The sequence below is a fragment of the Hylobates moloch genome, unplaced genomic scaffold, assembly GCF_009828535.3.
Source record: "Hylobates moloch isolate HMO894 unplaced genomic scaffold, HMol_V3 SCAFFOLD_6, whole genome shotgun sequence".
In the NCBI taxonomy this organism is placed as follows: Eukaryota; Metazoa; Chordata; class Mammalia; order Primates; family Hylobatidae; genus Hylobates; species Hylobates moloch.
In genome coordinates this window covers 155,408,977-155,481,065 of record NW_026652281.1, presented here as the reverse complement: position 1 = coordinate 155,481,065, position 72,089 = coordinate 155,408,977, and the positions used below count along the sequence as shown (strand labels likewise).

Here is a 72,089-nt window from a genome sequence, read left to right as displayed (position 1 = left end):
AGATTTCTTACTGGCAGGCATAGTCATCCAGTCTGAAAGACATTAAAAATAAAAATGTCCATTTTACCCTAGTAAAACCTTTGGATGGGGCAAGATGATGAGCCTCTTCATAATGCTAACAGAAAGATTTCAAGTTTGAAGATTTTCTGAAGTAACAACAAGAAAGGACAGAAAAGAGGGGTGAACAGGGGACTACAGCAGGGGTTGATCTCATGGATAATGTATGAGGCAGGAGAGCTTGGAAGTCACAGGCAGCTGGGTGTGGTGGCTCACGCCTGTAATCCCAACACTTTGGGAGGCCGAGGCGGGTGGATCACGAGGTCAGGAGATCGAGACCATCCTGGCTAACACGGTGAAACCCCATCTCTACTAAAAACACAAAAAATTAGCTGGGTGCTGTGGTGGGCAGATGTAGTCCCAGCTACACAGGAGGCTGAGGCAGGAGAATGGTGTGAACCCAGGAGGCGGAGCTTGCGGTGAGCCGAGATCATGCCACTGCACTCCAATCCGGGTGACAGAGCAAGACTCTGTCTCAAAAAAAAAAAAAGAAGTCACAGGCCTGGGTTAGAACTGAGTACAACACATATTTTCTTTGTGATAATAGAGAAGTTATCTGATTTTCTAAGCCTCAAAAAAAAAAAAAAGAAAAACCTGATAAAGACCACATGATGCTAACAGACAAGAAGACAAGTACCCTGTCTATTCAAATGAGATGATTTTTAAAACAACCCAGATGTGGCCTTAAGAAACCACTGAAAATAGCAGTCAACACTTGGTAGGAAAAAACCTTGACTCTGGAGTAAATACTGAAATCAAGATATAGGCTCATTTGAGCATTCAGATGAATAATAAAAAGCTAGGCTGCTGTAAAGGCTGTGTGAAATACTCATATCTACTAAAAAAATAAGCACCTCCTATTGCTTGTGAGGAAGCAATGTCTCCAAACCCATATGAATAATGTGACACCCATGGGAGGGAAATGTGCCATGAGATATTTTGTGGCAAAGTTATCTCAGGATAAACGCTGCAGCTGCAAGCACTGCTGGCAAGTATTCTCAGGGTAAACAGGAGAGGGGATAAAATGTAAAACTAAGGACTAGATTCCAAACACAGACGATGTAAAATTCGCCAGAAATCCCATCAAGAACAAGCCATCCTTATTACCTCCTTTTCCCACTTGCTCCAGAAAATCTTCTACAAAAAGGCACTCCTGGTATCATTTTAGAATCAAAGAAACAAACCTCTTTACTCATTAGGAAAAGAAAGGTAAACAGGCACATTTCAAGACTAAAATCCTGCTGGGCTCGGAATAATATATCCTTGTTCAAAAACAAAGAATGGTCAAAGTTAAACATCGCTATTGCCAAATGTCAAAATGTTAAGGACTGACTTCCACTTCTGGCCCAAATAGAGTAGCCTGTGGCAGACTAACATTTCTGCAGAAAACAACTAGAAAATCTGAATTGAAAAAAGTTATCTGCCTGAAGGCATCAGATGTCACCCAGGCAGACTTTATAGTCTAATATTTGGGAGAGAATGAACATATAGAGAGGTGATCCCAATACTCAGTGGCTTGTTACTCAAACATTTTATTGAATTCTTAAGCTTTATGGGCAAAAGATTAACGTTAAGAAGAAATCCAGAATTTTCTAGTCTTTTAGTACAACAGAACCACCTTCCAAGGAGAGGTCATAATAAACATGTGAAGCTCTCAGCTGGGATTCCTGCAGGGCTACAAAACTAGTAGTACAGGCAAATGAGCAGTTGACATAGCTTTACAAATATTGTGACCAACCTCCAGCTATTACAGGCCTTGGCTGGACTAAGATGGTTTGCTTGCACTCTAGCTGCTACCAGGGAAGTTAAATCTTCTCTGGAAGAACAACATCTAGAGCCTCTGCTCTCCTTCACACATAGTGTCAGGGATGCAATAAAAAAAGGCCAGCTGTGCTAAGAAATTGAATGAAGAGGGAAAAACAGACAATAGAAAAAGAACCGTAGAACACAGATACCAGAGTTATCAGATGTGAATCTTAAAATAACTGTGATTAATATGTTCAAGGAAACAGGAATGAGAATTACAACAAAGAATTGGAACCGAATAATCAAATGGAAATTCTAGAACTGAGAAATACAATAACCGAAATTATGAATTCAATAGTCTTTTTTTTTTTTTATTTTTTATTTTTTTGAGACGGAGTCTTGCTCTGTCGCCCAGGCTGGAGTGCAGTGGTGCAATCTCGGCTCACTGCAAGCACCGCCTCCCGGGTTCATGCCATTCTCCTGCCTCAGCCTCTCCGAGTAGCTGGGATTACAGGCGTGCCACCACGCCCGGCTAATTTTTTGTATTTTTAGTAGAGACGGGGTTTCACCATGGTCTCGATCTCCTGACCTTGTGATCCGCCCGCCTCGGCCTCCCAAAGTGCTGGTATTACAAGCGTGAGCCACCGCGCCTGGCCGAATTCAATAGAGTCTTTAACAAGATATCAAACATAGCAGAAGAGAGGAATAGTGAGCTACAAAAATACATAAGCAGAAAATATCCATAGTAAAACATGGCTAAAAAAACTAAACATTATTTAAAAACAAAAAGGTTGAAAAATGAACTCTGAGAAGGGCTATAAACTCCAAGGTAATTAGAAAGAAAACTCCCCTGGGCACCTCACCCAGGCACCTCACCCAGGCACCTCACCCTGGGCACCTCACCCTGGGCACCTCACCCGGGCACCTCACCCTGGGCACCTCACCCAGGCACCTCACCCTGGGCACCTCACCCAGGCACCTCACCCAGGCACCTCACCCAGGCACCTCACCCAGGCACCTCACCTAGGCACTACTGAAAACTGAAGATTACCTTGAAAGTTGCTTGAAAAAAAAAATGATACACTACCTTCGAAAAAGCAAAACTAAGACTGGCAGTGTCTTAACGAAAACAATGGAACCCAGAAGACAATGAAGTAACATCTGAAGTGTTGAAAGAACCAAACTGTCAAGCTAGAATTCAACACACAGAGAAAATATCTCTAAAAATTAAACATGAATTAGATACTTCCATACAAATAAAAACAGAGATGGTGTCACCAGCAGATCTACATTAGAAGAAACACAGATGTCTTCCAGGCAGAAGAAAAATAATTCTAGGTGGAAATATGAAAATGTAAGAAGGCATGAAAAGCAATGGAAAAGTTAAATATGTGGATAAATAAAAATACAATTGATTATATGAGACAATAATTATAATGTCTTAATGGACTGCAAATATATGTGGAATTAAAATACATAGCAAAAATAAAGGTAGAAGGAAGAAAATGCTGTTAATTTTTTTTTTTTTTTTTTTGGAGACAGAGTCTCGCTCTGTTGCCCAGGCTGGAGTGCAGTGGTGATCTCAGCTCACCGCAACCTCTGCCTCCCGGATTCAAGTGATTCTCCTGCCTCAGCCTCCTGAGTAGCTGGGACCACAGGCGCACGCTGCCATGCCCGGCTAAATTTTTTTTGTATTTTAGTAGATACAGGGTTTCACTGTGTTGCCCAGGCTGGTTGCGAACTCCTGAGCTCAGGCAATCCACCCACCTTGGCCTCCCAAAGTGCTGGGATTACAGGCGTGAGCCACCATGCCTGGCCAAAAATGCTGTTAATTTTTAAGACCGTACCACTGTCTGGGAATTATTAAAAGTAAAAGTTTATTTTGGACAGTAAGAAGCTGGTTTCATTTATTAGCATTAACAACAAAGGACTAAGTAAAGAAAGTTAATTAACAAGCTAATACAGAGTGAAAATGGCACAATAAAAGTATTTAATCCAATAGAAGGAAGGAAAAAAGGACAAGGAATTTAAAGCAAGTAAGTGAAATATAAAGTAAATAATAGGATAGTAGATATGAAATCCCATACATAGTAACTTACCTAAGTTATTTTTAAAAACTAAGATTGTGGCCCAGGTGTGGTGGCTCTTGACTGTAATCCTAGCACTTTGGGAGGCTAAGGTGGGCAGATCACGAGGTCAAGAGATCAAGACCATCCTGGCCAACGTGGTGAAACCCTGTCTCTACTAAAAATACAAAAATTAGCTGGGTGTGGTGGCGGGCACCTGTAATCCCAGCTACTCGGGAGGCTGAGTCAGAAGAATCGCTTGAACCCAGGAGGCGGAGATTGCAGTGAACTGAGATCATGCCACTGCACTCCAGCCTGGCGACAGAGTGAGACTCCATCTCAAAAAAAAAAAAAAAAAAGATTGTGAGACTCTGGATAAACAAATAAACATAATTGAGTATCATTTAGAAAAGAAATACCAAAAATGTAGACACTGAAATAATAAAAGAATTAAAAAGGATATACCATACAAAAGAAAGGCACTAATCCATACTAATATCAGACAAATCACAGAGTATTTGAGAAAATAGACTTTAAGGTATTTTACATAGACAAAAGCATCAATTCTCCAGGAACATACAACAAATTTTCATTTGTATGCACACAACATAACTTTAAAAATGTATAAAGTAAAAATAGAATAAAAAGGAAAAATAGATAAATCAATAATCATAGTGAAAAATGTTCATATGGCACCCTCAATGACTCAGAAATCAAACCATTAAGAAAGGGAATGGGCTGGCCAGGTGTGATGGCTCATGCCCATAATCCCAGAACTTTGGGAGGCCAAGGCAGGTGGATCACCTGAGGTCAGGAGTTTGCGACCAGCCTGACCAAGGTGAAACCCCGTCTCTACTGAAAATACAAAATTAGCCGAGCGTGGTGGCACATGCCTGTAATCACAACTACTCGGGAGGCTGAGGCAGGAGAATCGCTTGAACCCGGGAGGTGGAAGTTGCAGTGAGCCAAGATTGTTCCATTGCACTCCAGCAACAAGAGCAAAACTACATTTCAAAAAAAAAAGAAAAAGAAAAGGAATGGGCTGGACATAGTGGCTCATGCTTGTAATCCCAGTGCTTTGGGAGGCCAAGGCAGGAGGACCGCTTGAGTCTAGGAGTCCAAGACCTGCCTGGGCAATATGGTGAAACCTCATCTCTACAAAAAATTTTAAAAATCAGCCAGGCATTGTGACATGTTCCTGTAGTCCCAGCTACTCAGGAGGCTGAGGTGGGAGGATCGCCATGAACCCAGGAGTTCAAGGTTGCCGTGAACTATGATCACACCACTGCACTCCAGCCTGGGCAACAGAGCAAGAACTTGTCTCAAAAAAAAAAAAAAAAAAAAAGAAAGAAAGACAATAAAAGAAAAGAAACAAAAACAAAAACAAAAAGAAAAGAAAAGAAAAAAAGGGGCCAGGCACGGTGGCTCATGCCTGTAATCCCAGCACTTTGGGAGGCCAAGGAGGGCGGATCACGAGGTCAGGAGATCGAGACCATCCTGACTAACATGGTGAAACCCCGTCTCTACTAAAAATACAAAAAATTAAGTGTGGTGGTGGGCGCCTGTAGTCCCAGCTACTCGGGAGGCTGAGGCAGCAGAATGGCGTGAACCCAGGAGGTGGAGCTTGCAGTGAGCTGAGATTGCGCCACTGCACTCCAGCCTGGGCGACAGAGCAAGACTTCATCTCAAAAAAAAAAAAAAAAAAAAAAAGGAAATGATCTCAACAACTCAATAAACATTTGACCTCAAATTCTCAATTGTACCCCATTAATCTACACTTTCAGCCCAATTATTATCAAAATTCTAGCAGGAATTTTGTGAAAATTGAATAGTCAATTCTAAAATTCTAAAAGAAAAGGACAAAACTGGAGAATTTACATCAGCAAGTGTAAGGCTTATTACAATGCCAGAGTAAATAAAGCAATGTCGTGTTGGCACAAGATTAGATAGAAAGAATTAAAGAGAATAGAGTCCAGAAACAAATCTGTACACAAAGAGACCAATGGAACAGATTATAGAACCCAGAATCAACCCACGTACATGCAGTCACCTCATATATGACAAAGGTGACAGTGCAGTACAATGGGGGAAAAGACCGTCTTTTCAGCAAATGATCCTGGGTCAACTGGATACCCCTATAGAAAATAATGAGTAATCAATCTTCCATATGGACTGTAGACCTAAGTATTTAAGACAAAATACTAGAGCTACTAAAGGAAAACACAGATCTTCATGGGCTTAAGATGTCCTAAATAGAACACAACAAGCGTTAACCATAAGCAGAAAAAGAAAAAAAAAAGACCTCTGATGAATTCAGGTATCTCAAAATTCAGAATTTCTATTTATCAGATGACATCATTATCCAGAGTGGGAAACAATATTTGCATATATATGACAGGATTCTGCATTTCAAATATACAGCCCTATGAGCCAGTAACAAAAGATCAGACAACAAAATAGAAAGTGGGGCAAAGATGTATAGATACTTTAAAAAAGAGGGTACTGAAATTCTAAAAGTAAGAAGATCAACTTCAGTTATAACCATACATCCTCTAGAATGGTAGAAAACATTTTTTAACTATAATACTAAGTGTATAAGAGTTGATATGGAAACCCTGCATTTCGCTGGTAGGAGTATAAATTAGTATAACCACTTCGGAAAACTATTTGGCTATGTCTGTTAAAGTTTGCATATGCATAATCATAGTACTCCTAGCTATTTAATCAAGGAAAATGCATACCTATGTTTTCTAAAAGTTGTACAAGAAATGTTCATAATGGTACTATTCGTAACGAAAATAAACCAGATGTCTAGCAACAGTAAAATGTACAAATAATGACACGTTTATATGGCGAAACATTATACAGCAATGAGAATGAACCAACTATTGTTCCAAGTGACAACAAGGAGGAATCTCAGACATACTGTTGAAAGCAAGAAGCCAGACACGAAAGAGTACATACTGTATGATTTAAAGTTTAAAAACAGGCAAAACAAATCTATTGCCAGAGTAGTTGTTCCTTTACAACAAAAGAAACTGCAAGGGTACTGGGTGGTTACAAGGGGTGCTGGTAGTGTTATATTTCTTGATATGAGTGCTGACTACACAGATATATTTAAACAGTAAAAATTCACTGAGTTGGACATTTATGTACACTTATACTATGCACTTTTAGTATAAAGATGTATACGGAAAACAGTTTCTGTATAAACTTCAAAAAAGTTTGCTTTAAAAAATCTAGGAGATGGCTTTCAAAAATAATCAATAAAAACACCAATTTCTAGCTTTCTTTTCTATCAGCTATTGGATACCAACATCTATTAAAACCTTTTATTGATTGGGATTAAAAATGCATCATCCACATATGAGAATACATGACAAAATATTTTTTGAGGGTAATTATTTGACTTTTTAAATATTTGATATTACATGATAACACTCATCTTCAAAAAAACTTTACCAAGAGAGGAGTCACATGCATCCTGGTTTGACCACACTGAAAATTGAGGTGTGAATTAATCCAGTTCAGTAAGACTGGTCTTACTGGCAGTGATTTAGCCTGCACTACGAAAGAGCACTCTGGTGTAAGCAACTCAGGCACACTCACTGGGTCCCAGGTCACCTCAGGGTAGGCTAAACTAAGGAGCCATACCCCTACCTGCATTGGAGGTCAGGAGATTGAGACCATCCTGGCCAATACGGTGAAACCCCATCTCTACTAAAAATACAAAAAATTAGCTGGGCTTGGTGGCGGGCGCCTGTAGTCCCAGCTACTCGGGAGGCTGAGGCAGGAGAATGGCCTAAACCTGGGAGGTGGAGCTTGCAGTGAGCCGAGACCGTGCCGCTGCACTCCAGCCTGGGCGACTGAACGAGACTTTGTCTCAAAAAAAAAAGAGATGGTTTTAAAATCCTTAATGTAGGGTTTGAAGTGGCATGCAAGTTCCAAGCCTCCTATATAATGTAGTCAAGAGGTCACACCCAGGGAGGGACCAAACGCTAGACCAATTCACTCCTCAATCACCTGAAGTTTCAAGAATTGGTCCCATCAATTTCATCAAGTTAGGATGAATAAAACAAGAAAGACTGGACCAGGCGCAGTGGCTCACGCCTGTAATCCCAGCACTTTGGGAGGCCGAGGCAGGCGAATCACGAGGTCAAGAGATCGAGACCATCCTGGCCAACATGAGGCAGGAGAATGGTGTGAACCCAGGAGGCGGAGCTTGCAGTGAGCCGAGATTGTGCCACTGCACTCTAGCCTGGGCGACAGAGCGAAACTCCGTCTCAAACAAAAATAAATAAATAAAATACAGACTGGTTTAAGGTCAGTTTACCCTGCCCGTAGGTGCCCAGATCCTCTTCCCAACTCAAGGGAACTGGGGAATTTGCCCTTTCTCAACGTGGCAAAAGACTGGAAGATTTTTTTTTCTTTTCAGGAGAGCAAAACAAAGTTGCTCTGAACTGAAGATGCCTGGGGCTGGAGAACTGTGAGGAAGACTGAAGCCCCACTTACCCAGAACTTCCAAAAAGGACGTTAGTCTTCCCACTGTCTAACTGGGTAGGCAATGAGGGATTACTAGCTAGCTGAGGAAAGCTTGTCACAAGAAAGAAATACCAAAATCATCAAACAGAAAACTAGAGAAAACAGACCCAATGATGGGAGAAGAAAATGTCTTTGAAAATCATTATCTTTAAATGTAAGATATTTTAACTGTAAAACAGGAATAAGAGCTTATTTTTGAAAAAGGCAATATTTAGAGAAACAAGAGTTGTTGGAAATTAAAAATGATTAGAGAATTCAAAAACAAAATAGAGAGTTCCTTTTGTAAACAATTAGAAAACCAGAAAAAAGTATGAAATGACTGTTTTGAGGTAAATGACAAATGGTGGTGGAGGACAGTGGTCCCTGAGAGAAGGGAAACAAGCCAGGTTAAGACCTATGGATCCCCCAGTTTAGTCCCTGGAGGCAGACTCCAGGTCATGGCACAGGAGCAAAACAGAGCCCAGGGGTCTCAATAAATTGAGGGGACAGAGATCAGGGTTTGGGAAGGCCGTGGCTGCAATCTGTGAGCCACCAAAGAGAAGAAAGCCACAGAAACTGAATTTGCAGTTTAAAACTGTGCCACAAGTCTTCTGCTCCTGGCACAGAAGACTTCACTGGTTCTGTCAAATATTCAATAAAGAAATAACAGCATTTTGACACAAATTTTCCCGGAAAACAGAAGGAGAAATTTCCCAGTTCATTTTGTGAGACTAACGTTACTGTGAGACCAGAGACAGAGATATTACAAGGAAAGGAAACTATAGACTAACATCACTCGTGAATATCAATGCAAACTCTTTAACAAAATGTTCACAAATTCAATTCAGCAATACTTAAAAAGGATAGTAAGTCAAGACTAAGTTGTGTTTATCCCAGTAATACAACTTTGACTTGGTCCTTAAAAACCAATGTAATTCATTTTATCAACCACAGCATCATCGTAAGGTTTGAGAAAAACATTTGACAAAAATTTAGTATCTATTTGTGATAAAACTTTCACATCAAACCAGAAATAGGCGTAAACTTCCTCAACCTAATAAAGAGCATCTACAAAAAGCCTACTGCTAACATCATACTAATGGTGAAAGGCTGAATGCTTTCCCACTAAGATAGGGAAGAAGGCAAGGCCACCCCACTATAGCTGCTACTCAACTTTGTGCGGGAGGTCCTAACCAGTGCAATAAGAAGCAACTAGATAGATCCCATATACATGGCTGTGGGAATACAGAATGGAATGCTTGCTTTGAAAATAGTTTCACAGTTTATTACAGAGTCAAACACACACTTAGTGTACAATCAACAATCCTACTCCTAGGCAATTACCCTAATGAGAACATATGCCCACAAAAAAACATGTAAACTATCCACAAAAACTTACACAAGTATGTTCATGGTGGCTCTAGCCCAAAACTGAAAGCAACTCAAATCCTCACTAGTGATGAATGGATGAGCAAACCGTGGTACATCCATACAGTGGGAGGCTACTCAGCAATGGCAAGGAACTGCTGACATGTGAAACAACAGAGTTGAACGTCAAAGACATCATGCCAGTGAAGAAGCCAGGCAGAAAGAGCACGCGCTGGGCAACTCCATTCACGTGAAATCCCGGAGATGGGCACTCGCAGTGGCAGCAAGAAGGTTAGTCGCTGCCAGGGGCTGTGGGCAGGGGAGGGAATTAACGGCCAAGGAGTAAGACAGAACTTTGGGAGATAAGAAAAATGGTATTTTCCTTGATTCGGTGATGGCTACAAATTGTATAAATTTGTCAAAACTGATCAAATTTTACACTTCAAATTGGTGAATTTTATTCCATGTAATTGTAATTTGATGAAGCTGAGTAAGAATTATTTTAAAAATCTCAGTAGAAGAGTTGGAAGACAAAGTCGTGGAAACTTGTCAAAAAGCACATACACAAAAGTGCATAAAAGATGAGAATTTTGATAATAAGAAAATGAGAAGACCAGTCTAGGGTGTCCATTATTAGTATCAAGTATTCCACAAAGAGAAAAAGAAAAAAACTGAAGGCGGAAATCAAACAATCATAGAGAAAATGTCCTAGAGCCAATGGGCAGGAATTTTATTTTACTTATTTATTTTTATTTTTTAAGACACAGTTTCACTCTGTTGCCCAGCTGTTGTCCAGCCTGGCACTCCAGCCAGGCTGAAGTGCAGTGGTGCAATCTCAGCTCACTGCAACCACTGCCTCCTGGGTTCAAGCGATTCTTGTGCCTCAGCCTTCCGAGTAGCTGAGATTACAGGCTCCCGCCACCACACCCGGCTAATTTTTGTATTTTTAATAGAGATGGGGTTTTGCCACGTCAGCCAGGCTGGTCTCGAACTCCTGACTTCAAGTGATTCACCTGCCTCGGCCTCCCAAAGTGCTGGAATTACAGATGTGAGCCAACATGCCTAGTTGGGCAGGAATTTTAGACGGAAAGTTTCACTAAATGCTCAGCCAAAGGCTCACCAATGCTCGGTGGATAAAAATAGAACCACAGTAGGGAACATCACTGGGAAATTTAAGATCACTGGAGTAAATGAGAAAATCTTGCAAGTTTTCAGAGAGGAAAAACAGGTTACAAATGATGAAGAAACAGAGTGACTTTGGATTTCTTAACAGCAGCCTGAGGTCCAGAAAACAATGAAGTAATGTCAAATTTCTGAAGGAAAATGATTTCCAGTGCTCAATTCTATCCAGTCGAATGATCCATAAAGTGTCAGGGGGTAAAAAAGACATCTACAGACAGGCTAGGGTAGAAAATATGTACTTCCTTGCATTCTTCCTGGGGAAGCTACAAACAGATGTATGCCACCAAAAGGAGACAGCAAACCACAAAAGAAGACAGGAGACACAGTGAACAGCATAGTGAACGGCCAAGGATAGAAGGGGATTCTCAGGATGCCAGCTGGGCACCAGATGCAGAAGGCTAAGCCTTCTAGAATGGAGGTCAGAAGGCTCTAGAAAAGATGAAGACAATGAGAGAAGTAATGAGATCAAATTAATGATCAATATAAGCTAAACTAAGAACCAATGAACTCTAGGAATACATTGCTTAGGAAAGCAGAAGTGGTCATAATTTCCAACACAGCTCAGTTATGACTAGTGTTTAAGAACGTAAACACTGACTATTGACCAAGTCAAAGCTACACTACAACTGGGAGGACAGCGAATGGAAATCCAACAAGCAGGAGTCATTGAAGGGGCAGGGGCTGAGTTTAAGCCTCACTTTGTATAGAAAGAATTCAATACATAATGTCTAAAACTGAAAAGTCGAGAGGTAGCAACACAAACATGTCACTTGGAGAAATGGAAGCAAATATATCAAATAAAGCTAAAAGAAGAAGGAGTGGCTACTTCTAGAGAGGGGAAAATGGGGACGTGGGGGGAAGAGCTACCACTGTTCACTACAAGCCTCATACAGTTTCATTAAATGCCTGTATTACTTCAGTTAAAAATAAATGCTTAAAATAAAGAAAAGGGGGAAAAAACATAATAAACTCCAAAAAAGTTGAAGGAAACAGTGAAGAACAAAAATTAATAAAATAAAAACAGAAAGGATCAGCAAAGTCACATGTTTATTCATTTAAAAGTCTAATAAAAGACAAACTTTTGACAACATTTACACAGAAAAAAAAGAAAAAGGTAAATATTATTAGAAATTAACTTATTCAACAAATACATACTGAGACCTAGTATTGCCGAAGACACAAGGGCAAACAAGACAAAGTCCTTCCCTCCTGGATCAAAAGGTAGAAAAGATGATTTAAACAGGACACCGAAAGCACTAAGAATAAAGACCATAAAGACAAAAACTGATATATTTTACTTCATCAGATAAGAACTTCTGTTCATAAAGAGAGAGACACGGTAGGCTATAGACTGGAGAAGATAACGGACATTCATACGAACTGATAAAGTAGAGATTCCTAAATACAGACAGAGCTCCTATGAATGAATACAAAAAGAAATTCATAGAAAAATAGGCAAAGAATAGAAGTGTCTAAGTCATAGAAAGTAAATGATCAATAAATATATGAAAAGATGTTCAACCTCACTAGTAATGAAGGAAACATAAATAAAAACCACAAGATACCATTTCTCAGGAATAAGACTAACAGAATTTTTAAAAACTCTGATAGTTTCAAATTTGGGCAGGGATGTTAAGTAACAGGAATTTGCATCAACTGTTGGTATAATTTGGAAGAACTAATTTGATGATCTGGGAATATCTAGTAAAGTTGAAGGAGCATATACCCTTAAATCCAGTACCTCTACATCTATGAATACACGCAAAGAAACTCCCAAACAAGGTCCATGTATACAAGGAAACATATACAAGAATATTCAGGTCAGCATTATCCATAATAGTAAAAAGTCTGGAAACAACTTACACAGCCAGCAGCAGGAGACTGGATAAAGTAAGGTATATCACTGAAGGAAAAGTGCAATTTCAGAAATGACCTAGAGCTACGTGCCTCAACACGGATCTGAAAAAAGCCAGTTGTAGAAAGGTTTTTACAGTAAAGTAACTATATATTAAGTTTTAAAGCATGTAACGGCAAGCAAATATTGCTTAGATCTATAGATGTATGTGGCAAACCCACAAAGAGAAGCACAGGAGATGCTGGTGTAAAATTCAAGCTAGTAGCTCTCTTTGTTGTAAGAGAAAGAAAACACAAAGAGAGGCACAGTGGACTTCAAAAGTGCTGCAGCGCTCCAGTATCCAAGCTGGATGGTGAGCCACGGGCCTTTCTTCCTTATCGTTCTTTAAACTGTTCAAAAATACTACGTATTATTTTGTGTATACATGATGTACAATATTCAAAATAAATTTATTTTATAGTGAAACAAAGAAATGGTAATGGTGTCTGTAGAAATTACATTTAAGGGCAATAAATAAGAAACAGTTGTTTAAGGCCGGGTGCAGTGGCTCATGCCTGTAATCCCAGCACTTTGGGAGGCCGAGGTGGGCGGATCACAAGTTCAGGAGATCAAGAGCATCTTGGCCAACATGGTGAAACCCCATCTCTCCTAAAAATACAAAAATTAGCCGGGTGTGGTGGCGGGCGCCAGTAGTCCCAGCTATTCTGGAGGCTGAGGCAGGAAAATCGCTTGAACCCGGTAGGCAGAGGTTGTAGTGAGCCGAGATCACACCACTGCACTCCAGCCTGGGCAACAAGAGCGAAACTCTGTCTCAAAAAAAAAAAAAAAAAAGAGAAAGAAATGGTTCTTTAAAATAAATTCCAAGCAAATTTAAGAGAAAAAAGTTCAGATAAAATTGGAAATAAGAGGACACAATATACAATATTAAAATAATAGATAATACATAGTTGTAATCTAATACATTTTATAACTCAAAAAAGATAAAGCTAAAGAATAAAATGTACAATTGATGTAGCGAAAATAAACCTCAACAGATTAATAAATAAGGAAGAAATTATAAAAGGTATTAGCAACTCCTCAATTAAGGAATCAGTTTACGTTTGGTGAGTGAACAATTTATACGTAATTAAAACTATTTTGGAGAAGGGAAGAAAGTGCAACATTTGAAGGGTCGGGCAAGTCTCCTGCTGGCTTCATGCCAACCCTGACTTGCCTCCTAATAGCAGCATTACATCAGTCCCAATTAATTCAGCAGTTGAGGCTCCATTTTCTGTGAAGTGGAGTCAGTCATCCTTGCCTCACAGGTTGCAAGGATGAAAAGGGGCAGCTAACACAAATCCCCCCAAATCTCTCAGCACGGTGCTGACCCACCGGTGCTCAAATGTCAGCTTTCTCCCCTTCCCCTAGCTCATGGCACAGAGAATAGAAAAACTAAGAAGGAAAGCTATTTACCAAGGACTTTTTCTTATTATGATTAAAAATAAATGTCAGCCAGGTACGGTGGCTCACACCTGTAATCCCAGAACTTTGGGAGGCTGAGGCTGGCGGATCACTTGAGCCCAGGAGTTCAAGACCAGCCTGGGCAACATAGTGAGACCTTGTCTCCACACACAAAAAAACTGTGCATTCTAAACCATGACTAATTAGTGCAACAATGGAAAATTACTAGATCCAATTCCTTGAAAACCTATTATCATGGCTCTCTATGGTCTTTGATGTCTTAGCCAGTCATTAAGAAATGAAACAGAGGCCGGGCGTGGTGGCTTATGCCTGCAATCCCAGCACTTTGGGAGGCTGAGGTGGGCAGATCACGAGGTCAAGAGATCAAGACCATCCTGGCCAACATGGTAAAACCCCATCTCTACTAAAAATACAAAAATTAGCTGGGCATGTTGGTGCACACCTGTAATCTCAGCTACTTGGGAGGCTGAGGCAAAAGAATCGCTTGAACCCGGGAGGCGGAGATTGCAGTGAACCGAGATTGTGCCACTGCACTCCAGCCTGGTGACAGAATGAGACTCCATCTCAAAAAACAACAACAAAAAAACAAAAACAAACAAAAGAAATGAAACAGAAATAAGAGAAAAAAACTAAAAATGAATCCAACAAATATTTTGAGAATGAATATGAATTAGGAAGTAACTATGAATTAGGAACTGACAAGTGACAATACTAGCTATTTGAAAACGACTAGCACTTCATTACGGCAGAAATTCCCAGTGGACAAAAAACAAAATAGGAGATCTATTTTTTAAAAATACAGCTTTATTAGGAGGCTGAGGCAGGAGGATTGAAGTCCAGAGTTTGAGATCAGCCTGGGCAAAATACTAAAAAAAAAAGACCAGGCACAGTGGCTCACGCCTGTAATCCCAGCACTTTGGGAGGCTGACGGGGGCGGATCACCAGAGGTCACGAGTTTGAGAACAGCCTGGCCAACATGACAAAACCTCATCTCTAGTAAAAATACAAAAAATTAGCTAGGCGAGGTGGCAGGCGCCTGTAATCCCAGCTACTTGGGAGGCAGAGGCAGGAGAATCGCTTGAACTCGGGAGAACGGAGGTTGCAGTTAGCTGAGACTGCACCACTGCACTCCAGCCTGGGTGACGAGTGAGACTCCAACTCAAATAAAATAAAAAGTAAAAAATAAATAAAAATTAGCCAGGCAGTGGCAAGCAGCTATAGTCTCAGCCATTTAGGAGCCTGAGGCAAGATAATCACTTGAGCCCAGGAGGTTCAAGGTTGCAGTGAGCCGTGATTACACCACTGCACTCCAGCCTGGGTAACAGAAGGAGATTGTGTCTCCAAAAAAAAAATTTGTGTACATATAATTTATATAAATTATACACTATGTAAATTTATTATTTATTTTTAAATATAAATTATATAAATTCATGGAATAATTTATATAAAGTATATATGAAAATTTACATAAATTATATCTACATATAAAATTTTAATAGGAAATGGGAAAGCTATAGAACTTTCTTGAGACATAAATTAAGTCTTCTTTGACGTCTGACTGGCTAACTGCTAATCACCCTTCACAAACCAGCCTCGGTGCCGCATCTCCACGAAACTCAGAAATCACGCCTGCGGGAACAGAGTGTGAGGAGGGGCCCAGATGCACTGTACTGTGGTTGGCTGTACCTTCATGTCATCATCCACACCTGACTATGAAATCTCTGTAGGCACAAAAGTCCTCTTCACCTCCATACTCCTCTCTCAAGGGTGCAATGAAGAATTAAGACTCCATGAATCATGAATGAATGGATGATTGAATGATTTAGGTAAAAACAGTGATGCCAAGGTGGTAGAACTATGGATGAATTTCTTTTAATTGCCTCCATTTTTGTTATAAGACTATTTGTATAATACAGAATAAAATATTTAAAATGCTTTAGTTTGGTAATGGAATATACAATTCACAGACTATTCAGAATATTATTGGATATATTAAAAATTTTTTGTTGACAACTGAGTTTTAGAGTTAAGATATTTAATTTCTAGCCAGGTGAGGTGGCTCATGCCTGTAATCCCAGCACTCTGGGAGGCTGAGGCGGGTGGATCACTTAAGATCAGGAGTTCGAGACCATGCTGGCCAACATGGTGAAACCCTGTCTCTACTAGAAATACAAAAATTAGCCAGGCGCGGTGGCACACGCCTGTAGTCCCAGCTACTCGGGAAGCTGAGGTAGGAGAATCGCTCGAACCCAAGAGGCGGAGGTGGCAGTGAGCTGAGGCTGCGCCACTGCAGTCCAGCCTGGGCGACACAGCGAGGCTCCATCTCAAAAAAAAAAAAAGATTTTTAACTTCCATAACAAATTGGGTTCTAGATATTCCAGGTACACAGTTATTTATTGTAGGATATAAATTCCTGCCTACTGCACTGGGTTACTGTGAAAAATCTGTAAGAAAAGGTTTATAAAAATACTTCACAGCCTGCAAAATGCTAGCTGATAGTGAAACGCTACAGTGCTTGGATAAGGCACTAAGCTCTCTAGAATACTGGGGATTAAGGGAGAAAAACACACCACTGCCCGTAAGCCACCAGATACAATGAGCTTCTCAAGACAAGTAACCATCACCAAACTGTCATGTCTTTTGTATCCCCAGGCAACAAGTCTGTGCCACTTACTAGGTGCCAAGCACTGTGCTAGGTGTGAGCAACACAGCAAAATATACAATATACCTGGTCCCCATGACACTTGCAGTCAAAGACGATGGCCAGCAAAACGTAGAAGATAAATAACCCACGTGGACAAACACATATGGAGGTAGCTGAAGAAAACTGCAATGTGTAGCTAGAGGAGAGACCTAGTAGGCACATGATACCTGGGGCTCTTAAGACCAGAAGCCGCCATGCTGTGGCTCCTCATGACAGAAGGGCAGGCAGAGACTGCACTGTCAGATGCTGAACAGGACACCCATGAATGGGGGTGTGGGGAGAACTGCCCAGATGAAGTTGAGTCTTTTCTAGACCAGAGACTCTACTAATCTATGCCAAACAGGCAGAGAAGAAAAATCATTGTGGGGAGGGTCCAGGCCTGCTACATGTTGGCAGTGCCAGCTGGAACAAATGTAGCAACAAGGTATTCAGGTGAACGAATGTGAAACAGGCTCTTTCTCAATCCTCAGGCTGGTGCATTTGCCAGCCTCCCTGCCTTCCCTAGGGAGCCTTCCCTATGGAGCCTTCCCTACCCAGCAGGGCTCCTCCCGGTGTCTCCCACACACATGATTCTTACCCAGACAGAAGCCTCCAGGGGTGTCCTCGGGCATCCACACTTCCCTTTTTTCTAGCTGGGAAAACATATCTGGTTTGGGTCCTAAGAGTCCTGTTTTTAAGGGGAGACAAAAATGAACCACATCTGTTTATACAAGAGATAAAAATCACCGCAAAGACAAAGCCTGGTCCTCAGAGCTTGCTGGAAAATGGGACTTGATAGGAAAGCCCCGGGTCAGGTGTGTTCCCAGCGGGAGGAGATGACGACTCAGGCCTGACACAATCTGTTCCCGTGTTCCTCTCCTTGCCAGAAAGAAAGCATTTGACCCTAGTCACTTTTGAGGCATCCGCAGTGGACTCCAAAAGAGGCCTGTGCCCAGGACACCAAGGACAGGTAAGTATTAATGGCACCCTTGAAGACAGCGTCCTCAATTGGTCCAACCGACTCTTCTATATGGTGTCAATGTAAGGGTCCCAAAGAGATCCCCAAAAGTGAAGAGACACCTTGCAGGGGTCCCACTTACCCAGTGAGACCAGGTTGCTGTAGTTCTCCAGCATCACGTCCCTGTACAGGGCCCTCTGGGCTGGGCTCAGCTGCCCCCACTCTTCCTGGGTGAAGAGTACAGCCACATCCTTGAAGGTCACCGATTCCTGCAACAGCAAATTCATTCTCCTTGACCAGGGGCTACCCCTGCACATGGTTCCCTGGAAAAGAGACTGGCAGCCCCTAGAAGCTTGTGGAGATTTACAGGACTGCTGACACACAGGGAGCTGGCGTTCTGTGACAAGTTAATCACTCTTCAGGGTCTCCTAGGGGCCTAGCCTTGGACTAGACATTGCTCTCCACTCTGAAGAAACATATATGGTGGCGAAGATAGGCTTCCTCAGCACTGGGACTTCCAACTTGCCATTCCTCTAGCCCAGAACATCCTCTCCATCTCCCTCAAACCGCCTAGCCCTGCCTCTCTCCTCACCCCAGGGGACCAAATCCTACGCAGGTCTCAGCACAGACACCGCTCGCTCAACACCGCTCGCTCAGCGCAGCCTTCCCTGATGGCTCCTACAGTCGCCTACGAGGGCCCATCAAGACACTGTCCCATTTTATTGTGATGTTTGGTTTGCTTTCAGTCTCCCCCGCTGGACTGTTAACTCCAAGATGTGGACTGTCTGTCTCTACATCTCTTGGCCTTCCCCGCATCTGGTACACGGCCCATGTACTCGACACCTATCTGTGGCTGCCCAGCAACTCCTGCTTTCTTCAGGGTGTACCTCCCCACCCTCAATACACACACACACACCCATAGCCACACCCCCCACACACAGAGACACACACACAAGCACACACAGACACACACATACACCTATATACAAACACATACAGACCCATACCCACACCCCCCCAGAGACACACACACACAAGCACACACACCCATACCCTTCCACATACACACAAACACACACCCATACCCACACCCCCCACACACAGAGACACACACCCCACAACATTCACATACACACACAAGCATACACACACCCATATCCATACCCCTCACAAACAAACATAAACTCACACACAGAAGCACACACAGACACAGAGACACACACACACAACCCATATCTATACAAACACACATAAACACAAACATACACAGACAAGACACACACCACACAAGTGCACATGCACATACACACAACACATACCCATACCCTCCACATACAAATACACACACAGAGACACACACACAAACACACAGAGACACATACACACAAACTCACAAAGACACAGCCCTACACATCCCCCCACAGACCCTCAACACACACACGACACACACGCACACATGCAAGCACACACACACACCCGAACACACACACCCGAACACACCCACACACAAATACCCCCACACACACCCTGTGACACACACCCTCAACACACACACACATGCACACGTGTGCACATGTGCATACACACACATGGGTCCCGTGGAACCGGTCATTCTGCACAATAGGAAACTTGTTCCTTCTGATTAGAACTAGTCCCTTTCTTAGAAACTCTGAGATGGGGTCACAGAGGAAAGTCTCTCTGTCCTGACACACAGGTGTAGCCGAAACCTAACCTAGCATGTACAATCCAGTAGCTGTTACAGCTCTTGTCTTCCCAGTTGGCTGAGAAGTTAAGGGAGCTGGTGTTCGCTGAGAAAGAAGAGGTAAGCAGAAGCCCAGAGAAGGAACCAAAGGTCCAAGAGAAAGGACTCTCAGGTTATTGTAGACCCCACTTCCATAGTCAACATCCAGCTGTGTCTTTGCCTTTGCATTTGGGGGAACACCTCCATATCTTTCCAGTAAGTGCCTGCTTCTGCCTGAGGCAGTCTGAATTAGGTTTCCGTTACCTGCACCCAGAGACTTGGCCCATGGCAGGCAGTCAAGGAACACTTGGATGGAAGCCATGAACCGGTTTGTCAGGGACCATTGATCATTCACTTTGTATTTGTAGCCCAGATCATAATTCCTGGCACATTTTACAGCCCTAACCTATGTCTGCTGAACAGCAACCAAATCAAGGCAGCCTATAAACACAAGATAAATTGTATGACACCGACAGTGAGTTTGAGGAAAAGGTTAGGGAAGGAAAATATCACAGCAGACTGGCACTGTGGGTGGAGACAGGTTTTGCAGAAAAAGTGGTGTATGAGAAGGGTCCTAAGTGACAAGTCAGAAGCCAAGAGGAGGAGGGGAACAGCCGGTGAGCCGTGCAATGTTGAACATGGCGCTCCCACCTAGCTGGTCATCCTTTCCAGTGATTCCTGCCACACATTCCAGTCCTTGGGGAGGTTTAAATGTGAAGGAATTAGAACAATTTAACCAAATGTATCAGAATGTATATGCCCAAATGAATGCTGTCTCCTTCAAAGCACAGTCCATATTCTTTTTTATTTTTATTTTTTGAGATGGAGTCTCGCTCTGTTGCCCAGGCTGGAGTGCAGTGGCGCGATCTTGGCTCACTGCAAGTTCCTCCTCCCGGGTTCATGCCATTCTCCTGCCTCAGCCTCCCGAGTAGCTGGGACTACAAGCGCCCATCACCACACCTGGATAATAGTTTTTTGTATTTTTAGTAGAGACGGGGTTTCACCGTGTTAGCCAGGATGGTCTCGATCTCCTGACCTTGTGATCCGCCCACCTTGGCCTCCCAAAGTGCTGGGATTACAGGCATGAGCCACCGTGTCTGGCCCGTATTCTTATTCTAAAGATGCTAGGACTGCTCAAAATGTTTTAGGAATTTATAGGACTTTCTGGAAGCACAGTCTTTTGAATAATTTCGTTGGTAAAAAAGCCAAATGTCATAAAAGAAAAAGAGTCTAGTAAATCACACCTCCTCAAAAAAGTGTTCCCACAATGCCCTTCTTTGAGCTCTGTGTGAGATACTGCCGATATAGTTTGGATGTATGTCCCTTCCAAATCTCCTGTTGAAATGTGACCTCCAATGTTGGAGGTGCGGCCTGGTGGGAGGCGCTGGAATATGGGGGTAGATCCCCCGTGAATGGCTTAGTGCCGTCCTCGTGGTGATGAGTGAATTCTCGCTCAGTTGTTTAAAAGTCTAGGACCTCCCACTTCTCTCTCCAGCTCCCTCTCTCACCGTGTGATGCACCTGCTCCCCCTTCACCTTCTGCCATGATTGGAAGCTTTTAAAGGCCTCATCAGAAGTAGATGCTGACACCATGCTTCCTGTACAGCCTACAGAACTGTGGGCCAATTAAACTTCTTATCAATTACCCAGCCTCAGATATTTATTTAGAGCAATGCAAAAAGGGACTAATACATGCTTTTACCACTTCAGATCCCTAATCTTACTTGCTAGTGAAAAGAGTACAGGTTTTGATTTCACAGGGACCTGGGTTCCAGTCCCAGCTGTGACATTTATGTGACCTTTAGCAAGTTATACAGCTCCAACACCCACCAGGATGAGCCGGATGTGGAGTGGGGTCGGGCGGGGGTGGGGGTGTGGGGAGTTGGTTGGGGAGAGGCAACTGAGGTCAGTGTCTGGGTGGGACTGGATTGGGAGAAAAGCTCCCGGTCTGAGGAAGGAAACATGCCACACTCTTCAAATCCAGAAAGCAATTTAGGGGGAAGAAACCCCCACTCACCTGGACCATGGTTGGCAGGTGGCTGACAGCCATTCTTTCTTCTCCGATGAGTCCTCTTAGGGACAGGAAAAGTGTATGGAGGCAGGTGTGGAGCTTCACACCCACAGGACTCCTCAGGCTAGAAGGGTCCACACACCTGCTATTAGGACAGGACTGGGTCAAAAGCTCTCATACAGCAGTCCAGAGCGAGGCAGTGAGCATTCACATCCTGGGAGGCCTCCAGTACCCCAAGCAGTGAGTGTTTTGGTTCCTGTTTGCTCCCCATTCCCTCTCCTGCTTCAGAGGATACTATACATGGACTTTTCCTTGCAGAAAGCCTGCTCCAGGCCCAGTTCTCACGCCTTCCACCAACCCTCTGGTCTTTCCCTTCAGCTTCCTTCTGTTTAAAGGTCGTCTGCCCCAAAGGTTCCTAAGTAGTGGATTAAGACCTGCCACCTCCTAACTTTTATTTTTTTAGTCAGGCTGGTCTCGAACTCCTGACCTCAGGTGATCGGCTCGCCTCGGCCTCCCAAAGTGCTGGGATTACAGGCGTGAGCCGCCGCACCCGGCCGATAATTATCTCTTTAACAAGTTACTCAGCTCCAGAACCCACCAGGATGTACCCGAAAAGGTGGGAGCGCTGGGGAGAGGCAACTGAGGGCAGTGTCTGGGTTCGATTGGATTGGAAGACCGCTCCGCTCTCCCTCTGCGGCTTTGGAATAGCTGCCTTATCTGGGAGTGACAGGAGAAGAGGAAAAGGAGGGTAGTCTTCTTCCTCCTCAAAAAGGAGGCTAAGAAGGCTGGCTCTTCACTGTCGAAGCCTTTCAGGCAAACCCTTCTCTGGCCTCAGGGTTCTCACTCTCTGGGGCCCAGTTTGGGTGGCCTGGAGTCACGAGTGGGCAGAAGCGGCGTTTGTGTGAGTCGGGCGGGAGGGGAGAGGGAAGGGTTAGGAACCCTAATCGCACACAACCCCGTCCCGCCCCTGCCGCTTCGCCAGGTCCCTCGGGGGCTGCGGCAGGGGCTGCGCAGCGGCTGCCTCCGGCCTTGGCGAGTTCCTGGCGCAGGACTCGGAACCACGCCAGGCGTGTATCTATCGCCTGAGCGGAAACCCTGGGCTTCTCGGAGTCCGCTCCAAGACACACGCCAGAGGTCCTGGCTCCATCTCCTCCACAGGCACTCACAGACTCGACCCTAAGCCCAGGATGACCACCCCTGGCCGTCCTCCCTCTCTCTGTTTGGGATCAAATCTCAGACATACATTCCGGGAAGTTTGGGGCATTCGATCCGCGTCCTCCAGAATGGACCACAACCCGCACCTCCTCGGCTTTGCCTCCGCCCTTCTCCCCAGACGACCTCACGACCGCTCCTGCTCTCCCTCTGCGGCTTTGACCACCGTGCCTGGTCACCCCCGTGTCGCTCTTCGAGGAGCCTCTGCCGGCGGCGAGAGATCGCAAGCGCCACATCGCAGTCAGAACACAATGAGCTGGAGTCTGCAGCCGGGAGCTGAACTGCGCTTGTGCGTTGCCCTGGGAACCCTTGGGCCGAATTCCCACAAGTCTCAGGGCTGCTGCAGTTCCGCCTGCCAGACTCCACTTCCCAGAGGGACAATCGGCGGAGACAGTGCTGCCTTGCGCCTGCGGGAACAGGGCCCCGCCCCCGGCGCTTGAGGCGCGGAAACTACCTTTCCCAGAGACCCCTCCACGCCGACCTCAGCGCGCGCATCACAACTTACAGAATCGGTTCCGTTCCGTTCGCTTTAGAACTAGGTCTCTGCCTTGCACTAAGGCGCAGGAAGATGCAGACCAGCGAAAAGTTGAAGATGGGGCAAGGGAGGTTAGTCCAGGGGAGCGACGCCCGATCGCTGACGAGAGAGGATCGGGAGGGTCCGGAAGACGGAGTAGGAGGCGACAGGGCTCGTATCCTGACTGGGACCGCGCTGAAAAGGCCTGGAAGGCAACAGAAGTGCGCTTTGGCCTGGCGAGCGCCCGACACTTCCAGCCTGGCCCTGAGGGCGGGCCAGTGTGTGCTGGGGTGGACACGCCACAGCCGTTAACGCGTATGCGGTGCGGGAGGACAAGGATGTCGGGCAGGGATGTCCTGCTTGGCACCTCAGGACAGAGCCCATGGTGGCTGGCGGTCCCTGGAATGTTCGGGACGCAGAACACTTCGTGCTTGGGAACTTCTCAGAGGTGGGGACGAGGGAGAGGAAGGCGCCTGGATGCCAGGAAGTCTCCATCTTGGACAGCTGGGTGGTATTTAAGAAGGTGGTATTTATTTTTGTCGACCATATTTTGCAGAGACTGGCAAGGATGAGATGATGCCTAAGAATATCCAACTGGAGATACTTAGTTGCTTTTGAATAGGTAATTTGCATGGAGCTCAGGAAGGAAAGATGAGAGGGTTTTCACTTTGTTGGTGGTTAAAAAAAATCACGAATGTGACCTGTCACATATGGAATTGTTGGGCACGTTTTAGGAAGCAGTGTCAGTGACTACAGCATTCTCTTTGGAGTTTTATTGAAGATTTCATTCTATAGACACTTTGGGGCACTTATGTGTCAAGTGCTTGACAAGGCCAGGGTCAGCCGCTGTGCAGCCCTTGTAGCAGTTCCCAGGGACCCGGCAAAGCACCAGAGGGAGAGGATGTTGTGTGAGTTATCGCTGGTAACCCTTCTCTCTCCCCTCCCTCGTGACTCCAGGTCACTCAAACTGGGCTCGAGAGAGTAAGAACCCCGAGTCCAGGGGCTGGAGAAATAGCTGTGAAAACTCTGCACTCATGGAGTTTTAATTGTACTAGAGGAGGGGTCGGACAAGTAGAAAATTTATCTGGTAGTGATAACACTACTGTTAGGGGTTAGGGTGTGATGGGGCAGGCAATTATTTCAAGCAGCAGTTTTGGCAGTTCTCTTTGAGGAGGTTAACACCTGAGCAGAGATTTGCATACAGTGAGGGAAGAAACGATGTGACTGTATGGGTACAGTGCCTTCTAAAGGGAGGGAACAGAAATGCTGACCAGAGAGAAGTGTGCTTGGTGAACTCCAGGCTTGGCAAGGTCAGTATGACTGGCGAGGGCCCACTGAACAAGGAAGACTGTGAGATGCTGTTGCAGGAGTAACTACAGGCCTTGAAGGAAGGAAATTTGGATTTATCCTGTGCCTGGAAATGATTAGATTCGAAAGAGTAACATGGCTGGGCACATTTTGATAGAAGCACTGGTCAGCTTCAAAGAAGGCAGACGGTGGGGCTAGAGGGGATACAGAAAAACCAATGAGGAGGCAATGACAGCAGTCCACAATTACAAGTAGCCTCCCACAATTATATAACCTTTCCACAAGGCATTTGCTTTGAGAGCCTAATGATTCCAAGATATTGAAGGGTTCTGGGTGCTATGCTCACGAGTTTGGATATTATTGTTTTCAGGAATATAAGAATGATAGTATGTATTGGGCACTAACTACATGTTGGGAGTTTTTTTGAGACAGTTTCGCTTTTGTTGCCCGGGCTGGAGTGCAATGGCATGACATCGGCTCAACGCAACCTCCACCTCCCGGGTTCAAGCAATTCTCCTGCCTCAGCCTCCCCAGTAGCTGGGACTACAGGCATGTGCCACCACGCCTGGATAATTTTGTATTTTTAGTAGAGATGGGGTTTCCCCAGGTTGGTCAGGCTGGTCTTGAACTCCTGACTTCAGGTGATCCGCCCGCATCGGCCCCCTAAAGTGCTGGGATTACAGGCGTGAGCCACTGCACCTGGCCATGTTGGGCACTTTTATAAGCACTTTACATTATCTAATGCAACCAAAAACTGAGGTTTGCCCTATTAATAAATGAGAAAACTGAGGCACTGATCTGTTAAGTGCCTTGCTCAGGTCCCATGTCCTTGGAACCAGGAGTCCTTCTCCTATTGATGTTGGAAGGTTCAAAAGTGCTCTTATTACTTGTCACCCAGATGGCAAAGAATGACATACAAAGGCCCAAGTCTTCCAGAACTGAAAACAGTAATAAAACCTTCATTTATCTGACCCATTTGTCCTGGTGATGCTGTCGTCTGTTAGGAGTACTTAACAGGTACCCTTCCGCAGGCAACTAAAAAACAAACAAACAAACTATTCAAGCTGAAGAGAAGCAGTGAAACCTCTGATATGAAGCCTGACACACCCTTTGGCTTTAGCCAGGACTCACACACTATATTGTTCTGAGCATTCACTGAGGAAGCCCCCGCTTCTGTCAAGGATTCTCATCAGGAACCAGTCTCCTCGGAGAAAGGAGGTTAAAATGTGGTCTGGAGAACCCCTTTCTCTTCTGCTCTATTAACTACGGATATGCAAATGAACACTTACATTTGACCAAGACCTCCATCACCAGTCTGTTTACTCTTCCCCAGGACAGTGGCTGCTTGCCAGTAATTGCTGGTGTCCATTTGCTGAGCCCTGTTGGGACCCTTGAAGCTGAAATAATAAGATCTTCCTTTAGCCTCATTTTTTCCCGCTTCTTGACTTCTACTTTATGCTTAAATCATGCATCTCTTAGGATTTCCTGAATATACACTATGCTGTCTTAGCCTCTCTTGCCATTACTCCTATTCTTCCCTGCACCTTCTCATTTCCTCCCGTATTCTGTTCACCCAACTAGTTCACTCTTATGGCACTGTGTGCTAGGAGCTACTTGACAGCAGAGACCAGGCGTCATTTACCCTGGAATTCATAGAAGCTGACTTATGCTAGGAGCTCAATAAATGTTAGTTGCTTGAATGAACTACACTATGAGTAGGAACATCCTTGTCACAATAACATGCAGCACAGGCCAATCACTTATGAGTCCCTTGACCACAGACCATCAGATCATGCCAATGTGTATATAGGCAGGGAAATAACCTACCTCAATTAAGTTATAAGCATTCATAAATTTTCCAGAGACCCTTCTCCTCCAGATCTGTTGTGGTATTTTTCAGGAGCCAGAGGCAGTTGGAAGCTATGCAGTATCTAGGTGAGGGGTACTGGCACGATATTCTGCAGCTCCACTTTTATTCGTCAGAACCCTGACTGGTAACCTCTTTAAATGCCCAGAGACCCATTTCACAGAGCTCAAGTGGAGGGAATGGCCCTATTTGAGTATTTTGAATGAATGATGATCCAGCCATAGAGGAAATACCCTGGTCACCCAATTCTCTATAGTTCCAGAGGGCGCTGTGTTTCTTGCTACCTTCAAAGTCACCCTAGTGCATCCTAACTCCTGGTTTATTTCAGACTTCCCTACCTTGAGCTCCTTCTGAGCTCTAAATCACTAGCAACTACTGAGTAGGTGCTCAGTAACTATCTCATGACATACTGGTCATATCTGTCACAGTTTGCTGCACATAGGCCCGACTGCATGGACAGTGAACACATGGCAGGCCTCCTCCCACCAGCTGACTGGATGGGTACTTAGCCAGAAAAGGTGACTTGTGAGGCTTGTCTTAGAAGGATGATCTGGACCAAATGGGTTTCTTTCATGGAATTTTAGAATTAGGACAGAGACACTTGGGTGTTAGAAGATGAAAGTTCACTAGATACGAGAGCTGATGCTGACATCTTGGGTCATGTGCAAATTTAATTGTAAACAAAGGAATCCAACCACCAGTGAGGGGATGGACAAAGCAGTAACAGAGCCCATGTGGTGGTAGCAGTGGCGAGGGGTGGGGGACAAAGACAGAGGGAGAGAGCATGCACACATCCTTGGCTGCTGGTGATTCCCAGGTGCCACAAGGCCTGGCTGTACTTTAAGTTACCAAAAATCCTCATATATTACTGAAACTTCAGTTCTGCCTGAGAACAGACACTGAAATGAAGGGTCCTCTCTCCCAGACCCTTATACTCCCAGTACTCCTCCCAGTTGGTTGGATTCCTTTGCTTACAATTAATTAAATTTGCACATGACCCAAGATGTCAGCATCAGCTCTCATATCTAGTACTTTCATTTTCTAACACCCAAGTGCCTCTGTCCTAATTCTGAAATTCCACGAAAGAAACCCAATTGGTCCAGATTATTATTGTTTCACAAATAAAGAGCACCCTTCCCTTCATTCCAAGTTTGGAGGCTGGAGGAGGATGGGGCAAATCTTTGACACTGAGATTCTCCACTCTTCTGCCTTCGCCTCCTTCCACACACACACATTTCTCAACTCAGCATGCAGATCCTGGGTCTCCTTGCCTATACTCAAATACAAACCACTGGAGTTAGAACAGAAAGAAGGGGGAATAAAACATCAAACTAGCCATATCCTCAGGAACTTAGATTTTTAATAATCTGTCTTCTACAGGGTCACCTCCTTCCTCTTCAGATATTTTTTTCTTGTTCCCCACATGATCTCAAGAGAGCACTAGAAGGGAAGAAAGGAGGCAGACAAAAGAAATGGGTAGAAAATAGATGGAAATGATAATGACAGCAGCAAAATAAAGGCTCAAAAGGCAGGCACAGGACAAGAGAGAAAGCGAAAAATGAAGGGTTTTGAAGCCTAGGATGGATGCAATGACTCAAAATTGGTAAAAATATTAACCCTGAGAGGTCACCTAGCCAAGAGAGACTGGATGCTGAAGCTTCAAACAGTTAAGAGTTCACAGGAACTTCCTCCATTGCCACCCACGAACATCTTCTGTACCCATCACTTGTGGATTCACGTCTCTCCCAGTGGAGTTTCCCTCCTCCCGTTGAAAGCAATCCCTACAGCCTCCACCTGTGTTCCAGATCTTACTTTCCCACCTTGAGCTGCATTGTCCCCTCCTTTCTGTACCTTCACTCTTCCACACCTTTTTTCAGTTATGAACATGCTCAATCCTACCTTAAATCATACAAACACTTCCTGGCAAATTGTTGGCTGGCTAAATCAACACCATTCTCAACCTCCCTTTTTTTGTGCCTGCCTCCTCTATAGAGGCTGGAAGGGTTAAATACTTCTTTCCACAGCCTTCCTTGTGCTAGGGGTGGCCATGCAACACAGCTGTGGTCAATGAGATGTAAGCAGAAGTCTGCTGAGTGGCTTCTGGGAAAAACTTTTCCTGATCAAAGGCACTGATGTTGCTGGTGCTCCCCTCCCACTTCCCTCCTGCCTTGAATGCAGATACATTACTTGATACTATGGCCATCACGATGTAACCATGATGGATACCACGTTAAACTCAAGACACTGAATTGTTTTATGTGTGAACAAGTGACAGCCACTTCCAGATTTGTTATGTGAGAAAACCAAATCTCTACTTTCTTACACCATCACGGACTAGACTTTCCATTGTTGGCAGCCCACAGCTCTTCTGATACGCTCCAAGCCCCAGCCTCCCTCTAGTTACCTTTCTGAGTTTCTCCCACCTCAGTAAGGCTCCTAAGTTCTTTATAACATTTAACCCACTCTTCAGCCCACTCAAACAGAGGTTTTAAGCCATCTGTCTTAAACTGATAGCCCAAACAAAAGCACATAGTTCTATTTTTTTTTTTGAGACGGAGTCTTGCTCTGTTTCCCAGGCTGGAGTGTAGTGGCACAATCTCCGATTCATACCATTCTCTGCCTCCTCCCCTCTGAGTATTGAATACAGGATGTGCCACCATCCCGGTATTTTTTTTTTTTTTGTTCACCATGTTAGCCAGGATGGTCTTGATCTCCTGATCTCCTGATCCGCCTGCCTTGGCCTCCCAAAGTGCTGGGATTACAGGCGTGAGCCACTGCAACCGGCCAACATAGTTCTGTTTTTATCTTTGCCCTCCACAGCATTTCACAGTATTAACTATTCCTATCCCTGTGTTAGAACTATCTTTTTACCTTTGTGGCACCAACTTTTGATTTTCCTATTTTTCTTTTTGCTGTTTATTCCACTTAGCGTCTACTGCTTCCTCATTTTACCACCTACCCCATCAATGACAGTCCTGCAAATGTGTTTCCTTTATCACTTACTCTGCTGCCTATCAGGACCCTTCCTTCGGATGTCCCACAGACTCATGGAAATGTACCCAAAGTGAACTCATCATTGCCCCATAAAATTGGGCAACTATAGGTGTTTTTAATTATGGCAACCTTATCTACCAAAGTAAGAACTCCAAGTCATCCTAGATTCTTCCTTCTCATTCAAGTGGCACATTTAGTCATTTACCAAATTTCCTAGATTCTGCTTGTGATTGCTTGTATTCTTCCTCTCCTTTCCCATCATACTGCCACTTTTTTAGTTTAACCCTTATAAACCAAAGAATATATCTTACTCATTTTGATTTTCTAATCATGTCTAACACATATTTAGGACTTGGTATATGTGTGTGAAATAAACAAAGCTATCTCAACTACCACAATAACTACAGATCTATAAAATCTCTCTATATTGTTTTGAGTATGTTTTTGAGGTGCAACATTTTTGTTTAGAGACAAAGTTCTTATTCTGTTGCCTAGGCTGGAGTGCAGTGGCACAATCACTGCTCACTACAGCCTCAACCTCCTGGGTTCAAGTTATTCTCTCACCTCAGCCTTCTGAGTAGCTGGGACTACAGACATTCACCACCATGCCTGGTTAATTTTTTAAAAATTTTTTGTAGAGACAAGGTCTCACTATGTTGCCCAGGCTGGTCTTGAGCTCCTGAGCTCAATCATCCTGCCTCAGCCTCCCAAAGTGCTGGGATTACAGGCATGAGCCACCTTGTCCAGCCTCAACATTTTGTTAGTAGGTCAGATGGCTATGTCTATTAGTGTTCAGCCCCTCTGTCTTTTCTTTTCCACTTTGATAGCCAGAATATGACACAAAGATATGTGATTCCTTTGTACTTATAGGACTATGTTATTTTCTAAATGATCATTTAACAACAGTTTAATAACTATTAATTGAGAACTCAAAACAGCATGCTATTGCATTAAGATTTGCATACTTGGCCGGGCACAGTGGCTCATGCCTGTAATCCCTGCACTTTGGGAGGCCGAAGTGGGTGGATCGCAAGGTCAGGAGATTGAGACCATCCTGGCTAACATGGTGAAACCCCATCTCTACTAAAAATACAAAAAAATTAGCTGGGCATGGTGGCGGACACCTGTAGTCCCAGCTACTTGGGAGGCTGAGGCAGGAGAATGGCATGAACCCGGGAGGTGGAGCTTTCAGTGAGCTGAGATCAAGCCACTGCACTCCAGCCTGGGCAACAGGCAAAACTCCATCTCAAAAATAAATAAATAAATAAATGAAAAGATTTGCATACTTATTCCATTAATTTATGGAAACCAGCCTGTAGTTAGGGAACAAAATAACAATGCGGGGGAAGATTAGGGGCATGGAAGGGTACTAGGAATTGGTAAAGGTAAATAATTTTGACTAAAAGCATCCAAGGAAAACAGATTGAGGAACAAGAGCATCTAGACAGCATACAGACCACATAAGATCATAAAAGAACAAAGATTTCCCAGCATTCATTATATTTATAGGGTTGTAGCATTTTAGAGCTAACAGAGCTCCTACAAGATTTCTAACTCCAAAATCATTCATTTACCAAATAAAGAACCATAACCTGGTGGAAGTAGGCAACTTGTCCAAGGCAGTGGCAGATTAGAACTACACACCAGGTCTCTGGCTGTCCAGTTAAACACTCTCACATTTTTCTCTCCAGTGTAAAGTCTCTGCTGGCCAAAGGAGAATGTGCAGTATGATATAACAGAACTTATCTTCAGCATGAGTCTTGTTTATATTAGCTACTTAAACTTTCTGAAATAAAGTAAGTTATACCTTCTGAATCAAGATTTCTCTACTTTTAAATGGATTCTCTGCAGTGGTATTATCTGATATGATATACTGTACTTCAACGGAAAGATTTCCAGAATCATTACATTTATTAGGTTTCTACATTGTATGTCTCATATGACTATTACTGAAGAGTTAATCATGATGTAGGGGCCAGTGAAAACATTCCTCACGTATGAGTTCTTTGATGTCGTGTAAGGTTTGTACTCCGGCTGAAGGCTTTTCCGCATTCATTACACTGATAGGGTTTCTCTCCTGTATGACTTCTCTGATGCACTGTAAGGGATGAATTCTTAATGAAGGCTTTTCCACACTGATCACATTCATAGGGTTTCTCACCAGTATGAATTCTTTGATGTTCAATAAGGTAAGCACTCTGGCTGAATGCCTTTCCACATTCATTGCACTCATAAGGTTTCTCTCCAGTGTGAATAACCTGATGCACAGTGAGGGATGATCGTCCAGTGAAATGTTTTCCACATACCATACACTCATAAGGTTTCTCTCCAGTGTGAATTCTCCGATGTTGAGTTAGAGATGAATTCTTACTGAAAGCTTTTCCACACTGATTACATTCAAAAGGTTTTACTCCAGAATGAAGTCTCTGGTGTTCTATAAGATACGTACTTTGGCTAAAGGATTTCCCACATTTGTTACATTTGTAGGGTTTTTCTCCAGTGTGATTACGCTGATGTAGGGTAAGAGTTGAGCTCTTACTAAAGGCTTTTCCGCATTGGCTACACTCATAGGGTTTTTCTCCAGTATGGCTTCTCTGATGTACAATAAGATGCATGCTTTGACTGAAGGCTTTTCCACATTCATTACATTCATAGGGTTTTTCTCCTGTATGAGTTCTCTGATGGACTGTCAAATTCATACTTTGGGTAAAAGCTTTCCCACATTCATTACATTTGTAGGGTTTCTCTCCAGTATGAATCCTTTCATGTTGAATAAGAGATGAATTCTTATGGAAGGCTTTGCCACACTCTTTACACTGATAGGGTTTCTCTCCAGTGTGAGTTCGTTGATGGACAGTAAGATTCATGCTCTGACTAAAGGCTTTCCCACATTCATTACATTTATAGGGTTTCTCTCCAGTATGAATTCTTTGATGTACAGTAAGGGAGGAGCGTTCAATGAAGTGTTTCCCACATACATTACACTCATAGGGTTTCTCCCCAGTATGAATCCTCTGGTGCTTAAGAAGGGATGAGCTCTGGCTGAAGGTTTTGCTGCACTGATTACATTCATAGATCTTCTTTCCTACAAACATTCTTTGAGTTTTAATTAACTCAGAATTTTGTTTGGCATCTTCTCTATGTGAATTACAATTATGGGGCCTTTTTACCATAGGAATGCTTTGTTGTGTATCAAGGATTGAATCCTGCCTGGAACACCTTTCAAATTCATTACCTCCACATACTCTCCTCTCAGTGAAGGTTTCCTTATGGGTAACTGCCACTTCACTCAGATGACTATCCTGTTGTCCCTCTAACCAATTATTAGGTTCCCAGGTTTCCCCTAGAGTAGAATGCCAGATACCTTCCCTTTCCATTGTTACCCCATGGCATAAATCTTCAGTAATGCTGGGCTTTGGAGTTGGCTCTTTGGTTTCAAGTCTTGTCTCCCGGTCTGGAAAAAAAAAAAAAATTCAAATGCACATTGGTTTCTGTGCTAGGAGACTGGAAACTACGTAAGGTTGGAATAAGAAAATTAAACTAGCTATCAAACTAAAATAACTGTTGAGCACATTTGAGAGTTTTCAAACATGTACCCAAAATTAGGTAGAGAAATAGGAAGGGAGAGAAAGAACAGTAAACTGGTCCAAAGATAATAGGGGAACTGAAAGCAAGAGATGGCAGATGTACTGGGTAAGCAGAGAAAAGAGTGAGCCCATTCAGGAGGGATGGACAGTGAAGGCACTGACCACTGGAGTAGGCTACATAATGAAGATGGAACTAAGGAAACATATGCAGAAGAGCTGGGATTGGGAAAGGCAGATCAGGAAACCCTGCACACTGTACCTGGTATTCCTACCACAAGTTTCTTTCCTCCTACGAGGCCACCTAGAATCCTACACCAAACTAATCTTCCTAAAATGTCACAGTGTGACACAGTGTAAAGATTGCTGACCCAAAGTCAGACAAACTTGGATTCAAACCCTGGCTCTTAACACCATCTTAACTAGTTACTTGTCTCACTGGGTCTGAGGGTCACAGATATAAAATGAGGATTAAGAAATATGGTCAAGGCCGGGCCTGGTGGCTCATGGCCGTAATCTCAGCACTTTGAGAGGCCAAGGCAGGCGGATCACTTGAGGTCAGGAGTTCAAGACCAGCCTGGCCAAAATGGTGGAATCCCACCTCTACTAAAAATACAAAAATTAGCTGGGCATGGTGGCAGGCACCTGTAGTCTTAGCTACTTGGGAGGCTGAGATGGGAGGGTTGCTTGAACCCAGGAGGTGAAGGTTGCAGCGAGCTGAGGTAGTACCACTGCACTCCAGCCTGGGTGACAGAGTGAGACTGTCTCAAAAAAAAAAAAAAAAAAAAAAAAAGAAATATGATATAGGCAGTAAATAAAGTGAAATATGATAGGAAGTAAATAACAATCTATGTGGTATAGTTTGGATGTGTGTGCCCACCCAAATTTCATACTGAAATGTAATCCCCAGTGTTGGAGGTGGGGCCTTATGGGAGGTGACTGGATCATGGGAGTGGTTTCTTATGAATGGTTTAGCACCTTCCACCTTGGTACTGTCCTATCATGAGTGAGTTTTTGTGAGACCTGGTTATTTACAAGTGTGTAGCACCTCCCTCCTCACTCTTGCTCTTGCTTTTGCTTTTGCCATTTGATGTGCCTGCTCCCCGCTCACCTACTGCCATGATTGTAAGCCTCCTGAGGCCTCCCCAAGAGCAGATGCTGGCACTATGCTTCTTGTACAGGAACTGTGAGCCAATTAAACCTCTTTTCTTATAAAGTACCCAGTCTGAGGTATTTCTTCATAACAATGTGAGAATTGACTAATACAGAAAATTGGTATGGGGAAATGGAGAATTTCTATAAAGATACCTGAAAATGTGGAGGTGACTTTGGAATAATTGGGTTAACAGGCAAAGGCTGGAAGAGTTTGGGAGACCCTGAAGACAGGAAGATACAGGAGAGTTTGGAACATCTTAGAAACTGGTTAAATGGTTGTGACCAAAATGCTGATAGTGATATGGACAGTGAAGTCTTGGTTAAGGTCTCAGATGGAAAGGAGGATCTTACAGGAAATTGGAGGAAAGGTCACTTTTGCTATGCTTTAGCAAAGAACTTGGCTGCACTGTGCCCCTGCCATAGGGATCTGTGGAACTTTGAATTTGAGAGAGTGGTGATTTAGGGCATCTGGTGGACGAAATTTCTAAGCAGCAAAGCACACAAGAGGTGGGTTGGCTCCTAACAATCTATGCTCAGATGTGAGAACAAAGAAATGACTTAAAACTGGAACTGATATTTAAAAGGGAATAAGTGGAAAATTTGCAGCCTGGCCACGTGGTAGAAAAGAAAAGCCCATTTTCAGGGAAGGAATTCAAGCAGGCTGCAGAAATTTGCATGAGTAAAAAGGACACAAGTACTAATAAGCCGAGACAATGGGGAAAAGGCCTCAAAGGCATTTCAGAGACCTTCACAGCAGCCCCTCCCATCAGAGGCCTAGGATGACTGAATGGTTTCCTGGGCCAGGCCCAGGGCCCAGTGCCCTGCACAGCCTTGGGACACTGCGCCCTGCATCCTAGCTACTCTAGATCCACCCATGGCTGAAAGGGGCCAGGTTACAGCTCAGGCTGCTGCTTCAGAAGGTGCAAGCTGTAAGCCTTGGCAGCTTTGATATGGTATATAAAGCCTGTGGGTACACACAGTTCAAAAGTTAAGGCTTGGGAACCTCTATCTAGATTTCAGAGGATGTACAGAAAAGCCTAGGTGTCCAGGTAGAAGCCTGCTGCAGGGGCAGAGGCCACACAGAGAACCTATACTAGGGCAGTGCAGAGGAGAAATGTGGCATTGGAGCCCCCATGTAGAATCCCCACTGGGGCACTGCCTAGTGGACCTGTGAGAAGAGGGCCAGTGCCCTCCAGACTCCAGAATGTAAGATGCACTGGCAGTTTGCACCCTGCATGTGGAAAAGCCAGAGACATTCAACTACAACCCATGAGAGCACTGCAGGGACTGAATACAGCAAAGCCATGTGGGCAGATCTGCCCAAGGCCTAGGGAGTCCACCCCTTGCAGCAGAGTGCCCTGGATATGAGATACAGAGTCAAAGAAAATAATTTTGAAGCTTTAAGATTTAATGACTGCCCTGATGGTTTCTGGACTTGCGTGGGGCCTATAGCCCCTTTCTTTTGGCAGAGTTCTCCCTTTTGGAACAGGAGTGTTTACCCAATGCCTATACCCCCAGTATATCTTGGAGGTAACTAACTTGTCTTTTATTTTATAGGCTCATAGGTAGAAAGGACTTGCCTTGTCTAAGATGAGACTGTGGACTTTTGAGTTAATGTTGGAACAAGTTAAGACTTTAGGGATTAGTGGAAAGGCAAGATTGTATTTTGAAATGTGAGAAAGATGTAAGATTGGGAGGGGCCAGGGGCAGAATGATATGATATCGTTTGGATGTGTGTCCCCACCCAAATCTCATATTGAAATGTAATCCCCAGTGTTGGAGATGGGCCTTATGGGAGGTGATTGGATCATGGGAGTGGTTTCTTATGAATGGTTTAGCACCATCCCTCTTGGTACTGTCCTCCCTATCATGAGTGAGTTCTCGTGAGATCTGGCCACTTAGAAGTGTGTAGCACCTCCCCCTGCCACTCTCTCGTGCTCCTGGTTTCATCATTTGATATGCCTGCTCCCCTTTTGCCCTCCACTATGACTGTAGCCTCCTGAGGCTTCCCTAGAAGCAGATGCTGGCACTAATGCTTCCTGTACAGCTTGTAGAACCATCAGCCAATTAAACTTTTCTCATAAATTACCCAGCTGGGCATGGTGGCTCATGGCTGTAATCCCAGCACTTTGGGAGGCTGAGGTGGGCAGATCACCTGAGGTCAGGAGTTCGAGACCGGCCTGGCCAACATTGAGAAATCCCATCTCTACTAAAAAAAAAAAAAATTTAGCCGGGTGTGATGGTGTGCACCTGTAATCCCAGCTACTGAGGAGGCTGAGGCAGGAGAATCACTTGAACTCGGGAGGTGGAGGTTGCAGCGAGCCGAGAAACCGCCCATTCCCCCCCCCCCGGGGAAAAAAAGAGAAAACCCCTCCCAAAAAAAAAAAAAAAAAAACCCCAAAATAAATAAACGAATAAGTTACCTAGTCTCAGGTGTTTCTTTAGATCAATGTGAGAACAGACTAATACAGTATGTAAACTACGCTTTGGGAATATACTCCTCTGGAACATAAAGTACCAGAACATACATGAAACTTAAACTCTTTTTTTTTTTTTTTTGAGACAGAGTCTCGCTCAGTCGCCCAGGCTGGAGTGCAGTGGCGTGATCTTGGCTCACTGCAGGCTCCGCCCCCCGGGGTTCACGCCATTCTCCTGCCTCAGCCTCCCGAGTAGCTGGGACTACAGGCGCCCGCCACCTTGCTCGGCTAATTTTTTGTATTTTTAGTAGAGACAGGGTTTCACTGTGTTAGCCAGGATGGTCTCGATCTCCTGACCTCGTGATCCGCCCGCCTCGGCCTCTCAAAGTGCTGGGATTACAGGCGTGAGCCACCGCGCCCGGCCAGAAACTTAAACTCTTAAAGAAGGATGACACAATCTAGAGGTTTCTTCCCCTTAAACTTTAAGCAGGCTGTAATTTATTCACAGGGGCATGACAGTCCTAAGGGATCCTACCATTTCCTAAATATGCATTCCTTAAAGATGAGAACTGGTGGTAGGGACAGGCAAGGGGATCTGCTGAACTGTTTGAGAGGAGGCTGGAAAAGGACCTTGTAGCTACTCAGACTTCCATTTTCTTAGATCCTATTTCTTATCCCAGACTAAATAAGGGGTAGAGGACTGGAACTGCAACCTGAGAATCAGCTTTCTGATTGCTGATCAACGTCAACAGAGAGAGATCAACACTGAACAAACAAACCAAAGGTCTGTGGGCACAGGCTTTCCTGTGAAGCAAGAAATAAGCATTAACCAGGCCTCTTTCTTCCAACCTGATCTGCTTACGTGAAAAGAGAGAAAAAGTGGAAAGACAAACAGGCTCCACCTCCAAAACACATACCACCAAGTAACCCCAAATAGAGGACCTGTCATCAAACTGAGTATGAAGATACCAGCAGGTGGCCGGGCGCGGTGGCTGACACGTGTAATCCCAGCACTCTGGGAGGCCGAGGTGGGCGGATCACGAGGTCAGTAGCTCTAGACCATCCTGGCTAACACGGTGAAACCCCGTCTCTACTAAAAAATACAAAAAAATTAGGCGGTCGTGGTGGCAGGCGCCTGTAGTCCCAGCTACTCAGGAGGCTGAGGCAAGAGAATGGTGTGAACCTGGGAGGTGGAGCTTGCAGTAAGTCAAGATCGTGCCACTGCACTCCAGCCTAGACAACATAGCGAGACTCTGTATCAAAAAAAAAAAAAAAAGAAAGAAAATACCAGCAGATGACATGGGAATTGGCAGCTCCCTGTAGCCCCACCTCTGCATGGGGGTCAGCCAGCCAACTCAAGTTCTTTGGGAACATTTAAGGTGCTACGTATTAAACAACATAACAAGCAAAGGAGAATCCATTTACACTATTAGACAAAGTCCAGACAGAACTGCTTCTATTCAAAGATAAATTACACATAGAAAATATTAAGTTTGGAAACTATGAAGAGGTCCAGGAAATAAAATTTAAAAATAATGAAAACAGGAGAATGAGAAGAAAAAAGAAGTATAAAGACCAAAAGAAGAAAGAAAAATGTTGGGAGAATAATTAAGTGCTTCTAGTCATCAAAAGACATCATAAAAAAAGATAAAAAGCTGAGTGCAGTGGCTCGCACCTGTAATCCCAGCACTTTAGGAGGTTGATGTGGGAGGATTTCTTGAGACCAGGAGTTTTAAATCACCTAGGGCAACATAGTGAGAGCCCATCTCTACAGAGAATTCAAAAACTACCAGATCATGGTGGTGCACACATGTGGTCTCAGCTACTCGGAGGCTGAGGTGGGAGGATCGCTTGAGCCCAGGAGTTCAAGTCTGCAGTGAGCCGTGATCACGCCACTGCACTCCAGCCTGGGAGACAGAGCAAGATCCTGTCTCAAAATATAAAAATAAAAATAAAAGCTAAAAAAATAGAAACTACCTACTGGGAGAAGATATTTGCAACACATGACCCACAAAAAACTAGAATGGAGACTTGGAAAATAATGCTTATGGAACACCAAACCCACTAGAAAAATGGGCAAAAGACTTGAATAAGCACTTAAGAAAAGGAAGCCTGAATGGTCTGCAAACGTAAGCAAAGATGCCCAATCTCAACAGTAACCAAGGGAAAGCCAATTAAAGCTGCAACAGGATGCCATTACCACATCCGCCCAAGTAACAAAACGTAAAAATTTAAACTGACAGCTTCAGATTTTGGAAAGATGCAATAGTCGGAACTTCCACATAATCCTGGTGGAAATCCAATCTGATTCAAGCATTCAAAAAATAGTTTAGTACAGCCTAGAGCAAGCACATTGGCTGATATAGCAAGTCTACCACTAGGTACGTGCACTTAATAACTCTACCTTGCAACAGTATGAGAATTCATGATTCTTCACGTAGCACTGTGTATAACAGCAAAAACTGGAAACATCACAAATGCCCATCATCAAAAAATGGATAACAAGATTGTCAAGTGTTTATACAATGGAATAACTGACAACAGTGAACATTAATAAACTAAAGCTACACATATCAATATGAATGAATAAGCAAAGGCACATTATATGTATATATGTGTGTGTGTGTGTGTGTGTGTGTGTATACATATATAAAAAGATTCAATTTAAAGTTTTAAAACAGACCAAAACCAGATATATTATTTAGAGATTCAACGATAAATGGCAATAGTATAAAGAGAGGGAAAGGAGGTATCACAAAAGTCAGAATACTGGTTATATCTTGGGTAGAGAGAGGTAAGAGGATGTGAATGAGGAGGTGCACACAAAGCATTTCCATGGCACTAGCAATGTTCTGTTTCTTGATCTGGGCTCTGGTAACTGGATATCTGCTTTATTATTATTATTATATTATTATTATTATTTTGAGATGGAGTTTCGCTCTTGTCGCCCAGGCTGGAGTGCAATGGCGCAATCTCAGCTCACTACTACCTCCGCCTCCTGGGTTCAGGTGATTCTCCTGCCTCAGCCTCCCAAGTAGCTGGGACTACAGGGACTACAGGCATGTACCACCATACCTGGTTAATTTTGTCTTTTTAGTAGAGATGGGGTTTCACCATGTTGGCCAGGCTGATCTTGAACTCCTGACCTCAGGTGATCCACTCACCTTGGCCTCCCAACGTGCTGGGATTACTGGTGCGAGCCCCCGTGCCTGGCCTGCTTTCTTTTTTCTTCATTTGTCTTTATCATTATTAACTAAAAAGAGAAGCAGAAAGGCACAGTGGTTACGAAAACACTAAGATGAAACTTTGGACTTTGGAGTTAATGAACTCAAAATGAACTCTGGAGCTCCACCACTATTAGCTGTGCGACCTTGGGCAGGTTTCTCTTTTTTTTTTTTTTTTTTTTTTTGAGACAGAGTCTCTCTCTGTCGCCCAGGCTGGAGTGCAGTGGCGCGATCTTGGCTCATTGCAAGCTCCAACTCCTGGGTCCACACATTCTCCTGCCTCAGCCTCCCGAGTAGCTGGGACTATAGGTGCCCGCCACCACGCCCACCTAATTTTTTGTGTTTTTAGTAGAGACGGGGTTTCACCGTGTTAGCCGAGATGGTCGTGATCTCCTGACCTCGTGATCCGCCTGCCTCGGCCTCAAAAAGTGCTGGGATTACAGGCATGAGCCACCACACCTTGCATAGGTTTCTTAACCTCTCTGTGCTCTATTGTCCAAATTTGTTAAATGGTACCTATCTTATAGTGCTGATATAAGAACAAAAGTTAGTTAATATTTATAAAGGGCTTAGAAGAGTATGTAGGTTTTTGTTGAACAGTACAGATTTTACACATTCTTCTGTGTATGTATTTCAAAAATCAAATTAGAAAAAGAACAAAGTATTTGCTATTCTGGAAAATATTAATCATTTTAAGTTCAAACATATTTTTGTACTACAGAAAACTTAATAGTAGGATTCAGTATACCTTCATGGAATTTAGACTTAAAAGTTAGTTCTGAGGAGTTGATGCTTATGAAAAAAAAAAAAAGATTACCTACAAATTTTTAAAAAACTGGCAGAAGAGATTTTCTCAGGAACACAGGATGCCGAAAGACAATGGGGCCATGCCTGCAAGAACTGACAGCAGACTGATGTGACTCAAGAACTCCACATGGTCAGCACTCCACACATGTGCAGAGAAAGGCAAAACACAGTCTTAAATATGAAAGATTCAGTAGTAACGGTACTCCTAAACCATTTCTGCTATTATTTAAATATTCAATTTGAATAAAAAATAAACATGAATGGGGAAGTTAGTTTGGGTATAAAAAGACTGGCAGGGACATGCTGAATTACTTCAAGTATGAACCTTGAAGACACTATGCTAAGTGAAATAAGCCAGTCACAAAAAGACAAATATTGCATGATTCCACTCACATGAGGTATCTAGAGTAGCCAAATTCGTAGAGGCAGAAAGCAGAGGTTACCAGGGGCTGGCGGAAGCAGGGAATGGGATGCTATTCCTTAAAGGGTATAGAGTTTTCATTAGGAAAGATGAAAAAGTTCTGGAGATGGATGGTGGTGCTGGTTCCACAACAATGTGAATGTATTTAAATGCCTCCAAATTATACACTAAAAATGGCTAAAATGGCAAATTTTGTTACATATATTGTACACATATACACACAAACACAAAACATTACAATTTAAAAAAGACACCTAAAGAATTACATTTCAACTATTTGAGCAGTGGATTTGTAAACTCTGAGAGGTCAAAGAGGAAATCACAATGGAATGAGATAGTATTTTACGTGTTACAGCCAAAGCAATGCTTAGAGGAAATTACATAGCTTTAAATATTTTTTTTCTATTATAAATACTTTATTTCAACTAGAAGGTACAATCTCTCAGGGGTTTCATAGTTTAAAAAGCTACAATCACATCCCGTTGTAACTACATAAAAAACAGTGCTGTAAAGGGAACTGCTTGGCTTTGACCATACACATTTCTGCATAGCCCTTACAGAATGTGCACAAATAAATATCTCCCTTTGCTCCAGTTAATTGTTCTTGTATGTAAGTTGCTTTCTATTCCAGTATATCCAGAGTGGTGAAATAACAAGGCCAGCCACGTAGCCAAATGTCGCTCCAAGCGTACAGGAGATGGGCCATACCTGCCATGGTCTTTCCCAATCAAGGAATAGGAAGTGCTCCAAGCCACGCTCCTACAACACTAGAAATTGTAGTGATCTGGAGACTATTCTCCCATATGGATGTAACTCCATTTCTACTGAAAACTCTTAGCCATGCTTTGAGGTTTGGTCCTAACAAACATAAGCAAGGCACAATAGTGAAAGTAGACAAAAATAACTGCAAATAAAAATGTTTCCAATGCCAACTCTATTAGTGGTGCTCCATATAGAACAAAAATTACATGAAAGGAGAAACAAGACATAAGAAAGCAGACACAGCATTTCAAAAATCTGGTTACCTTGTGTGATAATGAACTTCTTTTAGAGGATGTATTTGGTTTCACTACTAAATATAGTACTAGACTGACAGCAGTTACAAAACCAGAACAGATGCACAACCATGTCAAGTGTGTTTCCAATATTGAGAAGTTCTCCAAGAAGAGTGATGGAATGAAGACACTTAGGATAATTGAAAATATGCATAAAAGATGGGTATACAGTAGTCTCTTGATATCAGTATCTTTCAAGATATTTTCTTGGGTGGCTAGCTAACTCTCCTGCCTGCAGAAGGAGCTTTAAATGTTTTTACAGTAAATAAGAATGGCCCATAATCTGTGACCTATGTTTCCACCTTAAGAAGTTAGACAAAGATTAAATTAAAACCAAAGTAGAAGATCCTCTTCCTGATAAGGTGGAGTAGGCCTATTCCACCGTGTCTCTTCCACTGATAGACCTGAACAGAAAGCATGAAGCAATTATTTGAAGGCCCTGAGAAGTAAACAGTAGCAGGTGAATTGGGGAGGAAGACCAAAATCCAAAGTACCACTGAACCAGTGGTGAGCTTACCTTTTTTCCTCAGCTGTCTTCTGTACTAAACTTATACAGCAATCTGAAAACAGGCGCTGAGGCAGGAGAAGGCAGAGGAGGTTCTCCAGGAAAAGCTCTAGGGTCAGTTCATGGAGCAGGAAAAGGGCTTCTAATGCTTAGAGAGAGCAGGGGGAATTGCCTATTTTTTCCGCTTTCTCCGTTCTATTGCACCCCAGCACTTAAGCAATCCTCTGGTGGCTGCTGCAACAGCAGTGCCACCGCGAGCTGACAGGAGCTCAAAAACATGAGGAGAGGGTCCTTCTTCCCCAAGCAAGGGATCTGTGGTCCCAAGAAGGACAGCAGGAAGCCCCACTTCATCTTCTTTTCTTTGTCCTCCTGCTGTTTGGCTCTGCACAAGGACAGTCACTGGAAGTCACAGCACAACGGGGCAACTACAGTCCCCTGCATCGTAGCCAGAAGAGTCAAAAGGACAGCCACAGGGAACCTGAAACTACTGCGGACATAGACAGGGGAGAATTTGGGAAAATGACCTTGGAAGTTATTTAAGAACTCCTGGGCTCACCTGCGAGATACATATGCATGAATCTGACCCCCTAAGCAGCATACGTGGGCTGAGAATAAGAGGTTAAATTCCATACTGGCCACAGAGTGACACACATGTGAGCAAGATTCAAGCAACAATGTGAAGTCTCTGACAACCAAACTGACACGGAAACCACAACCCACAGAAAGCTGGTTGGACTTTGTAGTCTGAGCTCAACCAGGTTGACTGCCCGCTAACACAGAAATATCAACATTTTCTGTTGGATTTCAAGAAGACATAGAGTTTTATAACATAATATTCTAAATGCCCATGATACCTTTTGAAGTCACTGAGAATATAAAGACCCAGGAACATTTCAACTTACATGGGAAAAGATAACCAACAGACATCAAGTGAGATGATACAGTTATCTTACAAGGACTTTAAAGCAGCTGCCTTACTTGTTCCAACAAATAAGAGTGAACACACTCTAAAGAAACAGAAATAAAATCTCAGCAAAGGAAATGAGCATATAAAAAAGAACTAAGTGGAAATTCTGGAAGGGAAAAATATACAAATATTTTTTATTTTTTGAGACGAAGTCTCACTCTGTTGCCCAAGCTGGAATGCAGTGGCACGATCTCAACTCACTGCAACCTCTACCTCCTGGGTTCAAGTGATTCTCCTGCCTCAGCCTCCTGAGTAGCGGACTACAGGTATGCGCCACCATGCCCAGCTAATTTTTGTGTTTTTAGTAGAGACAGGGTTTCACTATGTTGGCCAGGCTGGTCTTGAAATCCTAACCTCGTGACTCACCAGCCGTGGCATCTCAAAGTGCTGGGATTACAGGTGTGAGCCACCGCACCTGGCCCTACAGTATTTTTAATATACAAACACTTATTTATTGATATAGAAAATAGAAATCTTGCTAAATAGGTCCAACAGCAGAAGGGTGAAAAAAGGAAATAATTAACTTGAAGACAGATTAAAAGAAATTATTCAATCTGAACAACACAGAGAGAAAAGATTGAGAAAAAATAAAGATGAAGAGCACCTCAGGGATGTATGGGACAACAACAAAAGATCAAATATTTGTCTCACTGGAGTCCCAGAGAAGGAGAAAATGTTTGGTGAAGAAGTATTTGAAGAAATCATGGCTAAAAGCTTATATTTGACAAAAGATTTCAACCTATAGGAACAGGGTCAACCCAAAGAAATCCACGCCCAGATGCATCATATTCAATGTTTTTTTTCTTCTGAGACAGAGTCCAGTCTGTCACCCCGGCTGAAGTGCAGTGGTACAACCTTGGCTCACTGCAACCTTCACCTCCTGGGTTCAAGCGATTCCCGTGCCTCCTCAGCCTCCCAAGTAGCTGGGACTAGGGGCATGCACTACCACACCCAGGTAGTTTTGTATTTTTCGCAGAGAAAGTGTTTCACCATGTTTTGCCCAGGCCGGTCTCAAACTCCTGGCCTCAAGTGATCCGCCTGCCTTCACCTCCCAAAGTGCTGAGATTACAGGTGTGAACCACTATGCCCAGCCATAATTAAATTCTAGAAATGGAAGTAAAAAACAATCTTGAAAGCAACCAGGGAAAATTGATACACTACTTGGTGGTGGGGCAAAAATCTGAATAACTGCATTTCTCATCAGAAACCATGGATGCCAGAAGGAAGTGGACTAATTATTTCAAAGTGCTGAAAGAAAATAACCACAAACCTAGAGTTCTATATTAGCAAAAATCTTTCAGGAATGAAGGTGAAATAAAGACATTCTCATATGAAAGAAAACTAAGAGAATTTGTCACCAGCAGACCCACCCTGTTAAGTCATTGTAATATCAGAGCCAGAACTCTTATTAATGTTTTTAAACAATGCTGGTTACTTAGACGTCAAGAGTATAACTAGGACGAAGAAGGATTTATCCAGGAAATAAAGAATAGTTCACTATTAAGAATCTATTACTATCATATTAATAGGTCATAGGTCATATGATCAACCTGATAGATGCTTCAGAAGTATTCAACTGATATCCTTCATCCATTCCTGATTCAAAAACAAAAATATCAGCATTGCACCAAGAATACAAATAAAACCCTAGAAGAATTCTCTCTAATAACAGAACCAAGGAAAAGGTGCTTACTATTACTACTACTATTTAATGTTATTCCAAAAGTGTGACCAATATGGCAACTGAGATGGGGGGAAATTTTTAATTTTTCCCAGATTATATAACTGTCTACCCACAAAATGAAAAACTGTTCGGGTGGCTTTACTCAGAATTGATGAAGTATTGTGGGCTTGGAACCTGAGCACTGTAGGTCAGAAACTGTAGCTCTTCCAGGATTAAACAATGTTTCAGATCCTTGACATTTTACTATCTCATTAAATAAGGACTTTATAAAGCACAAAGCACTATGCTTGGATGTAATAAGGATCCAGTGATTATTAGCTGTTATTACTATTTTACATTAAGCAACATACAGTTCTCTCTGCCTTTTCTTTTTTCCTAAACAAGACTTTTGAGTAATAATACTGGAAATACTCAATACTCCCTTAATGGCTTGGAATGCTTTTTCTACCTTCACTCAGTAACTTATAGGATTTATATAACTTTGATACTCATCAGGACACGAACTAGAGTCTCCAGACCAAGATGTCTGGTCTGTCACAGACCCCTTAGTACATATGGCTGGCAGAAGCCATAGCAGAGGCTGGGAGCTTGCACAGTATGGGTGTGGGGGATGGGACTGGGCAACGAGCAGGTCCCATGCTTCCTCAAAAGGGCAAGTTGATTTATTTCTTTTCTCCTTTTATGTTTCTTCCATCCTCTGGGTAATAGTTAAGCTACTCCTAACCCCAACTAGACTATTTCTATACCCATCTGTCTGGATTTTCTATTTAAACTCTTGCTACCCTACAATGCATTCTCTCCATATAGTAGTCAGACTGGTTTTATGAACATGATAAATCATTCATTCAATAAATACTTATCAAGCCAGGTACTGTTCTAGGTGCTCAGGATATAGCAATAAACAGAAAAAGTTTCTGCCCTTATGAAACATACTTTAGCAAGAGAAAGGAAGACAATAAGTAAAATCCTTAGTATTTAAGTGGTATACCTTATAGAAAAACAATAAAAGCATTTAAATGGATATAGGGAACATGACGGGTGAGAGGAAAGGTCTGCAATTTTAAACTGGGTTATAAGGAAAGGCCTCACTGAAAAGGTGACATTTAAACCAAGACTTTAAGGGACTGAGAGAGGAAGTCATAGGACTATCTAAGGGAGAGCTTCCCAGACAGGGTAACAGCCAGTGCTAAGGCCCTGGGGCAGCAGTGGGCCTGTCTTATTTAAGGAAGAATGAACTTTTTGAATACTTCTACATTCATTATAGTATTTTAGATCAGTTTTCCTAGTAATGGAAGCAAAGACATGTGTACGTATTAAACATCAGTGAGGCTCATGTGAGCATGCAGGTAGATACTCTTAACTATATAAATTCTCTGTGTATGTTTCTATACATATGTACACATATATTTACACGGATAGACATACATATACGCAGAGGTAGCTACCCAGTACATCTCTGAAATTTTTTTTTTTTTGAGACGGAGTCTTGCTCTGTTGCCCAGACTGAAGTGGCATGATCTCGGCTCACCGCAACCTCTCCCGGGTTCAAGTGATTCTCGCACTTCAGCCTCCTGAGTAGCTGGAAGTATAGGTATGCACCACCACAGCCGGCTAATTTTTGTATTTTTAGTAGAGACGGGGTTTCACCATGTTGGCCAGACTGGTCTCGAACTCTTGACCTCAAAAGATCTGCCTGCCTCAGCCTCTCAAAGTGCTGGGATTAGAGGTGTGAGCCACCACGCCCAGCCACATTTTTAAAAATCATGTGTGAAACACAGACAGCAGGCTCCTATGTTTAGGGAGGCTTCCTGGAGAGCTAAAAAGATTATAGAACCCCCAACTGTATTTTTATACATAATCTTTGATAGTAGGTTTCCAATACTTTATGCATGTTCTTAATTTTTGTCTCCTTCATAACTGAACATCATTAAATGATTTAACTCTGCCATTGATGAGAGGCTAAAAGACACTGCTTTCCACATTACTAAAAATTTCTATCTTTTCTCAAAATTAGTCAGTTTACAGTGATAATACTGGCACCAGGGACAGCACTTCTGGATTTGCAGTTTCTATTCATCTTTTGTAAAACAGGAGCAAAAATCTAACAACGCTTTCAACTGTACAAAGCTTTAGTACAGAGAAAAGAAATGATGCTGAAAAGAAAATTAGGCCAGGATACAGAAGTTTCTAGTTTTACTAAATATACTAGGAAATAAGAACACAGTAGGGCAAGGGAAGAAAGCGAGAATTACCATTAAACTCAAAGTAAAAAACCAACAAAACAAAAGATATGTGTTCAAGTTCTGACATGTTATTTCACCTTTCAGAGCCAATTTCTTCCACCGTAAGAGGAGTAACAGTACTTACCTACAGACGTTTTGTGTCAAGTAAGTGAGATGCTGACTGCCTAAGAGCTGAGTACAGCATTCAGTCAATACTTTCTCCTCTTGACTGGGACAGGATAATGAGAGGACTAAATGTCAGATTAATCTGGCAGCAATATCCAAGAAAATCTGGAAAGAACAAGATCTGGAGTTTGCAAATCATCATGTTCTACGGGCTCCTTTCCATTCAACTTTCGCCTATCTTTAGTTTCTCCCACTGCAATGGACACCTCTCTGCTCTTTTAGATACACTCAAGTCTTTTCCTTGTTAAAAAACAAACCACAGTCTTCTTCTGAGTTCTTACTCTTTCTTCCTTTTCCTTCGAAGCTGACCTTGTTGAAACGACAGTCTGTACTTAAAAGTCTTCACTTGCTTGCTTGCTCTTCACTTTTCTGCCCACAGCATATTTCTCTCAGCACTAAATGGGCTCTTCCCTGGGTCCCAGGCCACTCCCTCATCACCAAGTCCAACAGGCATTTTCACTCCCTACTTGGCACTGTCATACTCTACCTTGGCTCTCCTCTCTCCCTTTGACCCTGTTCTCTGCTGGGCCCTCTCCTCTTTGGACCACTCACCTTCACCAGAGCATCCTTGGCCCCCTCAATATGTTATTGTCCTGAGGGTCCCACCTTTGCTGTTTTGCCCTGCCCACTCATTCATTCATCCCAATAATTATCCAATCTGTATTGATATGAATTTCACATATTCAAATTTATATTTTCACCAGATTTATGAAAATTCTACTTGATGTCATTCAATATTCACTCAACAAATACTTAACTACTTACTCTAGCAGGCAATGTCGTAGGCAGGGAATGCAAAGAAAAACATGTTCAATGACAATTCGGTGAGCCTACATATTAGTGGGTATTGCTCTGTTGCCCAGGATGGAGTGCAGTGGCATGATCTCGGCTTACCGCAACCTCCGCCTCCCGGGTTGAAGTGATTCTTGCACCTCAGCCTCCCAAGTAGCTAGGATTACAGGTGCACGCAACCATGCCCAGCTAAAGAAAGACAGATATTGAAAATGATGAGTAAAATACAGCGTCACATGCGATAAAAAAAACAAGTGGGCTGGGTGTGGTGGCTCACGCCTGTAATCCTAGCACTTTGGGAGGCCGAGGCGGGCAGACTGCCTGAGCTCAGGGGTTCGAGACCAGCCTGGACAACACAGTGAAACCCGATCTCTACTAAAACGCAAAAAATTAGCTGAGCACGGCAGTGTGCACCTGTAGTCCCAGCTACTCGGGAGGCTGAGACAGGAGAATTGCTTGAACCCGGGAGGTGAAGGTTGCAGTGAGCCAAGATTGCACCACTACACTCCAGCCTGACTCCATCTCAAAAAAGAAAAGAAAATCCTTTAGGTTCTAACCCAGTAGGGAAGCACGAATGGGGTAAAGAAGTGGGAGATGAAAACACAGTATCAAAATATATGTGTTTGCTTCTGCTGCTTCCAGAAAACCTACTAGAATGACAATAAGCAATGAAAATAGCATAAATAAAATAATCTAGGGAGCAAGGAAAAAACTGCTGCACATACATACCAGCAAACCAGAAACAAAAACAATGAAATACTCCCAAACAGATGAGTGAAATTAGTGTATGCATTAGAAAGACTGCTATTTAAGAAGAACACTCAGAGAATGAGAGAGTGGCTCACAGAAATTTAAAAAATGATAGTACAAATAGATCTTTTTACAGAAGGACTGAAACATAAGGTTTACAGAAATCTTTGTATCTGCTAGCACTCTCCCCTTCAAACGATGCCACACAATCTCCTACCTCAGGGCCTTCGCACCTGCTGTTTCCTATGTCCTCAATGTTCTCCCATGTGGCACATCAAAGGGCACATCACTTTGAGTATTTGCTTAAAAGTCTCATTAAAGGAGAGACCCTCCCTGGCCACCCTGTAAAATCACACGCCTGTTAACTAATGTAGTTCCCTTATGCTGCTTTATTTTTCCACACCGCACCTATCACTGTGTTGTATTCATTTCCTCCCTTCCTGCCTCCTTTCCTTTCCCTTCTGTCCCTCCCTCCCTTCTTCCTTTATTAATTTATTGTCTCCCCTATTAGAATAAAAGCTCCTCAAAAACACTTTGCCTGCTGTGCTTATTGCTGTAGTCCCAGTGCTAAGAATAGTACTCAATAGATATTTGTTGAATAAATAGGTTATTTACATAAGAATACAAATATCAATAGTAATAAAATCCATAGAAATCTATAATAAAAGTAATTAACACTACGTTTCATTTTATACCAAAGAAATTATCATTAAACACAAAATAGTATCTAAAGCAGTGTAATATGTAGCAAGACCATAAAAAATGGATATATCCTTTGACCCAGTGATTCCTCTCCTAGAATCCCATTCTTTAAAAAACTCGCGGGAAACCAGCAGTGATGGTTACAGGCAATGTTTTTCCTATAATTGTGTTCCTTTAATGATTTCTTTCATTGTTTTATCTTAGATAGCTTTATGTTATCTAGAGATTAAATATTTGCCTATCTCTTTAATTAAAAAAAATATATATAAAGGAATGATTAGGGCCAGGCACAGTGGCTCACGCCTGTTATCTCAGCACTTTGGGAGGCGAAGGCAGGTGGATCACGAGATCAGGAGATCGAGACCATCCTGGCTAACACGGTGAAATCCCGTCTCTATTAAAAGTACAAAAAATTAGCTGGGTGTGGTGATGGGTGCCTGTAGTCCCAGCTACTCGGGAGGCTGAGGCAGGAGAATGGCGTGAACCCAGGAGGCGGAGCTTGCAGTGAGCTGAGATCGTGCCACTGCACTCCAGCCTGGGCAACACAGCAAGACTCCATCTCAAAAAAAAAAAAAAAAAAAAAAAAAAAAAAAGATTGGTACTTTTGCACATGGTAGAGAAGATAAAGATGTAAAATGCATTTTTTTTTTTTTGGCAGACAAAAGTCAGTAATAACACCTAAAACAGAAATTTCAGTTGTGATAAGGATTAGAAACCAGATAACAAAGATAAAGGAGCATTCAACATTTTGAGGTAAATGGCACTGAATGGGTAGTAATGCAGATTAGAATTTTGGGAATGAGAAAGAAAACACATACAATGTAAGGCTGCTAGAAATGAAAACAAGGCTAACATCATTTTTCATGTTTTTAAATGAAGACTGTCTAAAACTCTCTCACACAATGCAGAGGAAGAGAAATGTTAGTTTCCTCTGAAGGAGAAATAGCTTACAAATATTTACACGAATGGTGGAAAGGAAGCTATGGATATACGTTATGGTTGAGAGGAAACACTCATGAAAGACAGTAAAAGCCCAGAGAAGATGCGTAAAGACAGGGATTCAATTCAGAATGCAGAGGAAGACAGAAGAGGACATAGTGGTTGCTAACATTTACCAAATGCTCAGTATGTTCCAGGCAGTGGGTAAGTGCCATAAATTTAACAATTCATTTACTCCTCGTAATCCACCACCTCCCCGCAAGATGACGTAAGTGAGCCCTAGAGAAATGAGGCCCATCGGTAATGCGGAGGTGTCATCTGAGAACACACATCCAGTGGCCCTAGTCTCTCCAGAGACCCAACAATCTCTGAAGTGATTTTCCGCAGAGACACACTCATGTAACAAGGCTGCGCAGCCTGGCACTTACCTCGAAAGCCACCCTCAGGCGGTTCTTTTTGCATCAGACTCAGTTCTTCTCGTTCCAGCTGGGAAGTCCCATTTGGTTTGGAAAGGTGATTTCCTGCTTGAGAGGAAAGACATTAAATTTGGGTTCTGAACTGAGTCTAAAAACCAATCCTAGCAGAGTTCTGATCATTTCTCCTTCAGGGCTTCTGAAACAAGGAAGGTGTGGCTTATGAAGTTCCCCATTTTCCATTCTCTAAAGAAAATTTCAATCTTCTGCCTTGAAAGAGAGGACACCAAGCAAACACCTTAAAACAATGCCTTATGATCAGGGATTTCGAGTCCAAATTCATAAATTTCAGAGGTCACATAGGACTGAGGGGGAAGGTGTCAAGAAGTGGGTTTTGAGTTATAAGAAGTCCTTACCCAGTGAGACAAGGTTCCTGTAGTTCTCCAGCATCACCTCCCCATACACGGTCATCCTCTGAGCAGAATCTGCTTGAATCCACTCTTCCCAAGAGAAATCTATGGACGCATCCTTGAAGGTCACTGACTCCTGAAACTAAAAATTCCTCAATAAGGGATTACGCCAACCAAACCCTCTGAGGGGAGTGAAAATCCCAGCAGCACTAAAAGGACAAAGATCTGCCTGAGAAAACATGCTGCCCTCCAGATGGAAGAAAATGTCTGCAACCAATCACGAAATAACCAGAGACATAATATAAAAAGCGTTTTGGGAGGTAAGGACAGAAGAGTAGGTGTAAGTGAGAAATAGGGAAAGGCACTAAAGGTGGCTCTAGATTCCCGTGGGAGAGGAGGGAGTGGTGTTGTGATCACCTCCTATTCACCCCATTGGTGAAGGAGGGAATCCCTGCCCTAAATGGTACATGATGACCAAACACAGGACACTTGACACTCAACAGATGAGGTCGATAGCAATTTATCAGCCACATACAGTCACAGCCCAGCCCTCATTCTTTTCTTTATCTTTCTTATATTTTTGAGACCGAGTCTTGCTCTGTTGCCCAGGCTGGAGTGCAGTGGCACGTTCTTGGCTTACTGTAACCTCCACTTCCTGGGTTCAAGAAATTCTTCTACCTCAGCCTCCCGAGTAGGTGGGATTACAGGCGCCCACCACACCTGGCTAATTTTTGTAATTTTAGTAGAGATGGAGTTTCACCATGTTGGCCAGGCTGGTCTCAAACTCCTGACCTCAAGTGATCCACCCACCTCTGCCTCCCAAAGAGCTGGGATTATAGGAGTGAGCCACCGTGTCCGGCCAGATAAATTACTTAAAACTTTTTGTAAAGAAGATGAGAGTAAGACTATGGAAATAAGAATAGATAATAGAAATAAAGCAATAGAAAAGGTTTTCATCATTTAAGGACAGAGAGCATTTTGATATGTAAATAAGGAAAAGGGAGAAAAGTACAACTCACCCTTGAATACATGGGGGTTAGGGACGCCAACCTCCCTCACAGTCTAAAATCCATGTATAACTTTTGACTCCCCCAAAACTTAACTCCTAATAGCCTAGTGTTGACTGGAAGCCTTACTAATAACATAACAGTTATTTCACATATACTCATTAAATGGAAGTGGATCATCATAAAGGTCTTTCTCCTCGTCTTCACATACAGACGGCAGAGGAAGAGGAAGGAGAGAAGTTGGTCTTGCTGTCTCAGGGGTGGTGAAGGTAGAGCAGGTGGCAGGAGAGGCAGGCACACTCAGTGTAACTTTTATTAGAAAAAATCCACATCAAAGTGGGCCTGTGTAGTTCAAATTTGTGTTATTTAAGGGTCAACTGTAGTGGAGAGAGAAGGACCGAATACGAGAGAGAGAGGGCAAAATCGATTTCCAAGAAATTTGTATACTTCACATCCAAGACTAGGAACTCCAGAAAAAGTGTCAACACTCAGGCACAGAGTTCACGGTCTATCTTTCTTTCTACATCATTATTTTCTCCCTAATTTTTATTTAATCAATATTTCAAAGTTACAAAAATATATTAAAAATCACTGACAAATATTTTAAGGAAAAGTGCAGAATTTCCATTTTATCCAAGGAGAAAGGGAACTAAGAAAATCATCAGATGTTCAACAAATGTAAAGAAAGGAGAATAAAGGAAAGAAGACCGCATAATAACCAGAAAAATACTTAACACATGCATAGTGACAAACATCGATGGTTCGCTTTCCCTATTGAAAGGCAAAAACTTGGCAGATGAAGGAGATGGTGGCAGTGGTGGAAGAAGAGGCGGCGGTGGCAGGGGTAGGGAGCCTGGAAACCCCAGCGGGGATGGTAGGTGGTTTGGATCCACCAGGCCGGCATCGTTTCCAGAAAGGATTCAACTGGAGGAACCTCTGGAGCAGCTGTTGGCTGGCTCCTCTGACTGTTTACCTGTTGAGGTACATGGGCCAGTGGCAGCAAGGGCATCTGATCCAGAGGGGGCCACTCTAGAGGCCGGGCCACCAGTACCATGGGCCAGTGTGTCACCAAGTATAAGAATCCCTCATTGACCCTAGGCAGCAAGAATGCAGACCATGACTCCAGCAACAAGTCACACAGCAGGCAGAGTGCAGGCCACCATGAGGAGCAAGTACCACCCTGTGGCATGCCAAGTAGAGATAGCCTTGTCAATGGGACCAAGAAGGCCGAGGCTGCCACTGAGGCCTGCCAGCTGCTGACATCCTCAGGAGATGCTGGGAGGGAGTCCAACTCCAGTGCCGAGGAGTCTTCCTTGCAGGGGTTGGAAGAACTGTTCAGGTGCTACAAGGATGAGTGGGAAGATGCAATTTTGGAGGAAGGCATGGAGCACTTTTGCAATGACCTATGTGTCGACCCCACAGAATTCCGAGTCCTACTCTTTGCTTGGAAGTTCCAGGCTGCAACCATGTGCAAATTCACCAGAAAAGATTTTTGATGGCTGCAAAGCATTAAATGCAGACAGCAGTGACAGAATCTGTGCACAGTTCCCTAGCCTCTTAACAGAAGCCAAACGAGGACAAATTCAAGGATCTCCACCAGTTTACATTTCAGTTTGGCCTGGACTCTGAAGAAGGGCAGCGGTCACTGCATCGGCAAATAGCCATCGCCTTGTGGAAACCAGTCTCTACCCAGGACAATTCTCCGGTATTGGACCAATGGCTGAACTTCCTAACAGAGAATCCCTTGAGGATCAAGGGCATCACCCGGGACTCTTGGAACACGTTCCTTAACTTCACTCAGGTGATTGGCCCTGACCTCAGCAACCACAGTGAAGATGAGGCCTGGCCAAATCTCTTCGACACCTTTGTGGAGTGGGAAATGGAGCGAAGGAAAAGAGAAGAGGAAGGGAGAGGTGCACTCAGCTCAGGGCCCGAGGGCTTGTGTCCTGAGGAGCAGACTTAGTGGCTCTGTCCCAGGAGCAGCAGCAAGGATCTGCCTACTGCCCTGCAGCCAACTGAGGAATTGGACCTTTTGGGAAATTCCTGAAGATCAGGATAGTTTCTACTTCACACCTTTGTTGGGGTGATCAGACTCAACACCACGCCGTGGAGGCTACGAAGTCTGGCGGAGTCAAAGGAATGAGCAAAGAGAAGTCAAGAGTGAAAGTGGGACCAGGTGGCCAATGGAGGCTGCAAAGGCCCCAAGCTCTGGAAACAAGCACTATTTACTGGTGATCAAACAAAGAAGCAGGTGGTGAGGATGTGGGGGTTGAAAGGAAGCCATTTATCAGGCACATGATCTATAGCTGTGATGGTTTAGCATTTTCTTTGAAGCATATGGAACATGTTCTGCTGCTTGAGATAATGGGAAACATGTTCTTCTAGTTGACAATGCAATCGAACTATGAGCCTGGGAGTGCTAGAAGCAAGGAGCCAGCAAGTCTAGACACGTTCCAGAGGCCACAAGCGGTTTTACACCCTGAGCCCTGGATTCCATCCAAGCCACGAGGGGTTTTATGCCCTGGGCTTAGATTATGGTGCGGCAGGGCAGCCTTCAACCCTTTAGCACTAAACCTGGTGTTCCAAAGGCCATGAAGGGTTTTAGACCATGGACCCTGGACATGTTCCAAGACTCTTTTACACTATGTCAGACATGCAAGCCCTGCCTCAGCTTTTTTTCCCAACAGTCAGCTTTTCTCCCAACACACCTTTCTCTGCTTTGTATCTGAAAGGGCTCTAAAACGCTGTATCATGTTTTAGGCACTTTCTTCATTTTTTGGTTATTTTGGCTATTTCTTGTTTGGGGGGAATCTCCCAAAATATTTGAACCTGGCTACATGTTATCTTTTTTTGTAGCCTTCAGATAGAATAAGCCTGCCATTTCTTGCACAAATTAGATTTTTTTTTGGTAGGGGAAGGCATAGAGCGGGGGGGGGCAGATGGGACGGTTAGGGTGAATTCACATTATAAAATGATACAGTGCCAGATCTGTTTTGCATGTTGTTTCTAAGGGCAGGTCTGTACTGTGTGTAGCGCTATTTACATGGTTGAAATTAGGCTGTAAGAATTTTTTTTTTGAGATGGAGTCTTCCTCTGTCACCCAGGCTGAAGTGCAGTGGTGCAATCTCAGCTCACTACAAGCTCCACCTGCCAGGTTCACGCCATTCTCCTGCCTCGGCCTCCCAAGTAGCTGGGACTACAGGCGCCCACCACCACACCAGCTAATTTTTTGTATTTTTAGTAGAGACGGGGTTTCACCGTGTTAGCCAGGATTATCTTGATCTCCTGACCTCATGATCTGTCCACCTCAGCCTCCCAAAGTGCTGGGATTACAGACGTGAGCCACTGCACCCAGCCAGTAATAATTATTTTTAAAGATTTACACAGATTTGAATAGGAGTGTTAAATGTTAATCACATTACATTAATTTTCAAGTGATTTAGAGCTCTTGGAGAGCCAAGGCCAGCCAAGAGCATTTGTAGTCTGGTGACAACCCCCTTTTAAGCTAATTTGTCCAGAACTCTGATTTCCCTCACTTCTTGCTCATTCCTTCTTTGACCTATTACATTTCATATTGAGCTTATCCATCAACATGCTGCATCCGTCAGTCAAGTGAGCATTTTTTAAGAACACGTTGTACTGAGAACCACTTAAGCATTGAATGCAGAGAAAACAGTGCTACCTCAGTTTTGCTGGAAGTAGACTTCTTTGATAGTTTTCTTTCTTTGATGAAGTTTCTGTATTTTCATGTTGTAAGTGGAAATAATTTTTTTTGTTTGTTTCATTTGCCTTGGAGCCAAAGTTTCTGTTCCTGGTGGTCGGGAAACTGCACGCCGGCCAACTGACTTTAAGGAAAACTGTGGTACGCAGCTCTGCTTGAATTGTTAATTATTTATTTATTTATTTATCTCTTTGAATATCATGAGCTTACTTGTCTGGCAAAGGCAGAAGCTTGGAGTTGGCCTGAACTGTGCCAAACAAATATCGAAGTATATTTAATAGTTAAATTTGTGCCGTTTCCCTTCTTGCTGCACCCATGTTGTCACTTAACCCCCAGGAGGTATCTTTTTGTTAAAGTCAGGCTCATCTGGGGTAATGTGATGACTGTTTAGGTTTACATGACCCTCCTCTCCTTTCCCTACCCCCAAGTATGTATATACACATATATAAAATATGTGTATATACATATATAAAAATGTATATGTTTTAACTATATAATATATATATATATGTACACATATATGTATCTATATTCCTTTGTTTCTTTGCCTGCTTATACTGGCCATAAAAGAGGGAGCTGCCTTCAATGTATAAAGTATAGGAAGAGTGCCAGGGAATGCCATAATGGAGGCTTTGGGGTCTGAATTTGGACCACTTTCACTAAAGAGAATGTGAGCTTGTTGAGCCCTTTCCTCACAAGAGTGTCCAGTTCCCCAGACTTCTCCACATGCTCGCTCCGTAAGGCCAGCTTTGGCCAGACTGCCTCAGGGCCTTGAGGAGCTAACTCTGGTCCTACCTGGTTTCAGTTAGAGGGTCCTCCTGTTATTTTTCCATTTAAAAAGTATGTCCTCAGAAAACTTTACTGGAAGGATGAGTGGCAGAAACTTGTATAGTTCAGCTTCCAACACTTTGGAACAGATTAAAAAAGGAATCTTTTAAAAAAAAAAAAAGACAAAAACTCAGCCGGGCATGGTGGTGCACGCCTATAATCCCAGCACTTTCGGAGGCTGAGGTGGGCAGATTGCTTGAGGTCATGAGTTCAAGACCAGGTTGGCCAACATGGTGAAACCCCGTCTCTACTAAAAATACAAAAAAATTAGCCAGACACGGTGGCGTGTACCTGTAGTCCCAGCTATTTGGGAGGCTGAGGCTGGAAAATCACTTGAACCCGGGAGGCGGAGGTTGCAGTGAGCCAAGATCGTGCCACTGCACTCCAGCGTGGGCAACAGAGCGAGACTCTGTCTCAAAAAATAAATAGATAAATAAATAAAGACAAAAACTCTAAAATTGATTTAAAATTCAGCTGTATGGTACCTACAAAAGATATACGTAAAACAGAAACCAAAAAGTTTAACATTTCAAAAGAGGAGGGCAGACACAGGATATGGCTGGCAAATGCAAATATAAAGAAAGCAGTGAGAATAACGTTATCAGATAAGGGAGAACATATGTGAAAACAAAAATAGGCCTCTTTTTGGTGAAAGAAGGTATCAAATCAGAAATACAAGATTCCCTTTCCAAAAATCATCTACTTTTTTCAACAAATTACCTTGTTAGCTGAATATAGTAGGCAAAATAAAAGCCCAAATCCAGGTTGCTATGTGCTGGTCTTCCTTGCTTCCCTAAACTCTCACCACCTTAAGTCCTGGCTCTGTGCTCAGCATGCACAGAGCTTCTATTGTGAAATGTACTGCAGATCCCCATGCCAGCTGTGGGCTGTTAAAGTGCTGATTTAGGTAACTACAAAAGGCTTCTTAAAAGGTGAACATGGCCAGACATGGTGGCTCACACCTGTAATACCACCAATTTGGGAGGCCAAGGCAGGTGGCAGATGGCTTGATCTCAGGAGTTCGAGACCAGCCTGGGTAACATGACGAAACCTTGTCTCTACAAAAAAGACAAAAATTGGCCGGGTGCGGTGGCTCACGCCTGTAATCCCAGCACTTTGGGAGGCTGAGGCGGGCGGATCACGAGGTCAGGAGATCGAGACCATCCTGGCTAACACAGTGAAACCCCGTCTCTACTAAAAATACAAAAAATTAGCCGGGCGAGGTGGCGGGCGCCTGTAGTCCCAGCTACTCAGGAGGCTGAGGCAGGAGAATGGCGTGAACCCCGGGAGGCAGAGCCTGCAGTGAGCCGAGATCATGCCACTGCACTCCAGCCTGGGCGACAGCGAGACTCCGTCTCAAAAAAAAAAAAAAGACAAAAATTGGCTGGGCATGGTAGCGTGCACCTGTGGTCCCAGCTATTCGGGAGGCTGAGGTGGGAACATGGCTTGAGCTCAGCAGGCAGAGGCTGCAGTGGGCTGAGATCACACCACTGTAGTACAGTCTGGGCAATACAGCCAGGCCTTGTCTCCAAAAAAAAAGGAAAAAAGAAAGTGAACATGAAACTTAGTAATACACATTTGTCATCAATTCCTTAATATGTTTTGTTCCTTTCCTCCTTTCCATTTAGTATGAGTCATTTTTCCCCCTAGCACTACATTCAGTACAGGATACCTCACAGTGTTTAAGGAGCTTCATGGGTTTACCTTATTCATACACAGGTTTTCTTAAACAAAGGCTTTTTGATATAGTTATTGTTTGAAAAAACTGCATATCAAATAGAATAAGGACATTATAAATGATGAAAGTATAATTTATAAATAACATATGATAGTGATGAGGTTTTAGGCACCACAGCAGCAAAATGTCTTCAGATACAGTACTTAGCAATCCAAATTTTTTTCTTTACAAAATCACAATCATATTTAAACTCCAATTACAACAGCAACAAAAAATGAAACACCTAAGAATACATTTAAGAGAAATATGCAAGATCTTCATGATTGGTCTGTAAAGAGTTAACAAAGGCCATAAAGAAAGATCTGAATAGAATAAAGTATCATTTTTTTACTTAATATGAAGAATAAACATCCGAAAGATGGCAATCTTCCTCAAATTGACTTACACACTTTGAAATTCAAATCAGAACTGCATAATTTTACTTTTTTACTATTACTGTTGGAACTTGATAATAAAATTCGACTATTAAGGATAAATATATGAGAACAGTAACGAAACTTTTGAAAAGAAAAATGAGGGGAGAGTTGCTTTATGAAATAATAAAATGGGCCGGGCACAGTGGTTCACGCCTGTAATCCCAGCACTTTGGGAAACTGAGGCAGGCAGATCACGAGGTCAGGAGTTCGAGACCAGCCTGGCAGCATGGTGAAACCCCGTCTCTACTAAAAATACAAAAAGTTAGCCAGGTGTGGTGGCACATGCCTGTAGTCCCAGCTACTGAGGAGGCTGAGGCAAGAGAATTCCTTGAACTCGGCAGGCAGAGGTTGCAGTGAACCAAGATCATGCCATTGCACTCCAGCCTGGGTGACAGAGCAAGACTCTGTCTCTCAAAAAAAAAAAAAGCAAGATGAATTCTGAGACAACAAATAGTGTGGTACTATAACAGAAACAGAACAATGGAATAGAATCCAGAAAAATAAACATATATATATAAATTGTAAAAATAAACTCATATATAAATATATGTACACTATAATATAAACTCTCATATATATTTCATATATATGTGACAATTTGGCATATTTTAAAGGTTCCATTTCAAGTCCATGGAGAGTGAGATTATTTCAGTAGATAACATCAGCTCCAATGCCATCTCCTGAGAGGGGCCACTCCTCTGCTGAGCTAAAGCAGCCCTGAGTGACACTCTACCATGTTGTCCTGCTGTGTCCTCATCACAACACCTAACACTATCCTCAACCATATTTCCGCTTTATTGTCTGCATCCCCTGTGGAAAATATGAGCTCGGAGAAGGAGACCTTGCCTCTCTTATTCACTGCAATATTCCCAGTATCCAGAACACGGCACACCACACGGCAGAAAGGCGCTAAATATGTTTAACAAGTGGGTGGATGGATGAAATGCTTCACCACATCATGTTAAATGAAGTTAGATCCCTACTTCACATCACAGACAATACATTTCAGATAGCTCAAGGATGTAAATTTAAAATTATAAAACTAATAGAAAATACAGAAAAATATTTATATTATCCTGGGGTGCAGAAAACTTTTCTTTCTTTTTTTTTTTTTTAGAGATGGAGTCTCACTCTGTTGCCAGGCTAGAGTGCAGTGGCCTGATCTTGGCTCATGGCAACCTTCACCTCCCAGGTTCAACCGATTCTCCAGCCTCAGCCTCCCGAGTAGCTGGGACTACAGGCATGTGCCACCACGCCCGGCTAATTTTTGTATTTTTGTATTTTATTTTTGTAATTTTGTATTTTTAGTAGAGACGGAGTTTCACCATATTGGCCAGGATGGTCTCAATCTCCTGACCTCGTGATCCACCCACCTCGGCCTCCCAAAATGTTGGGATTACAGGCATGAGCCACCGTGCCAGGCTCCTTTTCATAGCATGACCCCAAAGCCAAGTAAAGAGAAAGGAAATTTAACTGCATAAAACTTCAAAACTTATTTGTAGCAAAAGATATTATAAACAAATTTAAAAGAAAAATGACAGAAGACTGGCAACGTATAGCAAAGGAATACTATCCACTTTATAGAAAAGACCTCTTTTATATGTAAATAACTCAATATAAAAATGGGCAAAGGGTGTAGATAGGCATTTTAAAAGGCTGGAAGAATGTACATCATAGTTGTTTCTGAGGGTTGGAAACCTGGAATTCTCTCTCATTGCCTTTAAATTTTTAAAAAGGGATAGTAGATATGAGTAGTCTATATGCCCAATATTTATATTCAAAAAAAGATTAAATTTAAAGGCAAATAAAAGTAACACTTAGACAATTCATACTCACATCTCTGGCCAATATGGGAAAGATGAAACTATGGAGAAAGATGAAAAAAGGAAAACAACTCTAATGTACTGATATGTCCCAAGTCTATTACTGTATTTCCTAATTGCATTCCATTTACAGGTTATAAACACATCTAGTTGACAATTACACTTTATTTCTCAACATCTGAGTTACTCATTTCTCATCCACTGTACAGTTCCAAGTGATTCATCAGTAATTCAGAGAAGCAGCAACAAAAGTGAAGAAATGCCTGTCATCAGCTGCTATCAAGTGTCTAGACTAATGTCCCTTAAGGCAGACTGGTTAACTAAACTATGATATACCCACATAATCAAAGAAAGAAGCCCCTGATGTACTGATACAGACAGGTCTCCAAGATATATTGTGAAATGCAAAATAGCTAAAAATAGAACAGGTGCAGACTCCTGAGTAAGTATTATCTGTTACCAACTGTATTAAAAATTGGGAAAATACATACTTTTATGGGCTTTTGTAGTCATCTCTAGAAAGCTACATAAGAAACAAAAATCATTACCTTTTTATGGGGAGAGATAATAGGGATCTTGGAGACAAGAGTAGGAAGACGACTTATTTTAAGTGAATGCTTATTGAATTCTGAACACTGTGACTATATCAGCCATTCAAATTTTAATCAAACACGATCTGAATCAAATTATCAGCAAACATCAAACAAACCCACATTGAGGATCATTCTATGAAATAATTGGCCTGTACTCTTCAAAAGTATCCAAGTCATTGAAAATCAATACTGAACTATTCTAGATAAAAGGAGACCAAGGAGATACGACAGCTAAATACAACGTGTGATCCGGACTGGATTCTGCACCAGATAAAGGACAGTTGTAGGACAGGTGGCAAAATCCAAGTAAGGTTTGTAGTTTGGCTAACGGTATTGTATCGATGTAAGTTTTCCTCATTTTGATAACTGTATTTTTGTTACGTATGATAATAGAAAGCACACACGGACACTTAGAGTGAAATGGGCATGTCTGTAATTTATTCTCAAATGGTTCAGAAATATATATACACATACATATACATAAACATGTGTGTGTATACAGGAAGAGAAAAATGGCAAAATGTTAATTCAGATGAAGACTATCCAGAAATTATTTTATTTTTGCAGCATTTGTTGTTGTCTCACTCTGTCTCCCAGGCTGGAGTGCAGTGGAGTGATCTCACGTCACTGCAATCTCCACCTCCTGGGTTCCAACGATTCTCCCACCTCAGTCTCCTGAGTAGCTGGGATTACAGGTGTGTGCCATCACGCCCGGTTCATTTTTTGTATTTTTAGTAGAAATGGGGTTTCACCATGTTGGCCAGGCTGGTCTTGAACTCCTGACCTCAAGTGATCCACCTGCTGCGGCCTCCCAAAGTGCTGGGATTACAGGTGTGAGCCACCGTGCCCAGCCTTGCAGCAGTTTTTAAAGTCTGAAATTATTTCATAATAAAAGTTTAAAAAAAAAAAAAACCACAAGATAGCATTTTTCACCCTTGAAAATAACTAAAATTTAAAAAGCTTATAATACCTAGTGTTATGAACAGTGTCCCCCAAAAAAGATACGTTGAAGTCCCAGCTTCTAGTACCTTGCAATATGACCTCATCTGAAAATAGGGTTGTCTCAAATACGACCGGTATCCTTGTAAGAAAAATGGCTATTTGAAGACATCAACACATAAGGATAACATCAGATGACAAAGGAGATAAGGATTAGAGTGATGCAGCCATGAACCAAGGAACACAGAGTGCCAGCAAACCACCAGAAGCTAGGAGCTAGGAAGAGGAAAGGAAGGATTCCCCTACAAGTTTAGAGAGCAAGGCCCTGCAAGTGCCTTCATTTCAGACTTCTGGCCTCCAAAACTGTGAGACAATAAATTTCTATTGTTTCGAGCCACTCAATTTGTGGCACTTTATTACAGCAGCTCTTGGAAATGGATACAGCAAGTATGGAAGAGCATGCAGAGTGAATGGAATTCTCAAATACTGCAGGAGGGAATGTAGAATGGTACATATACTTTGGAAAACAGCTTAGCTGTTTGTTACAAAGTCAAATGTACACTTGACCTAGGTATTTACCCAAGAGAAATGAAAGTATATATCCACAAAAAGACTCATACGTGAATGTACAGAGCAGTTTTATTCATAATAGCTAAAAACAGGAAACAACTTGAAACGTCTGTCACAAGTGAATGAACAAAAGGTGGTATATTCAACTGTGTACTACTTAAGACAAAAAGGAACAAACTATTACTACACACAGTATCATGGATAGACCTGAAAAACATGATGTTGAGCAAAAAAAGCCAGGCACAAAAGTATATATACTGTTTGATTTCATTGACATGAAGTTCTAGAAAGGGTAAGACTATAGGGACAGAAATCAAACCAGTGACTTCCTGGGGTGGGGGATGTGGAGTAGAAGTGGCACGAGGACACTGTCTGGCGGGGGCCGTGGAGTAGAAGTGGCACGAGGACACTGCCTGGGGTGATGCAAACGTTCTGTACCTTGACTGAGGTGGTGGCTATGTTGGTGCATAAATTTGTCAAAACTCAATGAATTCTATGCTTAAAATGGGTTATTTTATTAAACTGTGCCTCAGAAAAAGCTGATTTAAAAATTAACAGTATTTTGGCTACATAAATTAAAATGTGAGTTACTGACAACCAAGCCACAACTGTCATCAACGAAAATCTTCTGAATGCTTCCCCTTTCAACATTTCCCTCTTCCAGAAACTCCCTTTGTCCAATACCCCCATTTTAAAAGTTATTTTGCCTTTTATAACTGAGTTTGATAATACTGCAGAAAGTAGTACAAATGGAAATCCCAACAGTTTATACTTGCCTCCACGAAGCTTTCTTTAAACTGGTCTCTAATAAATAAACAAGTGATCCTAATAAATCAATGACTCCTAATATATAATTTTATGAGAAGAGAAAATGCCGTTAAGTCTTCAGTATTCCAGACAACAAGGCTAAGTGAGTTTAACCTTAAAAATAAAAGAAGTTAGGGCCCAGTCTTCTGATGCTTTATTTTCTTTTTCAGAGAAGCCTGGAATCCTCACCTACTATCCCAGCTCCATGATTCCCTCCATCTCATGGACACTACTTTTTCCTGGAAAAGCTTTGATCATGCCAACTCCCTTACCAAAATTCCTCAGACTAACCTCCACCCCCATGGCTACCACCCTGCCAAACACACAAACTCCTCCTTCCTAACACTAGGTCCTAAAATTTTTATCCGATTTCTTCCACTCCAGCACAGCATTTCTCACTATCAGTCACTGCCCCCTTCAGTCCGCCTCTAAAAGTCTATACACCAAGCTCTCGGCTGGGATGATACTAAGAATGCCTACAACTTACTGAATAACTTCAACATTCCAGGAGCCATGCCAGGCATTTTTTACTTTCATTACTTTATTTGAACTTTCAACAGACCTATGAAGTAGCTATCACTATTAAATGAAATAAGCCATGTGAAATTCTTAATAATGTCACCTATATGGCAGACAGTTAATGCTGTAATTCTTATTATGACCATGAGGAAATAATGTTTCAGGAAAGTCAAGCCTTTTGCCAAGACAATGTAGCTATTGAACGGTAGAGCTGGGATTTAAACTCTGGACACACCGACTCCATTATAACAAATCCTCTCCAGTTATCCCTTCCCAACCCGAGATGGGCAAACACTACCTGCTTCTCCTGGCCACCACCCTGATCCTCCCCTTCACTCAAGCTTGGAATACTGATAAACTGGGTCCCTAACCACACTTGTTCTTATTAGCATATTCAGGTGCAATTATGACTGTAACCCATGCAGATGTGTCCTCTTTTATGATCCCTGAAAGCCCATAAGCCCTATAAGCACCAGGACCAGTTTGCATATAACTTTTTTCCCTTTCTGACCCTTGAACACCACCAAGAACACAGCAGGCCAGGGTATCCAGCTGAATAAGTGGCAGCTAGGAACAGAGGTCAGGAACACAGAGGGGGCTTTGTGAAAAATATCCAGCATTCTGCCATTTCAATAACCCTGTCCTCAGCAGTGAGGCCCACATGCAGTACAGGAGTAAGGGGGAGGTTTGAGAGAGAAAAATGAGCTCACCCGAGCTCCCAATGGCAGAGGCCAAGCAGCCATTGCCTTCTCCTTCCTTCCTGTGGGGTTCTTCCTTGGGGAGGGACAGAAGCCAGAGGAGGCAGAGCTGAGGGAAGGGAAAGAAGCCATGAGAAACGAGACTCCTGCAACAGCAACAGTGAAAATACCTATAAATAAACTAAATAAGGCCTGGATAGTAGCTACAGAAAGAAAATGATTTTCATGTATTAAGTTCACTTCATTATGCCTATTTAGCTATATAAAGACGAAACACAGAGAAACACGACATACTCTCGCACAAGATGTCTCAATATACTAGGATGTCATTTCTTTAATTCATAAACTTAACACATTCCCAACCAAGTTATGCCTAAGTAACAACATTTTACAGTTAATATGGGCCAAGCACGGTGGCTCACGCCTGTAATCCCAGCACTTTGGGAGGCCAAGGTGGGTGGATCACTTGAGGCCAGGAGTTCAAGACCAGCCTGGCCAAAATGGCAAAACCCTGTGTCTACTAAAAATACAAAAAATTAGAGAGTGGTGGTGGGCGCCTGTAATCCCAGCTACTCAGGAGTCTGAGGCAGGAGAATCACTTGAACCGGGGCGGTGGAGGTTGCAGTGTCAAGATCACACCACTGCACTCTAGCCTGGGTGACAGATCAAGACTCCATCTCAATAAAAAAAAAAAAAAAGTTCATTAATTATGGAAAAAATATTTAAGTTGTGTGTTACAACAACTAAGTTTTTTTTTAAAAAGAATACTGATGAGAGACAACTTGCCCACCAGTATTCATAAAGCTACAAGAATTGGAACACAGTATTACTGAACTTATTTACTAGATATATTGTTGACCACCTACTGTATACCAGGCACCATTGCATGGGGTAGGGGTGGATACAGCTGCAAATAAAACAGATAAACTCTCCGCCATCATGGATGTTATAGCCAAACAGGGAAAAGCATCAATGGAGCAAATTAAAATTCTACCAACTTAAATGGTTCAAATACACAAGTGTTTATATACGTGTGTGTATATATATAGTTCATTCAAGATATGAAATAAGTGACATTTCATATCAGCAAAGAAAAAATTACTAACTTGTAACAAAGGCTTACCATTTGGAAAAAAATTAAAATGTACACAAAAAATGAAAGCACTAAGAGAAACTACAAACATTTTTGTGATCTCGTGGGACAGGCAGCTTCTCTGCCAATGATGTCAAACACCCAAACGTGAAGAAAAGGTTTTCATGTGTGACCATAAGAACCTGTGACGTTTCTGCATAGTCAGGAAACATGCTTAGGTATCAGATACAAAATTAAAATACAAAGGGCAAACTGCATGAAAATATTCATTAGCGTTCAAAATGCAAATGTAAACAATCCTATCTTTCGCACCTCTCTGAAGTTCAAAAGAATACTAACATTCATAGTTGGTGTGGGTAAATCTGGCACTCTTACACTGCAAGTGTTTATATAAACTGCAACTTTTCTGGAGGGAATAAGACAGGAGGTATCAAAATCCTTACTGTACCCTTGACCTAAAAATTTCACTTGAAGAGATTTATAGAATAAGACAAAATGCGAAGATGTATGTAGCCAGATGGCCTATACTGTTCATAATATTGAAAAAAAAAAACCCCTAACACAAAAACCTAAGGAGAGGATTAAATACGACACATCCATACTTTCCCTCACACTCATTAAAATGACGACGTAGCTGTATTTAAAATCTGGTGTAAGTAGATGGTGTCAACATATTCCAATGTTTTTTTCAGGTGTATTCTCTATCTTCATTGGGTGTTTAGGCCAGTAAAAAATTATGAGGCTTAAGATTTGTGCACTTCAAACCCCTTACCAAATGCATCTCATGACTCAATTTTAAAAGATAGATGGAGAAAAAGCTGCTAATACTCATATTTCTGTTTAAAAACAAAGTACAAAGTATTTCTATGCTTATACACATATCCACGCTGCCATGCAGATTGAGATAGATTTTGAATGATTGTTTTAATCTGAATTTTCTAGTTGTGCTACAGTGAAATCGCTTAAGGAAAAAAAAGATTCTCTGAGGTAGAAACCTGCACCAGGTTAGCCTCCCCATTCTTATGGAGAGATGGGAGGGGAGCCCACGCCAGCGCCCTCGCTCGGAATGAGAACCAGAGGGCGGGTCCCGAGACCCGGTTTACACAAAGGGCAGATGCTGCACAGGGAGACTCAGCCTCTGGCCCAGAATCCCCGGGATGTCCGCGGGTTAGGTTCGCTCCACGGTCGCAGCGTGTCCCGGGACAAAGCTGCGCGCGGCTGGGGAAAGCCAGGGAGGAACCTGGGTCCGAGCGACTCTTGGAACCTTGGACCTCTCCCTGACCCGTGGTGGCCGGTGTGGCCCTTGTTCGAGCCCCCATCCCCACTGCTCAGGGGCTGTGATTCCACCTCGGCGCCTGCCCAGGACAGCGCCGGAGGACACTCAGCTGCCACTGTGCTCCCGCCACCAGCTCCTGGGGAAGAGGGAGCGCACCTGGAGCTGGAGGCCCGGTGCTCCACAGGCGCAGTGAGGCCGCACCCCCGGCCCATCTGCGGCGGGCCCGCCCCTCAGCCCTCAGGAAGCAGGGGCCTCGCCCCGCAGTCCTGAGGTCCTCCTGCGGGGGCCTACAAGACTCACGGATGGCGCGCGCCCCCGCCACCGGCCCCGCACTCACCCTCTCCCAGCAAGAGCGAGAGCAGCGGCGACCGACGCAGCCGCGACCGGCGCTTACAGCCCGGAGCGCCAGACTACATTTCCCACAAAGCTGCGGGGCTGCAGCGCGGCCAAGCCGTCGGCGTGTGCAAGAACGGGGCCCCAGAGGGCAAGGCTGTGCCAGTGGCCCGCGGAGGTGGCCCACGGTGTGGCCGCTGCAGGTCATAGGTGTGTCCAGGCGGGACACGGGGTTCCCAGGCGGCCCCTTACCCCGGCTGAAGAAGTCTCTCTGGCCAGGCCTGCAATCCCAGCACTTCGGGAGGCGGGCGGGTGAATCACCTGAGGTCAGGAATTCAAGACCAGCCTGGCCAACATGGTGAAACCCTGTCTCTACTAAAAATACAAAAAAAATTAGCCAGGCGTGGTGGCGGGCACCTGTAGTCCTAGCTACTCGGGAGGCTGAGGCAGGAAAATCACTTGAACCTGAGAGGCAGAGGTTGCAGTGAGCTGATACCGCGCCACCGCAATCCAGCCTGGGTGACATGAGCAAGACTCTGTCTGAGGGAAAAAAAAAAAAAAGGCATTAATTTACCAGGAAGTAAAGTATCTTAAACTTTTATGTATTTAATAACATAAGATATAAAATACATAAAGCAAACGTGGGCAGAACTCATTTTTAGTTTTGTTTTCTTTCTTTTTTGTACAGATGGGATCTTACTCTGTTGCCCAGGCTGGTCTCAAACTTCTGGGCTCAAGCAATGCTCCTGCCTTGGCCTCCCAAAATGCTGGGATTATAGGTGTCAGCCATCACCCTGGCCTGAGTTTTTAACCTACCTTCTCAGTAACTAATAGAAAAGCTGACAAAAAGGTCACTATACATATGCAATATATGAAAAGCAAAATTAGTTTTATATTAATGAATAGACATGTACACTACTCCATCCCAAAACTGAAGAAAACACATGGAAAAGCGTATATTTATTTAAGAAATGATCTCATACTAGTCTGTAAAGTAGCCTCAACACATTTCAAGCAATTGGTATCACACAAGACCATATTCTTTGACAATGTAATTAAGCTAAACATTTTTTAAAAGACTAGAAACTTTTTAGAAAAGACTTAGGTAAAGGGAATATTTAGAGGAAATTTTGCAGCCTTCAAAGCATACAGTAAAGAAGAAAAGAAGGCAGACTGGGTAGAACACATCTAATTTTGTTCCCTCCTAATACATACTGATGTAGTTCAGGACACACACACTGCCAAAATATGGCACCTCATCATTTGAGAAAACAGCAGAAACAGGAAGGACTTTTCCACGCGTCTCCCACGAAGCAGGTTGTAAAACCTAGGAAGAATTTCCTAACGTCCCCTGAAGCAGGTCATAAGATTCTCATGTGAGATTTGCCCTCCCTATACCTGGAGAAAAGTAACATCTTTATTGCTGAAGACACAGTCACAGAGAAAACTCTCGAACAAACAGGCCTTCCTAAGTTGCCCCCAGTGTATTACCATTAGATCATATCCTCTTTGTCCATTTATATTTCTCTGTGACTCATCAAATTTAGCATAAAAATACACGACTTAAACTGTTTCTTTGGGACTTCATTATGTAGGCTGCTGTGTCATGTAAAACTTGTTTTAAAGAAACTTGTATGTTTCGCTCTTGTTAATCTGTCTTTTGTCTTAGGGGCCTCAGCCACGAACACAGGATGCGCAAGAAGAATGTATTTTGCCTCCTCTGTACCACTAAAAGCAAATATAAGAGATTGTTTGAAAACTTGTTAATTCACAAGGTCAGGAAGAACAAGGGCACACCAGCAACATTTTAAATCTTGGAAACAGATGGATGTTATTTTCTTGGCAAACCTGAAATAATGCCAAATCCCAGAGAGCTGTAAGAAAGGTAAAGGCCAGGCTGGGTACAGTGGCTCATGCCTATAATCCCAGCACCCTGGGAGGCCAAAGTCGGGGGATCACTCGAGACCACAAGTTCCAGGACAGCCTGGGCAACATGGCGAGATGCTGTCTTTACAAAAAATAAAGGCAGGAAGGAATAGAGTATCTCTACTGTTTTGTGCAAATGTAGTCGGGTTTCTGATCAGAACTGCTGTTATGTAGCTAAGCTCCAAGCCTTGGAGGGAAAAGGTTAAGTATGAACTTTCCGTTCTTGGGCACACAACCAAAAGTCCTGGACAATGAGCAACTTTTTCTGGACTGGTTCCACTAATGCTTTTGTCCGTGAAATCACAAAGTACCCCACCAGTAAGGGACTGCCCTTGAATGTTCTTTTGATATTGGACAATGACCCTGGTCACCCAGAATCCCATGAGTTCAATGTCAAAGGCACTGAAGTGGTCTACTGCATTAATATCACATAATGTGGACTTTGTAGACAAAGAAAATTCAGATAGAGAGGAAAATTATATAATGATAAAAGGGCTAATCTACCAAAAAGTTATAGCAATCAGTTTTTAATTTTTTAAAATGTTTTGTAGAGACAGGATCTACCTATGTTGCCCAGACTGGTATCGAACTCCTGGCCTCAAGTGATCCTCCCATCTCAGCCTCCAAAAGTTCCAGGATTACAGGCACATGCCACCATGCCCAGCTTTTTTTTTTTTTTTTTTTTTTTTGAGAGTCTCTCGCTTTGTTGTCCAAGCTGGAGTGCAGTGGCACAATCTCAGCTCACTGCAACCTCCGTCTCCCAAGTTCAAGCGATTCTCCTACCTCACCTGAGTAGCTGGGATTACAGGCACCAGCCACTATGCTCGGATAATTTTTGTATTTTCAGTAGAGACGGGGTTTCACCATGTTGGTCAGGCTGGTCTCAAACTCCTGACCTCAAGTGATCCACTTGCCTCAGCCTCCCAAAGTGTTGGGATTACAGGCGTGAGCCACTGTGCCCGGCCTAGCTTTGCTTTTTTCTTTCAAATTCTACAGCAGGCTTAAAAACGGTTTATGTTCCAACATTACAATACTATGGGATTCTGTATCCGTCTACGTATTTACCTTTACCAGAGCTCTTTATATTTTCATAGTTTCATGTTGTTATTAACTTTCAATTTAAAGAATTCCTTCAGCATTTTTTTGAGACAAGAGTCTGTCACCCAGGCTACAGTGCGGTGGTGTGATCTTAGCTCACTGCAACCTCCACTTCCCAGGTTCAAGCGATTCTTGTGTCTCAGCCTCCCACCTAGCTGGGACTACAGACACCCACCACTACACGTGGATAATTTATATATTTTTAGTAGATGGGGTTTCACCATGTTGGCCAGGTTGGTCTCAAACTGCTGACCTCAAGTGATCCCCCTGCCTCAGCCTTCCAAAGTGCTGGGATTATAGGCGTGAGCCACCTCACCTGGCCAGATCTCCATTTCTTTAGGGCTGGTTTCTGGAGGTTAGTTTCTTTTTATTGGGACCTGTTTCACTCTTTCTTTATAGCCTTGTGATCTGTTGTTGAGATTTGGCCACTTGAAAAAACAGTCCCCTCCAGGAGTCTTTAAGGACTGGCTTTGTATGAAAGACCGTCATCATTTAGCACAACTAGAGATTCTGGGATTGTCTCAAACTTTTGCTGGGGATGCTACTTCTCTGGGCTTGTGCCTCATAGAATGAGGTTTTTGCCTGCTTCTTCTTTAGAGATTGTAACCTCGTTCCCCTTGCTGTTTGCAGTATTAAGTCTCTGTGGTGATGTAACAAGCTCCAGTGCTCACCTTTGTTCTCAGCAGCCCCCAACCTAGCATCCAAACTACTAACTCCAGTTAGCACTCTGAGTCTCATGAGACAGAAACCATGCCCTTGGAAAGCGCCATGAAAAGCTAAAACAATGGATGCACAGCCCACTCTTCTTCCCTCCTGAGGGAAAAACTGACAGCTGAGTTTTTTTCCTGATCACATCTTGCCATGCTAGGCAGTGGGAGTGGCTAGGGTGGGTAAAATGTCAAAAATTTTCTACCATTTTGATGTGTCT

The 72,089-nt window shown here is 43.0% G+C and overlaps 3 protein-coding genes and 1 pseudogene across 4 annotated transcripts in view; 1 reads left to right on the top strand and 3 right to left on the bottom strand.

Moving 5' to 3' along the window:
- ZNF454 (zinc finger protein 454) overlaps positions 1-23,638 on the bottom strand; it is a 26,620-nt gene extending 2,982 nt beyond the window's left edge. Inside the window, exons 1-6 of one of the 2 annotated variants that reach the window (XM_032158846.2) lie at positions 23,366-23,638; positions 22,892-23,168; positions 21,655-21,793; positions 18,040-18,166; positions 17,538-17,627; positions 1-32 (exon numbers count right to left, since the gene is read on the bottom strand). The exon at positions 1-32 is cut by the window's left edge and continues 2,982 nt beyond it. In XM_032158846.2, the coding sequence (XP_032014737.1) occupies positions 1-32; positions 17,538-17,627; positions 18,040-18,166; positions 21,655-21,687 (282 nt within the window). In that variant the 5' untranslated portion in view covers positions 21,688-21,793; positions 22,892-23,168; positions 23,366-23,638. Of the gene's footprint in view, positions 33-17,537; positions 17,628-18,039; positions 18,380-21,654; positions 21,794-22,891; positions 23,169-23,365 lie in introns of those variants that run through there. The other variant, XM_032158845.2, reaches the window with a different exon arrangement.
- Positions 23,639-31,012: 7,374 nt separating this feature from the next.
- Positions 31,013-40,783, bottom strand: ZFP2 (ZFP2 zinc finger protein). The gene is made up of 3 exons (XM_032158844.2): positions 40,741-40,783; positions 39,864-39,952; positions 31,013-32,997 (listed from the first exon to the last, which is right to left on the bottom strand). The coding sequence occupies exons 2-3, from the start codon at positions 39,931-39,933 to the stop codon at positions 31,535-31,537; spliced, it is 1,533 nt and encodes a 510-aa protein (XP_032014735.2). The 5' UTR covers positions 39,934-39,952; positions 40,741-40,783; the 3' UTR covers positions 31,013-31,534.
- A 123-nt stretch (positions 40,784-40,906) lies between these two features.
- Positions 40,907-53,837, bottom strand: LOC116470660 (phosphatidylinositol-glycan biosynthesis class F protein-like). The gene is given in 6 exon segments (XM_032156074.2): positions 40,907-41,881; positions 41,883-42,049; positions 42,051-42,412; positions 51,382-51,474; positions 51,783-51,918; positions 53,757-53,837. Coding segments are annotated over 6 exon segments (975 nt in total). The 3' UTR covers positions 40,907-41,745.
- Positions 53,836-54,746, top strand: LOC116471933 (DCN1-like protein 3; annotated as a pseudogene).
- The last annotated feature ends 17,343 nt before the right edge of the window (positions 54,747-72,089 follow it).

Excerpts from the sequence above, each read along its gene's own strand:
- ZFP2 (XM_032158844.2), bottom strand. The coding sequence starts at position 39,933 with ATGAAGAAAAAAGAAAGCAGGCCAGGCACGGGGGCTCGCACCAGTAAT. Across the intron at positions 32,998-39,863 it reads CAGCACGTTGGGAGGCCAAG|ACCGGGAGACAAGACTTGAA; the intron begins GTGAGTGGATCA and ends TTTTTTTTCCAG.